The sequence below is a fragment of the Dasypus novemcinctus genome, chromosome 19 (assembly GCF_030445035.2).
Source record: "Dasypus novemcinctus isolate mDasNov1 chromosome 19, mDasNov1.1.hap2, whole genome shotgun sequence".
Taxonomy (NCBI): Eukaryota; Metazoa; Chordata; class Mammalia; order Cingulata; family Dasypodidae; genus Dasypus; species Dasypus novemcinctus.
Window position 1 is genome coordinate 70,849,019 of NC_080691.1, and position 72,089 is coordinate 70,921,107.

Below are 72,089 nucleotides of genomic sequence, written 5' to 3' on the forward strand. Positions count from 1 at the left end.
CAGTCTGCCTGCTGTGCAGACCTGGAGCTGCTGCCAATGTATTCCTGAGATTGCTCATGTACCTGAGAACACAGTGCAGGAATGAAGGCTTTAGAGTAACATATACAAAAATACAAATCCTGAATATTTATATTAAGGAAAAAAAGTGAAAAAAATGCACAAGATACGTCATTCGCACACAGCTAGGGCAGTTGGCATCCTGGAGAAAGTGGGACACAAGGTACAGTTATCCAAGGGAGCAAATATATACAATTGTATTGGCCTAGAATGGGGCAGGAGTGAGCTTAGGAGCAGTAGGTCTGCAGTTTTCCCATCTACCCCTTTTGGCTGTCATCACAACCCCCTGCTTGGGAGAGTCCCCAGCCCTTGTTCCCAGAGTGGGTTGTGAGAAGACAAAACACGATAAAACCCTGAAGCACCTGAAACTCCCTCCCACAGAATTTACTGGCTTCTGGGTTGGGCCCATCAATCTGCTCTCATAATTAATGTTTTCACTCTGGCATGAGATATATTTCTATAAATCTTCCTTTCAAAGGAAAACAACTTCCCTCTCCAGGCCACTGTCAAAAAGCTGGAGATTCTAGGGGTATTTTGAGCAGGCTTTTGAGGCATTTCTCTTGAAAGCCCTCACTGGCATTTGGATAGAGCACAGTTGGAGATCCTTTGCCTCACCCTTTCCCCTCACCAAGGCGGAAGAGGGGGTGATGCTGTGGACCCTGGCCTGAGAGCCACAGCCGTGCCAGCTGCCCCCTACCCACCCTTTCCCACTTTCTCCACTCTACAGATTGATACCTGTTTCTTGGAACTTCCTGGTGGCATAAGGATTGCCCCCACCCACCGTGGCTGAATTCTAGGCCTCTGGGAGCAGGGCAGGGCTATGGGTCTCTTCTTCCTCCTGAAAGTAGGTGGACTTTCCCTGGGAGCCTGGGCCCGGCTGAGCTTGCAGTGGACACGAGGCCACCTTGTGGTTGATGCTCTGGCTGAAGTGGTGCCTCTCGGGCTGGGTGGTAGCTGGCATTCCTTCATGGTTTAGACCTCCACAGTAGTAGCTCCTGTGTTCTGGTCTGCACCTATGTGTGTTCTTCGCCTTTGGTCACCTCTCACTCCTGATACAGAACACCCCACCAGGTCCAATGACAGGGATAGATCACACACCCTTGGCAGACTTTAAAAAAAAGATTTATTTTCATTTTATTTATTTCTCCCCAGCCTGTTTGTGCTCTCTGTGTCTGTTTGTTGTGCACTTGCCTTCCTTTTAGGAGGCACCGGAACAGTGCCTGGACCTCCCATGTGGGAAGGAGGCACCCAATGGCTTGAGCCACCTCCGTTCCCATTGGCAGACTAAGGTGAACTCCACTGCCTCACCCTCCTTCAGCCTCTGGAAGCCCTCCATGCGCAGCTTACTTTACTGCACAAAGACGCCCACTGCTGGGGGTGGGGTGTCCAGTGTGACTGTGTGACTCCTGCATGGTTGGTCCTAGACAGGAAGCAGAAACCCATGCCCATGTTGAAGTACTTGCAGATGCACTGTGCTGCAGCTGCAGCTTCTCTGCCTCCCAGTCTGTGTTCTCTGGTGCCTCCTCTGCCTTGGTGCGGCCAGCTGGAGATTGGGAAGAAGGCCCGACATGCAGCTGTGTGGGGCAATGGAATCTGACGGCCCTTGCAGAGACTGGGCAGGGGGCTCAAGTACCCGAACCACAGGTGGTCACCAGGATCCTGGATTTTGAAAAAAGATTTATTTTATTTATTTATTTCTCCCCACCCCCTTGTTGTTTGCACTTGCTGTGTCTGTTCATCTTCCTTGTTTCTTTAGTAGGCACCTGCCTGGGACCTCCGATATGGGAAGGAGGCATCTAATTGCTTGAGCCACCTCTGTTCCCTGCTTTGTTGTGTCTCTTATTATGTTTTTCTTCTTTTGCCTCTTGTGCCTCTTGTTGCATCAGCTTCCTGTGCCTGCCCGTCGCCCCAGGGTGCTGCCTTTAAGAGGCACCAGGAATGGAACCAGGGACCTTCCATGTGGTAGGCTAGAGCCCAATCACTTGAGTCACATCCACTTCCCTCTGTTGTTTTAATAGTGGAGCTTCTAATAGGGTGGAATCATATCTTATTGTAGCTTTGGTTTGTATTTCCCTAACTGCTAGTGATTTTGAACATTCATGTGTTTCTTTGTTTGTTTTTCCATTTGTATTTCTTTTTTGGAGGAATGTCTATTCAATCAAATCTTTTGCCCACTTTTAAATTTGTTTGTCTTTTTGTTGTTGAGTTGTAGTATCTCTTTATATACCATGGATATTAAACCCTTATCAGATACACGATCTCCAAATATTTTCTCACATTGAGGCAGTGGAATTTTCACCCTTTTGACAGTTCTTTGAGGTGTGAAAGTGTTTAATTCTGAGGAGGTCCCATTTATCTATTTTTTTTCTTGTATTGCTCGTACTTTGGGTGTAAGGTCCAAGAAACCACCACCTACTACAAGGTCTTTAAGATGCTTCTCTATATTTTCTTCTAGCAGTTTTATGGTTCTTCCAGCACCATTTGCTGAAGAGACTGTTTTGTCCTGTTAACGTGGCTTTGGTAGGTTTATCGAAAACCAGCTGGCCATAGAGGTGAGGGTTTATTTCTGGACACTCAATTTATTCCACTGATCAATGTGCCTATCTTTATGCCAATACCATGCTGTTTTGACCAATGTAGATTTATAATACATTTCAAGGTCAGACAGTGAAATTCCTCCCAAATCACTCTTCTTTTTTAGAATGCTTTTGGCTATTTGGGTGCACTTTCCCTTCCAAATGAATTTGGCATTTGCCTTTTCTATTTCTGTAAAGTAGACTGTTAGAACTTTGATTGGTATTACATAGAATCTATAAATCAGTGTGGACAAGATTGATACCTTCATGATATTTAGTCTTCCAATCCATGAACACAGAATGTCTTTCCATTTGTTTAGGTCTTCATTGATTTCTTTTAGCACTGTTTTATTGTTTTCTCAATATAGGTCCTGTATTTTCTGGGTTATATTGATTCCTAGTTATTTGAGTCTTTTTGTTGCTATTGTAAATGGAATTTTCCCCCTAATTTCCTCCTCAGATTGCTAAATACTAGTATAGTATTTTTTTGTTGATCTTGCCACTTTGATGAACTCATTTATTTGTTCAAGTAGCTTCGTTAGACATTTCAGAATTTTCTAAATATAAGATTATGTATTTGCAAATAGTAAGAGTTTCCCTTCCTCTTTTCCTATTTGGATGCCATTTTTTTTTCTTGTCTAATTACTCTAGCTAGAACTTTGAGCACAATGTTAAATAACCATGGTGACAGTGGGCGTATTTGTCTTGTTCCTTATCTTGGAGGGAAAGCTTTCAATCTCTCCCCATTGAGTATGATGTTGATGATGGGTTTTTCATATATATATTTTACCATATTGAGGGATTTTTCTATTCCTATCTTTCAAAATGTTCTTATCAAGAAATGTAGCTGGATTTTGTTGAATGCCTTGTCTGCACTGATTGAGATGATCATGTGGTTTCTTTCTATCAATTTGTTAAAGTGGTGTATTACATTGATTGATTTTCTTATGTTGAACCAGCCTTGCATGCCAGGAATAAATCCCACTTGGTCATTATGTATAAGCCTTTTTTTAAAAATTGGTTTACTTTTTTTTTGTCTTTATTTTTTTAATGTTACATTTAAAAAAAAAAAAAGAGGTCCCCATATACTCCCCACCCCCATCACTCCGCTCCTCCCCCATAACAACAACCTTCTCCATCATCATGAGACATTCATTGCATTTGGTGAATACATCTCTGAGCACCACTGCACCTCATGGTCAATGGTCCACACCATAGCCCACATTCTCCCACACTCCACCCAGTGGGCCATGGGAGGACATACAATGTCCGGTAACTGTCCCTGCAGCACCACCCAGGACAACTCCAAGTGCTGAAAATAACCCCACATCATATCTCTTCCTCCCACTCCCTACCCCCAGCAACCACCATGACCACTTTCTCCACACCAATGCCACATTTTCTTCAATTACTAATCACAATAGTTCATGAATAGAATATCAGTAAGTCCACTCTAACTCATACTCTATTCCTCCATCCTGTGGACCTTAGAATGGTTGTGTCCACTCTACATCTATATCAAGAGGGGGCTTAGATTCCACATGGATGCTGGATGCAATTCTCCTGCTTTCAGTTATGGGCACTCTTGGCTCCCTGGTGTGGTGGTTGACCTTCTTCACTTCCATGTTAGCTGAGTGGGGTAAGTCCAATAAACCAGAGTGTAGGAGTTGCAAGTCTGTTGAGGCTCAGGGCCTGGCTATCACATGGTCAGTCCAGAGATTCAGGTCCCCTGGGTATTATGTATAAGTCTTTTGATATGCTGTTGGATTCTATTTGCAAGTATTTTGTTGAGAATTTTGGCATCTATGTTCATTGGAGAGATTGGTCTGCAATTTTCTTTTCCTGTAGTGTCTTTATCTGGCTTTGGTATTAGGGTGATGCTGGCTTCACAAAACATGTTGGGTGATTTTCCCTCCTCTTTAATTTTCTGGAAGAGTTTAAACAGGGTTGGTGTAAATTCTTCTCTAAATGCTTTGTAGAATTCACCTGTGAAACCATCTGGCCCTATACTTTTCTTTGTTGGAAGATATTTGATAACTGATTCAATCTGTTTAAATGTGATTGGTTTGTTAAGTTATTATGTTTCTTGTAGCAATAGTGTAGGTTGTTTGCGCATTTCTAGGAATTTGTCCATTTCTTCTAGGTTGTCTAGTTTGTTGGTATACAGTTTCTCATAATACTCTCTTGTGATCCTTTTTATTTCTATGGGGTCAGTTGTAACTTTATTTCTGATTGTATTTATTTGCATCTTCTCTCTTTTCTTTGTTAATCTAGCTAAGGGTTTGCCAATTTTATTGATCTTTTCAAAGAACCAGCTTTTGGTTTGTTGATCTTATCTACTTTTTTTTTTGTTCTTAATTTCCTCAATTTTCACTCTAATTATTGTTTCTTTCATTCTGCTTGCATTGGGAATGGTTTGCTGTTCTTCTAGTTTCTCCAGATGTTCAGTTAGATTTTTGATTTAGCTCTTTCTTCTTTTTTTAATATAGGCATTTAAGGCTATAAATTTACCTCCAGTTTTTAAAGATTTATTTTATTTACTTTATTTTTCTTTATTTATTCACCCTTCTCCTAGATAGTTCATTCATCTTTCTGCTCAATGTTTTGCTCACTTTCTGCAGGAGGCACCAGGAACTGAACCTGGGACCTCCCATGTGAGAGGCAAGTGCCCAATGGGCTGAGCTACATCTGCTCCCTACGAGTTGTAGTTTCTGCTGACTTGCGGCCTCTGCTCTTTGGGGTGGGCGTAGAGTCTCACTCATTGCAGCGGGAGGTGGCATCTGCTTGTCTTCTTTTAGGAGGCACTGGGACCTGAACCCAGGACCTCCCAGTCTATAGGCAGGCACTCAAGTGGATGAACCACAGCCGCTTCCCTATCCCATAGGTTTTGATATGTTGTGTTCTCATTTTCATTCATCTCCACGTATTTGCTAATTTCACTTACAATTTCTTCTTTGACCCACTTATTATTTAGGAGTGTGTTGTTCAGCCTCCCACATATTTGCAAACTTTCCTCTTTCCCTTTTTTTTTTTAGGTATGGTCCCAGGACCTTGTATGTGGGAAGGCAGTACTCAACCACTTGCGCTACATCCGCTCCCTCCTGTCAATTATTGATTTCCAGTTTCATTCCATTATGATCTGAGAAGGTGCTTTGTATACTTTTATTTATTTATTTTTTAAAAAGATTTATTTATTTATTTAATTCCTCCCTCCTCCCCTGGTTGTCTGTTCTTTGTGTCTATTTGCTGCGTCTTGTTTCTTTGTCCACTTCTGTAGTCGTCAGCGGCACGGGAAGTGTGGGCAGCGCCATTCCTGGGTACGCTGCACTTTCTTTCGCGCTGGGCGGCTCTCCTTACGGGTGCACTCCTTGCACGTGGGGCTCCCCTACGCGGGGGACACCCCTGAGTGGCGTGGCACTCCTTGCGCGCATCAGCACTGCACATGGGCCGGCTCCACACGGGTCAAGGAGGCCAGGGTTTGAACCGTGGACCTCCCATGTGGTAGACAGATGCCCTAACCACTGGCCCAAGTCCGTTTCCCTACTTTCAATCTTTTTATATCTACTGAGACCTGCCTTGTGACCTAATGCGTGATCTATACTGGAGAAAGGTCCATGGGCACTTGAGAAGAATATATAACCCACTGACTTGGGATGCAAGGCTCTGTATATGTCTGTTAAGTCTAGCTTGTTTATCATACTGTTAAGTTTTCTGTTTCCTTGTTGATCTTCTGTCTAATTGTTCTATCTAATGATGTGAGTGGTGTGTTTAAGTCTCCAGCTATTATTGTAGAAGTGTCTATTTCTCCCTTCAGTTTTGCCAGAGTTTGCCTCATGTATTTTGGAGCATCCTGTTTAGGTACGTAGATATTTTTTATGACTGTTATTTCTTCCTGGTGGATTGTCCCTTTTATTTAATATATAATGGTCTTCTGTATCTCTTATAACTTTTTGCATTTAAAGTCTATTTTGTCCAATATTAGTATAGCTACCCCTGCTCTTTTTTGGTTACAGTTTGCATGGAGTATCTTTTTCCAGCCTTTAACTTTCAGCCTGTTTGTATCCATGAGTCTATGGTGAGCCTCGTGTAGGCAGCATATGGATGGCTCATGTTGTTTTATTTTTTCAAGATTTCTTTTTATTTATTTCTCTCCCTTTCCTCTGCCCCAGTTGTCTGTTCTCTGTGTCCATTCACTGTATGTTCTTCTGTGTCTGCTTGTATTCTTGTCAGTGGCACCCAGAATCTGTGTCTCGTTTTGTTGCATCATCTTGCTGCATCAGTTCTCTGTGTGTGGCACCATTCCTGGGCAGGCTGCACTTTTTTTTGCACTGGGTGGCTCTCCTTGTGAGAGGCCGTCCTTGTGCATGGGTCTCCCCTATGCGGGGGACACCCCCGCATGGCATGGCACTCCTTGCACTCATCAGCACTGCGCTTGGGCCAGCTCATCACACGGATCAGGAGGCCCTGGGTTTGAGCCTTGGACCTCCCATGTGGTAGGTGAATGCCCTATCTGTTGGGCCAAATCCACTTCCTGCTCATGTTTTTAAAATCCACTTAACAGCCTACCTGAACACACATAAACAATAAGTGTATAATAAAAGTTGTGAACCTACAGAACAAACATGCATAACATCATATAGGAGTCCCATACATCAATCCACCACCAACACCTTGCATTGTTGTGAGACATTTGTTACAAATTATGAAAGAATATCATCAAAAATCTTACTACTAATTATAGTCTATATCTTACATTAGTGTATTCTCTCCCCAACACGCCCTATTGTTATTTTTTAAAATATATTTTTATTACAGAAGTTGTAAACTTACAAAACAACTGAGCACATGTGTAGAATTCCCATACAAACCCTTCACCAACATACCACACCATAGTGGAACAGTTGTTACAGATTATGAGATAAAATCGTCAGACTGTTTCCACCAACTCTGGTCCAAAGCATACACTTGACACACTTTTTCCATACTAATCCATTATCAACACAGTACGTCTTCTGCATATATGCATAATTATTACAGTATTGCTGTTAACCACGTCCTTAGGTCACACCAGTTGTATTTTCTCCATGCTTATCCACATTCCCACCACCCTGCAATAGTGACGCACATCTCCTCTAGCTCACAGGACACACTTGCATCTGTACCATCAACCACAATTCTCATCCACCTCTGGGTTCACTGTGTTATTCAGTCCCAAGATTATTCTCTAGCTTTCTTTCAACTGACATTTACATCCCTATACTACCATTTTGAGCCGCGTTCCCATTTATAAACCAGCTGCAACGCACTATATTGATTTACCATCAACTCTATCCATTTCTATACTTTTACAGTAAAGTTAATTAAAACTTCTATGTACATTAAGCATCAGTAGTCCTCCTCAGCCCTCCTCTTATCTCCTAATAACCTATACTCTAGGTTTTAACTCCATGCATTTATTCTCTGTATTTAGTTCATATTAATGGTATCATGCAATATTTGTCCTTTCATATCTGTCTTACCTCACTCAGCATAATGTCTTCAAGATTCATCCATGTTATTATATGTGTCTCAATTTCATTTCTTCTTACTGCAACATGGTATTCCATCATATGTATATACCACATTTTGTTTATCCATTCATTGATGGATGGACACTTGGGTTGTTTCCATCTTTTGGCAATTGTGAATAATGCCACTGTGAACATCGGTGTGCAAATGTCTGTTCATGTCACAGTTTTCAGTTCTTCTGGATATATCCCTAGTAGAGGAATTGCTGGATCATATGGCAGCTCTACATTTAGCTTCAATTGATAAGATCATGTGATTTTTCTTCTTTGATTTATTAATGTAGTATATTATGCTGATTAATTTTTTTAGTGTTGAACTACCCTTGCATGCCTGGTATAAAACCCAGTTGATCATGATGAATAAATCTTTTAATGTGTTGTTGGATTCTATTAGCAAATATTGTGTTGATGATTTTTGTGTCCATATTAACTAGGAAAGTGGGTTTTTAATGTTCTTTTTTCGTAATATCTAACAGGCTTTGGTATTAGGGTAATACTGGCTTCATAGAATGAGTTGGATAGTGTCCCTTCTTGGTCAATTTTTTGGAAGAGCTTAAGTAAGATTGGTAGTAAATTTTTTTTAATGTTCTAACTCACCCATGAAACCATCTGGTCTTGGACTTTTTTCATTTTGGGGAGTTGTTTGATGACTGTTTCAATCTCTTTACTTGTGATTGGTTTGTTGAAGTCTTCTATTTATTTAGGGTCAGTGTAGGTTGTTCATACACTCCTAGGAATTTTTTCATTTCATCTACATTGTCTAGTTTTTTGGTGTACAGTTGTTCATAGTATCTATCCTCTTATGATCCCTTATGTATGTGGGGTCAGTAGTCATGCCCACTTTCATTTTTTATTTCATTTATTTTCATTTTCTCTCTTTTTTTCTTTGTCAGTCTTGCTAAAGGTTTGTCAATTTTGTTAATCTCCTCAGAGAACCGTTTGTTTTGTTAATTCTCTCTATTGTTTTCTTGTTGTTGTGGGTGTTTTCAGTTTTATTTATTTCTGCTCTGAACTTTGTTATTTCATTCCTGCTACTTGCTTTGCGATTAGTTTGTTGTTCTTTTTCTAATTGTTCCAGCTCTTTTTAGCTTTTTAGCTCTTTCTTCTTTTTTAATGTAAGCATTGAAGGTTAAAAATTTTCCTCTCAACACTGCTTTCACTGCATCCCATAGGTTCTGATATGTTGTGCTCTCATTGTCATCTCAAGATATTTATTGATTTCTTTCAAAATGTCTTTGACCCACAGATTATTTAAGAGGATGTTGTTTAATCCCAATATATATGAGAATTTCCCCTTTTCTGCCTCTTGTTGATTTCCCACTTTATTCCATTATGATCAGAGAAAGTGCTGTATATAAAATATTTGCTTTTCTTGTTTAATTTATTGAGATCTTCTTTGTGACACAACATATGGCCTATCCTGGAGAAAGATCCATGAGCACTTGAAAAGAATGTATATCCTGCTGTTTTGGGGTGCAATATTCTGTGTATGTCTATTAGGTTTAGTCCATTTATCATATGATTCAAGCTCTCTGTTTATTGATCCTCCACCCAGATGTTCTATCCATTCCTAAGAGTAGTGTATTGAAGTCTCCAACTATTATTGTAGAGATGTCTGTTTCTCTCTTCGACTTTGCCAGTATTTGCCTCATGTATCTTGGGGCATCCAGGTTAGGTTGATATACATTTATGATTGTTATTTCTTCTTGGGTGAATTACCCATTTCATTAATATATAGTGTCCTCCCTTGTCTCTAATAACAGTTTTGCTATTAAAGCCTTTTTCACCACATATAAGTATAGCTACGCCACCTTTTTTGTTGTTGTTACTGAATGAGTGGAATATGTTTTTCTAGCCTTTTGCTTTCAATCTATTAGTATCTTTGGGTCTAAAATAAGTCTCTTACAGGCAGCATATAGATTGCTCATATTTTCTTATCCATTTCACCAGTCTGTGTCTTGTGATTGGGGAGTTTAATCCTTTAAGGATAAAAACAAACAAATAGAACACAATAATATAAGTACTGAACAACTTACAGAGAATGGTGAAAAGAATGAGCAAGGCAGTTCTTATTTCACCCATTTTGACCTTCGGGTTTTATCTGTCATATTTTATTTTCACCATTCTTTTGACTATTTTACTTTTACTGATATAATCTTCATTTCTAGACTCTCAAGCTCTTTCTCCTATCTTTTCTTTTCAGGCTGTAGCACTCCCTTTAGTATTTCCTTTTGTGTGTGTGTGTGTGTGTTTTTTTAGGAGGGACTGCGGATTGAACCTAGGACCTTGTACATGGGAAGCAGGCACTCAACCACTTGAGCTACATCCTCCCCCTTTTAGTATTTCCTGAAAAGCCAGTCTCTTTGTTTTAAACTCTCTCAGTTTCTTATTATCTGTGAATATTCTAAACTTGCCCTCATTTTATTTTTGGTATTTATTTATTTACTGTTACATTAAATAAATATGAGGTCCCCATATACGCCCCCACCCCCCTCACCCCACTCCTCCCATAACAACAACCTCCTCCATCATCATGGGACATTCATTGCACTTGCCCTCATTTTTTTTTTAAAGATTTATTTATTTGTTTATTTCTCTCCCCTCCCGCCCCCAGTTGTCTGTTTTCTGTGTCTATTTGCTGCGTCTTGTTTCTTATGTCCGCTTCTGTTGTTGTCAGTGGCATGGGAATCTGTGTCTCTTTTTGTTGCGTCATTGTTAGCTCTTTGTGTGGGTAGTGCCATTCTTAGGCAGGCTGCATTTTCTTTTGCGCTGGGCGGCTCTCCTTACAGGGTGCACTCCTTGCACGTGGGGCTCCCCTACACGGGGGACACCCTGTGTGGCATGGCACTCCTTGAGTGCATCAGCACTGCACATAGGCCAGCTCCACACAGGTCAAGGAGGCCCGGGGTTTGAACTGTGGACCTCCCATGTGGTAGACGGATGCCCTAACCACTGGGCCAAGTCCGTCTCCCTTGCCCTCATTTTTAAAAGACATTCTTGCTGGATAAAAGATTCTTGGCTGGCAGTTTTTCTCTTGCAGTATCTTTATATCATACCACTGCCTTCTTGCTTCCATAGTTTCTGATGAGAAATTGTACTTAATCTTATTGGGTATTCCTTATATGTTATGCATTGCTTTTCTCTTACTGCTCAGAATTCTCTTTGTCTTCGGCATTTGACGTTCTGGTTAGGTGTGTTTCAGAGTCAGTCTATTTGAATTTATTCAGATGGGAGTATGTTGTGTTTCTTGGATGTGAATATCTAAGTCCATCAATAGGGTTGGGAAATTTTCTACCATTATTCCTTCAAATATTCCTTCTGCCCTTTTCCCCTTCTCTTCTCCTTCTGGGACACCCATGACATATATGTTTGCATGTCTCTAGCTCTTATTTAGCTTCCTGAGATCCTGGTTAATTTTTTCCCATTCTTTTCTTCATTCATCTGTTCTTTTGTATTTTCCCTTTTGGAGGCCATGCCTTCGAGCTTACTGATCCTTTCTTCTGCCTCCTCAAATCTGCTGTTATATGGCTCCAGTGTATTTTTAATTTCACTTATTCTGCCTTTCATTCCTATAAGATATGCTATTTTTCTATGTATGCTTTCAAATTCTTCTTTGGGCTCATCCACTGTCTTTTATTTTTAAATATTTTTTATTATTTTTAAAAAGATACTTAGGGAAGCAGATGTGGCTCAAGTGATAGAGCTTCCACCTACCATATGGGAGGGCCTGAGTTTGATCCCTGGGGCCTCCTGGCGAAAAAGAAGAGGAGAAAGCATGCCTGCATGGTGAATCAGTGCCCCACACAAATGAGTCAAGCATCAAGATGATGACACACCATAAGAAAGACAAGGGGAGAGTCAAGGTGAAGCACAGCAGAAACCAAGAACTGAAGTGGCATAATAGATAGGGAAACTCTCTCCCCATATGAAGTCTCCAGGATTGAATCCCAGTGAATCCTAGAGAAGTGAAAACGAGAAAAGAAGACAACAAAGACAACAAAAACAGCAAGGGGGGAGAAGGGGAAGGCAGGGAATGAATAATATAATAAATAAATCTTTTAAAAATATTTAGATTACATAAATGTTACATAAAAAATATAGGGGATTCCCATATGCCCTGCTCCCTATCCCTCCTATATTTTCCCACATTAACAACATATTTCATTAGTGTGGTACATTTGTTACAATTGATGAACACATTTTGGAGCATTGCCATTAGATGTGGATTATAGTTTACATTGTAGTTTACACTCTCTCCTGCACAATTTTATGTTATGGCAAGATATTTAATGGCCTGTATCTGTCATTGCAATGTCATTCAGGACAATTCCCAAGTCCTGAAAATGTCCTCATATTACACCTGTTTTCCGTCTCCCTCCCCTCAGAACCTCCAGTGGTCACTGCTTCCACATCAATGATAAAAGTTCTTCCATTGCTAGAATTACAATAAGTCTATAGTAGAGTACCTGTAAGTCTACTCTAGTCCATCATTCATTCCCTGATCCTGAGAATTCTGGCATGGTGATGCCCACTCCACCTCTAACTGAAAGGGGGCTTAGATCCCATGGGGAAGATGGATGGAACTATCTTGCTTGCAGTTGCAGACTCTCTTTTCCTTGTGATGGTCATTGTCCATCATTATCTTCATTTTAGGTGTCCTAGGTGAGTCTAATGAACTGGAGAGTTGATGTTGCAACTCTGTTGAGATTCAGGGCCCAGCTGGCCTATAGACAGCCCAAATATTTAAGTCTCTTGGACATACATCTATCAACTCTAGTACTAAGTTTAGGTTCAAATAGAAGGGGCAGAAGAGCTGTGTGTCAGGAAACCACAATTGTATCCAACTCTGTCACATTGGGGAGCATAAATTCCAAAGTAGGGCCCACTGGTAGGGTACCAAATTCCTGAGCTGTCTGCCCTGCTTATAGTGTCAGGATGTCTCCAGAGCCCTCAGGAGCCCTGGTATTTGAGGTAGTGTTTACTTTGGCAGTCATTGAGATCCTGCTGAGATGTTCATAAACATAATCTCTGGAATGACTTCCTGACTCACTTTTAAGTCTCTTTGCCATAAAACTCATTTGTCTGTACCTTTCCACCCTTTGGCCAAGGTCTTTTTCCAGTTGCCTTGCTAGTTGGTTCTTGGTAGCATTCCCTCAGTGCCAGGGAAGCTCATCCCTGGGAGTCATGTCCCATGTTGGGGGGTGGGTGGGGAGGTAATGTATTCATATGCTAAGTTTGGCTTAGAAGAGGCCACATTTGGGAAGCAGACTTGGCCCAGTGGTTAGGGCGTCCATATACCACATGGGAGGTCTGCAGTTCAAACCCCGGGCCTCCTTGACCCATGTGGAGCTGGCCCTTGTGCAGTGCTGAGGCAGGCAAGGAATGCTGTGCCATGCAGGGGTGTCCCCGCATAGGGGAGCCCCACACGCAAGGAGTGCGCCCTGTAGGGAGAGCCACCCAGGGTGAAAGAAAGTCCAGCCCGCCCAGGAATTGTGCCACACACACAGAGAGCTGACACAACAAGATGACGCAACAAATAAGAAACACAGATTCCCATACCACTGACAACAACAGAAGCGGACAAAGAAGAACATGCGCAAAATAGGCACAGAGAACAGACAACTGGGGTCGGGGGGGGGGGGACAGGGAGAGAAATAAAATAAATAAATCTAAAAAAAAAAAAAAAAGAAGAGGCCACATTTGAGCAGTAAGGGAGCTCTCAAGAGGTAACTCTTGGAAAAACTAAGTGAAAGAATAGATACATCTACAATTATAGTGGGGGATTTTAATACACCACTATCAACTCTGGACAGAACATCTCAAAAGAGAATCACCAAAGAAACAAAACATCTGAATAGTATATTAGAGGAGCTCGATCTAATAGACATATATAGATCGCTACACCCAAACACAGCAGGATATACATTTTTCTCAAGCGCACATGGATCATTCTCCAAGATAGATCATATGCTAGGCCACAAAGAAAGGCTGAACGAATTCAGAAAGATTGAAATCATACAAAACATTATCTCTGACCACAGTGGAGTCAAGCTGGAGATTTGCAAGGGAAAGAAGCCCAGATTTCACACCACAATTTGGAAATTAAACAACACACTCTTAGAAAAACAGTGGGTCAAAGAGGAAATCTCAAAAGAAATCAATGACTACCTTGAAACAAATGATAATGATAACACAACATACCAAAATTTATGGGATGCAGCAAAAGCAGTACTGAGAGGGAAGTTTATAGCCATAAATTCATATATCAAAAAAGAAGAAAGAGCAAAAATTGAAGAACTAACTGCACATTTGAAGGAATTAGAAAAACAACAACAAAGTAACCCAACAGGAAGAAGAAGGAAGGAAATAACAAAGATAAGAGCAGAACTAAATGAAATAGAAAATAAGAAAGCACTTGAACAGATAAACAAGACCAAGAGCTGGTTTTTTGAGAAGATTAACAAAATTGACAAACCTTTAGCAACACTAACAAAGAAAAAAAGAGAGAAGATGCAAATACACAAAATAAGAAATGAGAAAGGCGATATCACCACTGACCCCACAGAAATAAAGACTATCATAAGAGGATATTTTGAAAAACTATATTCCAACAAAAATGACAATCTAGAGGAAATGGACAAATTCCTAGAAACACATAAACAGCCCATATTGACAAAAGAAGAAATTGATGATCTTAACAAACCAATCACAAGCAGAGAGATAGAATCAGTTATTAAAAATCTCCCAACTAAGAAGAGCCCAGGGCCAGATGGCTTCACAGGTGAATTCTATAAAACATTCCGGAAAGAACTGACACCAATCCTGCTGAAACTATTCCAAACCATCGAAACAGAAAGAACATTACCCAACTCCTTCTATGATGCCAACATTACCCTAGTACCAAAGCCAAACAAAGACATCACAAGAAAGGAAAATTACAGACCAATTTCTCTAATGAACCTAGACGCAAAAATACTTAACAAAATACTTGCTAATCGTATTCAACAACACATTAAACGAATTATACACCACGACCAAGTGGGATTCATCCCAGGTATGCAAGGATGGTTCAACATAAGAAAATCAATCAACGTAATACACCATATAAACAGATTGAAGGAAAAAAATCACATGATTATATCTATTGATGCAGAAAAAGCATTTGACAAAATACAGCACCCTTTCTTGATAAAAACACTCCAAATGATTGGAATACAAGGAAATTTTTTGAACATGATAAAGAGTATATATGAAAAACCTAAAGCCAATATTATTTACAATGGAGAAATCCTAGACTCCTTCCCTCTAAACTCAGGAACAAGACAAGGATGCCCACTGTCGCCGCTCCTATTTAACATTGTCTTAGAAGTACTTGCTCGAGCACTGAGGCAAGAACCAGAAATAAAAGGCATTCAAATTGGAAAGGAAGAAGTCAAAATTTCATTATTTGCAGATGACATGATCCTATACATAGAAAACCCTGAGAGATCTACAACGAAGATTCTAGAACTCATAAATGAGTTTAGTAAAGTCGCAGGTTATAAGATCAATGCGCAAAAATCAGTAGCATTTCTGTACACCAATAATGAGCAAGATCAGGAGGAAATCAAGAAACAAATACCATTCACAATAGTAAATAAAAAAATCAAATACTTAGGAATAAATTTAACTAAAGAGGTAAAGAACTTATACACTGAGAACTATACAAGATTGTTCAAGGAAATCAAAGAAGACCTAAATAAATGGAAGACTATTCCTTGTTCATGGATAGGAAGACTGAACATTATTAAGATGTCTATCCTACCAAAACTGATCTACACATTCAATGCAATCCCAATAAAAATCAATGCAGCCTTCTTTAAGGAACTAGAAAAACTAACTATGAAATTTATTTGGAAAGGAAAGAGACCCCGAATAGCCAAAGACATACTGAAAAAGAAAAACGAAATTGGAGGAATCACACTACCTGACTTCAAAACATACTATAAAGCTACGGTGGTGAAAACAGCATGGTATTGGCATAAGGAGAGACATATAGACCAATGGAATCGAATTGAAAGCTCTGATATAGAACCTCACATATACAACCACATAATATTCGATAAAGCCACCAAACCCTCTCAACTGGGAGAGAGTGGCCTATTCAACAAATGGTGTCTGGAGAACTGGATAGCCATATGTAGAAGAATGAAAGAGGATTACCATCTCACACCTTATACAAAGATCAACTCAAGATGGATCAAAGACCTAAATATAAGAGCCAAGACCATAAAAACCTTAGAAAGCAGTGTAGGGAAACATCTACAGGACCTTGTAATAGGTAATGGATTTATGAATATCTCACCAAAAGCACGAGCAGCAAAAGAACTAATAGATAAATGGGACTTCCTCAAAATTAAAGCCTTCTGCACCTCAAAGGAGTTTGTCAAGAAAGTAAAAAGGGAGCCCACACAGTGGGAGAAAATATTTGGCAATCATATATCTGATAAGAAACTTATAACTTGCATATATAAAGAACTCCTACATCTTGAAAATAAAAAGACAAACAATCCATTTAAAAAATGGGAAAAAGACTTAAACAGACACTTCTCCGAAGAAGAAATACAAATGGCAAGAAAGCACATGAAAAAATGTTCCAAATCTCTAGCTATCAGGGAAATGCAAATCAAAACCACAATGAGATACCATCTTACACCCATAAGATTGGCAGCTATGAAAAAAACAGAAGAATACAAGTGCTGGAGAGGATGTGAAGGAAGGGGAACACTCATCCACTGCTGGTGGGAATGCAGAAGGATCCAACCATTCTGGAGAACAGTATGGCGGTTTCTCAAAAAACTAGCCATAGATTTGCCATATGACCCAGCAATACCACTGCTGGGAATATACCTAGCAGAACTGAAAACAAGAACACAAACCAATATATGTACACCAATGTTCATAGCAGCATTGTTCACTATTGCCAAAAGTTGGAATCAACCCAAATGCCCATCAACAGACGAGTGGATCAATAAAATGTGGTATATACACACAATGGAATACTACTCGGCTGTAAGAACAAACACACTACAAATACATGTGATAACATGGATGAATCTTGAGAACCTTATGTTGAGTGAAGCAACCCAGACATTGAAGGACAAATACTACATGACCTCAATGATATGAAATAAACAAGCTGCCCTAGATAGCAAGAGACTGAACGATAGGCTTGCAGGAAATCGGAGGGTGGAGGAAGGATATGAGCCGATGTCTGCAGGGGTGGAATTTAAGACGAGATGGTGGTAAGTATGAACACAAAGAAGAGATAAAAGGGGGGCAAGGGGTTGCCTTTGCTTGGGGCTTTGCGGGTTTGAGGGTGGCTGGGGAGGGACGGGTGGGTAACGTTGCCCAAAAGTGGGGGGAGGGAGGGGTAGCATACGAACCAGGAGAGGGTCAGGTGTTGGTGGAGAGTAAAATGCCGAGAAAATCATATCAAAATATAATAAAGAGGGTTACCTGTTTAGAATGCTCGGAGGGGAGGGTCTGATGCAGGACGGGCTCCTGGGGAATGTCTAAATGCTCATTCTGCCAGAGTGGGTGACACCATGGGGTAGAAACCCAAGTAGTGAGAGTGGGGGTGGACCCACATCCTGGGGAGGACTAATGCCATCCAATAGAGGGAACTGTATCCCTCGAGAGAAAGGGTGGCTCCCAGGGCATTGGGGCAGTTGAGCAAGTTAGGCCCTGAACACTATTCCATCTATCTCTGGAAGTGGCTCCTTAGGAAACGGAGGTTGGCTATCACTGAGGGCACCAAGGTGGAAGGGAAAATGGACGTTAAATGTGTGGAACCAAAGTAAATGGGGGGTAAGAGAGGAGCTTCTTGAGAGTACACAAGGATGGATATAAAACATGTAATATTACACCATAACATATAGGAGATGACAGACTGATAATGTAAACCATAATGTAAAACATAGGATAACTAAAAATGTAAAGAACTGTGTATCCTAAAGTATGCACCATAATGTAAGCACAGATGTCACCTTGTTAGAAAGCTAATGTCTCAGACTCTGTACATCACTTTAAGTAAATATGATATGAATAGGGCGTAAGAGTATCACTGTGGAAGGGAAAAGGTTTTCTGGTGGATGTGTGGGAGTGCTGTATATTATATATATACATTGCTGTGGTCTAGGACTCCTGTGAAGAAAAGCTGAATAATTAGGGGGGGGGGGGAAAGAAAAAGATAGGATGTGGAATTTTTTCAAGTCAACATTCTTTATCTAAGTTCTTTATCTAACTTTATCCAAGTTCTTTATCTATCCTTTAAACCCATCGCTATATGCCATTCCCTAGTAAGGGACCATGACATTATATTGGGCTTCAAATTTCGGGGAGTTCTGGATCACAGAGTGTTTCAACAATGGCAATGGAGGGATACTGGTATGGGATACCAATGACAGGTGATATATGACTGACAGGGAGCTGTACAGATCATATGTCCAGGGTGCATGGTAATGTTTGGATATACTCATAGTGGCAACAATTAAAAACCACAGTAGGGGGGGTACTGGGTTCCTGGCCAGTGGTGCTCTGTCGTGGTCCCTAGGGGAGCAGCGACAGTCTCCCAGGTACAGTGGTGGGGACCGGGAGGGAGTGAGGGTTCAACAGTGAGCCCCTGATACTAATGACTATGCTTGTGAGCTGATAAACCCAAAATAAGAACAAGGCCTAGAGCAACTTTGTGCCTGGGAATTTCCTTCTGTCAGCCTTCATGTTACTCAAATGTGGCCAGTCTCGAAGCCAAACTCAGCATGTAAATGCAATGCCTTCCCCCCAGCGTGGGACATGACACCCGGGGATGAGCCTCCCTGGCAACGAGGGACCACTATCAACTACCAACTGATGATGCAACTGGAAAAGGACCTTATACGGAAGGTTCAATGCGGATCAGCAGAATATCCATGTCTACATAAAATACCATGACTTTAAAATGCTGTTTGACCTAAAGTAAGGGGGAAATGGAAAGGAGAAATGAGTTTATATGGCTACGAGTTTCTAAAAAAGAGTCTGGAGGCTGGCAGAAGGTTTGCCCTCATGCACAACTGAGCAGAGTCAGAGAGACAGATAAAGCAGATACAACCCCCAGATATTGGTTCCTTTGAGGGCTAAAGAGACCCATGGGAGTTATGGCCATGGCCGATGGGGTTAACTACCAGGGCAGATGGCCCCTCTTTGGAAATGGTGTTTATGTGTGATGAATCTGGACTCAGATGGGATCTCCCTTCATAAGACTTCCATGCTAATGTGCTGGAGGTGCAGTTAATGTTGGGGTTTAAGATATATTTAGGGGATTTGAATCTCTGGACTGACAATGTGATAGCCAGATCCTGAGCCTCAACAGACTCCAGCACCTACAATCTGATTTATTGGACTTACCACACTCAGCTAAGATGGAGGTGAAGAAGGACAACCACCACACCATGGAGCCTAGAGTGATTACAACTGAAAATGGGAGGATTGCATCCAGCATCCAGGTGGAATCTGAGCCTCCTCTTGACATAAAGGTGCAATGGACACAACCAATCCAGTGTCCACATAGAAGAGGTGGCATTGGATTGGGAAAAGGGGACATAATGGACAAAGGGTATGGGGAAAGGCAGGAAGAGATGAGAGGTGGAGGCGTCTTCGGGACATGGAGCTGCCCTGGATGGTGCTTCAGAGGTAATCACCGGATATTGTAAATCCTCACAGGGCCTACTTGATGGAATAGAGGAGAGTATGGGCCATGATGTGAACCAATGTATATGAGGTGCAGAGGTGCCCAAAGATGTACTTACCAAATCCAATGGATATGTCATGATGATGGGAACGAGTGTTGTTGGGGGGGGGGAGAGGGGGGGTGGGGGGGTGGGGTTGAATGGGACCTCACATATATATTTTTAATGTAATATTATTACAAAGTCAATAAAAAATAAAAAAATTAAAAAAAAAAAAAAAGAGGTAACTCTTAGGCACTGTACAATACTAGGCTAAGTTTTAATTTCAAAAGTAAAGGTTCATTAGTACAGTCATCTATATCAAAGGCCTGTCAATGACCATCCTCCTTATTTGGTAACTGCCCCTGTACTCAGGAATTCTTGCTGTTTCATTAGAGAATGTGGCAGAGCTCCCCAGGATGGGAAGTCAGTATTCTTTCAGTTACTGTGTGAATCTCCATGCACTGTGACAATGCCCCATGAACATTTAAACACATTTATATGCCTTACAGCTATGCCCCAGGGAACCTCCTCCATTTATCCCCCATTACTGACACCCCCACCAATGACCCACCCCTGTCATAGGTGTAAACCTTCTGTGATCCAAAACTTCTTCAAATATGAAGCCAACAAAATAACCAAATACAATTAATAAGAAAATGAAATAATAATGATAATTTTAAAAATAAGAAATAAAATACTATTTTTTTAAAAAAATTGGAATAATAAAAATAATGAAAAAATATTACAATTTTTTACGTTGTCTTTCATCACTGTAAGATCTGTTGTCTTGTATGTACAGTGACATTTTCTTCTGTTTATTCCCTCAGTGTCTTATTTTTTCATTTTGTCTTCAAAGAAGCTTAAGGTTACAGAAAAATCATGTACAGAATATAGGGGATTCCCAAATACCCAACATACTCCCCCTTTTCCCCTTTCCCCGATTAATAACATTTTACATGTGGATGGTACGTTTGTCATAATTGATGTACAAATATTGAAACATTGTTACTAATCATGGTCAATGATTTACATTATGGTTTATATTTTGGACCATACACTTCTATAAATTTTGATGAAATTTAACATGTCCTGTATCCATAATTGCAAGATCACATAGTACAATTCCATCACCCACCAAATGCCCTATGTCGCATCAGTTCTATTCCTCCCTCCCCCTCCTCTCAGGGCCCATGGCAACCATCAAGGTTCACTCCTTGAAGAACAAAATTCATAGTTACTTGCAACAACATTGATGGCTTGACATACTGGCCTGTCCTCCCCTATTAGGCACTGCCTATGCTCTCAAGGGACTCTACCCTCTATTCGAGAATACAGCAGGACTCTGCAGGATGGGAGTCCAACACCTTCCTGCTCATTATGTGGGTATCCACCCACTGATACCACCCCTTATGACAAGATGAACACTCAAACACTCCCTAGAAGTCTTCCCCAGGTGTGCCCTGTCTTGCATGACCATCACATCCAACACCCTAAACCAGTAACTCTCCCCCTGTCATATTTGCCAAAAGAACATTCCCAACATTGAAGTTCCAACCACATACCCCAAAATATCCAGAGTTCAACTGCTCCCTCCTCTGACCATCCCCCCAGTTCCACAGACAGCCTAACCCATGCTGCCTACCCTGCACCCCTCACTGACCAGCACCACCCAACCCAATATCATCATTGCGCCATTGTCATGCCCATCCACTGCACAACTACACCCTTCCACTTGATGATAGATTTTGCCCATTTGGGCATTGGCTCACAACCTTCTCCCTTTCTGTCTCCTGTAAACCTATCTTCCTCACACTAGCTCTGTGGGTCTGCTTAATTTTTTTTAACTCATATCAGTGAGGTCATGTAATATTTGTCCTTCAGTGCCTGGCTTGCTACACTCAATGTAAGGTCTTCAAGTTTCATCCATATTATCCTATGTTTTAATACTGTATTCCTTCTTACAGCTGAGTAATATTCCATTGTATGTATATACCACAATGTGTTTATCCATTCCTCTGTTGATGGACATTTGGGTTGTTTCCAACTTTTGGCAAGAGTGAATAATGCCACTATGATCATTAGTGTGCATATATCTGTCCGTGTCCCTGCTTTCAATTTTTCTGGGTATATACCCAGCAGTGGGATTGCTGGATCATATGGCAGCTCTATAGTTAACTTTCTGAGGAACAGCCAAACTGTCCTCCACAATGACTGGATCCTTCTACATTCCCATCAGCTGTAGATAAGGATTCCCATTCCTCCACATCCTCTCCAACACTTGCAGTCTTCTATATTTTTAATAGCCACTAGTCTAATGGGTGTAAGATGATATCTCATTGCAGTTTTGATTTGCATTTCCCTAATAGTGAGTGATGTTGAGCATATTTCATGTTCTTTTTTAGACAATTGCATTTCTTATTTGGAGAAGTGTCTATTCAAATCACTTGCCCATTTTTTAAATGGGTTTTTGTCTTTTTATTTTTGAGGTGTAGGATAAAGGATATTAGGCTCCTATCACATACATGGTTGCCAAATATTTTTTCCCATTGAGTCAGCTGCCTTTTTACTTTCTCGACAAACTCCTTTGAGGTGCAAAAGTTTTGTTTTTTTTTAATTTTGAGGAGGTCCCATTTATCTATTTTATCTTTTGCTCCTCGTGCTTTGGGTGTGAAGCTCATGAAACCACTTCCTAATACAAGATCCTGTAGATGGTTCCCTACATTATCTTCCAAGGTCTTTATGGTCTTGGCTCTTATATTTAGATCTTTGATCCACCTTCAGTTAATTTTTGTATAAGACATGAGATGGTAATCCTCTCCATTATTTTGGATATGGATATCCAGTTCTCCAATCACCATTTGTTGAAGAAGCCATTCTCTCCCAGTTGAATGGGCTTGGTGGTCTCGTTGAATATCTGTTTACTGTATATGCAAGGATCTATATCAGAACTCTCAATTCTGTTCCATTGGTCTGTGTGTCTCTCCTTGTGCCAATGCCATGCAGTTTTGACCACTAGGCTTTGTAATATGTTATAAAGTCAGGTAATGTGATTCCTATGATTTTCTTTTTATTTTTCAACAAGTCTTTGGCTGTTCAGGACCCCTTTCCCTTCCAAATAAATGTCATAGTTAGCTTTTCCAAATCAGTAAAAAATGTTGTGGCAATTCATTTTTTTTTTAATTTAATTTTATTCATTTAAAAAAATATTACATTAAAAAAATATGAGGTCCCCATTCACCCCCACCGCCCCCGCCCCACCACTCCCCCCACAGTAACACTCTCCCCCATCGTCATGACACATCCATTGCATCTGGTAAGTACATCTCTGGGTATCGCTGCACCCCATGGCCAGTGGTCCACACCATAGCCCACACTCTCCCACGTTCCATCCAGTGGGCCATGGGAGGACATACAATGTCCGGCAATTTTCCCTGCAGCACCATCCAGGACAACTCCAAGTCCCGAAAATGCCTCCACATCTCATCTCTTCCTCCCATTCCCCGCACCCAGCAGCCACCATGGCCACTTTTTCCACACCAATGTCACATTTTCTCGATTATTAACCACAATAGTTCATGAATAGAATATCATTAAGTCCACTCTAGTCCTTACTGTATTCCTCCTTCCTGTGGACCTTGGATTGGTTGTGTCCATTCCACATCTATGTCAAGAGGGGGCTTAGATTCCACATGGATACTGGATGCAATCCTGCTTTCAGTTGTAGGCACTCTAGGCTCCATGGTGTGCTGGTTGACATTCTTCAACTCCATGTTAGCTGAGTGGGGTAAGTCCAATAAATCAGAGTGTAGGAGCTGAAGTCTGTTGAGGCTCAGGGCCTGGCTATCATATTGTCAGTCCAGAGATTCAAATCCCCTAGATATATCTTAAACCCCAGCACCAACTACAATTCCAGTAAAGTAGCATGAAAGGCTTGTGAAAAGAGACCCCATCTGAGTCCAGTTCCATCACGCATAAACACCAGCTCCAAAGAAGGGCCAACTGACATGGCAGTGAACTCCATCTGCCATGACCATAAAACCTGTGGGTCTCTTTAGCCCTCAAAAGAACCAACACCTGGGGTTGTATCTACTTTATCTGTCTCTGAGACTCTGCTCAGGTGTGCATAAGGGCAATCCTTCTGACAACCTCCAGACTCTTTTTTAGAGACTCATAGCCATATAAACTCATTTGTCCTTTCCATTTCCCCCTTAATTTAGGTCAAACAGCATTTTTAACTCCTGTTATTATATGTAGACAGGGATATTCTGCTGGTCCACATTGAACCTTTAATTCAAGGTCATTTTCTAGTTATGTCATCATAAGATCCCTCGATCTTATGGCATAGAGATCCCTCGATGCCAGGGAGGCTCATCCCTGGGTGTCATGTCCCATGCTGGGGGGAAGGCAGTGCACTTACATGCTGAGTTTGGCTTCGAGACTGGCCACATTTGAGTAACACAGAGGCTGTCAGGAGGGAACTCCTAGGCACAGTGCTGCTCTAGGCCTTGTTCTTATTTCAGGTGTATAGGCTCACAAGCATAGTTATTAGTATCAGGGGCTCACTGTTGGACCCTTATTCCTTTCTGGTCCTTGCCGTTGCACCCGGGGGACTGCCACTGCTCCCCTAGGGACCATGACAGAGTCCCCCCCAGCCAGGAACCCAGTACCCCCCCAGCTGTTGTTTTTAATTGTTTCCACAATGAGTATATCCAAACATTTCCATGCCCTGTATAACTCCCTGTCAACCATATGTCCCCTGTCAATAACATCCCATACCAGTATTCCTCCGCTGTCATTGTTGAACCACTCTGTGATCCAAAACTTCCTGAAAAGTGAAGCCCAATATAATGCCAGTTTCCCTTAATAGTAAAATGGAATATAGCGATGAGTTTAAAGGTTAGATATAGAATACACATTGATTTGGAAAAATTCTACATCCTATCTTTTCCTTTTCTTTTTTCCTAATTATTGAGCTTCTCTTCACAAGAGCCATAAAATCACAGTAATTCATATATACAATATACAATACTCCCACATATCCAATATAAAACCTTTTCCCTTCCACAGTGATAATCTGTTAACTTATTCATATCATGTTTACTGAAACTCATGTACAGATATTGAGACAATAGCTTTCAAACAAGGTAACATTTGTGTTTACATTGTGGTTTATACTTTAGGCTATATAGTTTTCTAAATTTTTAGTTATCCTATGTTTTACATTATGGTTTACATTATTAGTCTGTCATCCCCCATATGTTTTTGGTGTAATATTACATGTTTTATATCCATCCTTGTGTACTCTTGTGAAACACTTCTATTGCCCTCACAGTTATGTTGGTTCCATCTATTCAATATCTATTTCCCCCTCCCCTGGGGGCCTGTTTTGGCAATTTAAAAGAATTTCCCCCACCCCCTTGTTGGTTTTACCTTGCTGTGTCCATTCATCTTCCTTGTTTCTTTGGGAGGCACTGGGAGCCGAACCTCGGACCTCTGATATGGAAGGGATGCACCTAATTGCTTGAGCCACCTCTGCTCCCTGCTTTCTTGTGTCTCTCATTATGTTTTTCTTCTTGTGTCTCTTGTTGCATCATCTTGTTGCAGCAACTCGCTGCACCTGGCCATGACATCAGCTCACTGTCTTCTTTAGGAGGCACTGGGAACCTTGCTCCCTGCTTTTATTGTGTGTCTCACTGTTTTTACTTCTTGTGTATCTTGTTGTGTCAGCTTGCTGCACCTGCCCATTGTATCACTTCACTGTCTTCTTTAGGAGGCACTGGGATCCAAACCAGCACACTCCCAGTGGTAGAGTAGGAGCTCAGTCACCTGAGCCACATCCACCTCCCTGTTGTGGTAATTTTTATTGGGATTGCAATAAATCTGCAAATCAATTTGGGTAAAATAGGCATCTTGATGTCTATCCATGAAGAGGGAATATTCTTCCATTTCTTTAGGTCTTCTTTGATTTCCTTAAACAATGTTGTGTGGTTTTCTGTATATAGGTCATTTACATCTTGAGTTAAATTTATTCCTAGGTATTTGGTTCTTTTAGTTGATATTGTAAATGGGATTTTTTCCCATGATTTCCTCCTCAGATTGCTCATTACTGGTGCACAGAAATGCTATTGATTTTTGCACATTGATCTTATAACCTGCCACTTTACTGAACTCATTTATAAGTTCTAAAAGCTTTGTTGTAGATTTCTCAAGGCTTTCTGTATATAGGATCATGTCACCTGCAAATAGTGAAATTTTTACTTCTTCCTTTCCAATTTGGGTGACTTTTATATCTTTTTCTTTCTAAGTGCTCAAGCAAGTTCTTCTAACAAATGTTAAATAAGAGCAGTGAAAGTGGGCATCCTTTTCTTGTTCCAGATCTTAGAGGGAAAGGGTTTAGGATTTTACCTTTGAATATGCTGTTAGCTGAGGGGTTTTCATATATACCCTTTATCATGTTTTGGAGGTTTCCTTCTATTCCTATCTTTTGAACTGTTTTTTATTAGGAAAGGGTGCTATACTTTGTCAGATGCTTTTTCTGCATCTATAGAGATGATCATGTGATTTTTTCTCTCAATCTGTTTATGTGGTGTGTTACATTAACTAATTTTCTTATGTTGAACCATCCTTGCATATCACGGATGAAACCCACTTTGTCATGGTGTACAATTCATTTCATGTGTTGTTGAATATGATTAGCAAGTATTTTGTTGAGGATTTTAGCCTTGAGCTTCATTAGAGAGATTGGTGTATAGTTTTCCTTTCTTGAGGCATCTTTGTTTGGCTTTGGTATTAGAGTAATGTTGGCATCATAGAATGAGTTAGGCATTGTTCCATCCACTTCTATTTTTTGGAAGAGTTTAAGCAAGATTGATGTTAGTTCTTTCCAGAATGTTAAGGTAGAATTCAACTGTGAAGCTATTTGGTCCTGGACTCTTAGTTGGGAGGTTTTTGATGACTAATTCTATCTCTTTACTTGTGATTGGTCTATTGGGTTCATCAATTTCTTCTTTTGTCAATGTAGGCTGCTTGTGTGTTCTAGAATTTGTCCATTTCCTCTAAATTATCCATCTTATTGGCACAAAATTTTTCAAAGTATTTTCTTAAGATATTCTTTATTTCTGTGGCATCAGTGGTGATATCCCCTTCATTGTTTCTTATTTTATTTATTTGCAATTTCTTTCTTTTATTCTTTGTTAGTCTAGCTAAAGGTTTGTCAATTTTATTAATCTTCTCAAAGAACCAACTTTTGGTTTTCTTTATTTTTTTCTAGTGCTTTCTTATTTCAATTTCATTTACCTCTGCTCTAATCTTTGTTATTTCCTTCTTTCTACTTGCTTCGGGGTTAGTTTGTTGTTCTTTTTCTAATTTCTCCAGGTATGTAGTTAAGTATTTGATTTTAACTGTTTCTTCTTCTTTTTTTTTTTAAGATTTATTTTTTATTTATTTCTCTTCCCTTCCGTACCCCCCTCCAGTTATCTGCTCTCTGTGCCTATGCGCTGTGTGTTCTTTTGTGTCTGCTTACATTCTTGTCAGCAGCACTGGGAATCTGTGTCTCTTTTTGTTGCATCATCTTGCTGCATCAGCTCTCTGTGTGTGCAGCGCCACTCCTGGGCAGGCTGCACTTTTTTCACGAAGGACGGGCTTCCTTATGGAGTGTACTCCTTGCACATGGGGCTCCCCTGTGTGGGGGACACCCCCGCGTGGCATGGCACTCCTTGCGCACATCAGCACTGCATATGGGCCAGCTCACCACATGGGTCAGGAAGCCGTGGGTTTGAACCCTTGATCTGCCATGTAGTAGGCGGAGGCTCTATCCATTGAGCCAAATCTGCTTCCCCCAAGTGTCTTCTTTTTTTTGTATTGTATTTTATTTTTTCTTCTTTATTTTCTTTTAAATGTTACATTTAAAAAATATGTGGTCCTCCCCACCCCCCCACATCAACAACCTCTTCCATCATTGTGGCACATCTACTGCACCTGGTGAATACATTCTGGACCACCGCTGCACCACATGGACAGTGGTCCACATTGTAGTCCACACTCTCCCCCAGTCCACCCAGTGGGCCATGACAGGACACACAACATCCAGCATCTGTTCCTGCAGCACCACCCAGGACAACTCCGAATCCTGAAAATGCCCCCACATAATATCTCTTCTTCCGTTTCCCTACCATTAGCAGGCACCATGGCCACCCTCTCCACATCACTACTACAATTTCTTCCCTTACTAATCACAATAGTTCCCCAGCAGAACACCAGTAAGTCCACTCTAATCCATACTCTATTCCTCCATCCTGTGGACCCTGGGATGATTACGTCCAGTTCCCCTCTACATCAAGAGGGGGCTTAGATTCCACATAAATGATGGTTGCAATTCTCCTGCTTGCCACTGTAGGCACTCTTGGCTCCCTGGTGTGGTGGGTGACCCTCTTTACCTACCTGTCAGCTGGCCATGGTAAATCCAAGAACCCAGTGTCTTCTTAATATCCTTTATCTCTTCCTTCACTTAATTAAGTTGATTTGTGATATTTGTTTGGGCATCCTTGATTCATTGTTTCATGTTCTGCATCTCCTCCTGTTTTTTAGTTTGTTCATTAGACTAAGCCATGTCTTCCTGTTTCTTAGTATATCTTGTAATTTTTTGTTGGTGTCTGGGCATCTGTTTATCTTAATGGGCTTATTTGATTGGTTAGCTTCTCTTTCTACTCTTCTTTTTGTGTGTTAAGGTTACTTTTTGCTACTTGGTTTCTCTTATTCTATATCCATGCAGTTGTCTGTGTTACCTTGGAAAAAAATATCAGGACCAGAGCAAAGGAAAGAGAAGAAGAGAAAAAGAATAATAGTGATAAAAACATGAAAAAGGTAGAAAAGGAACTGCACAAGAGCTAGGAAACTAAGTAATATGAATTTAAAAATCATAAAAAATACAAAGGAATAAGAATAAAAAGAGGTGGAATAGAAAAAATAAAACAAGAGACAAAATAGAGAGAAAAAAATAGAATGAGTTAAAAGTCCAGACAGGTGAATAGAAAAAATAAAACAAGAAAAATGGTAGAGAGAAAAAAAAGTAGAACGAATTAAAAGACTGAACAGATGAGAATAGAAGGGGGGAAAAAAGGAGAGAGAGAAAAAGAAGTAATGAAGACCAAACAAGAAGTGGTGGAATGGAAGAAAAGCAAAAGAAATCAGAAGATAGAAAAAGGAAGCAAAGAAGAGAAATATAGTAGGTTGAAAAAATAACTAAAAGATGAAAAAGGAAACAAAGAAAAGGAAAACAACAAACAAGAAACAAAACAGCAACAAAGAAGGAACCCAGGAAAAACAGTCTTCCCTCTTAGGCCCCTAGAGACCTTCTCAGGCTGCTGGTACTTAACAATTAATCACCCTGCAGCCTTCCCTCCACAGGTGATGAGTCCAGTTCTGGAGAACATAATAAAGGAAAAAGAAAGGAAAAAAATCTAAAAAAACCCACAAAACAAAACAGTAGAAACTCAGTCTGTAAGTTCCCTATCAGGGCTAGCTACATGCCTTAACTCTCCCTGGATCCCTTCTCTTAGGAGGTATCAGGACTCGAACCAGTGAATTTCTACATGCAAGGCAGGAATTCCTCCACAGCACTACATCAGCTCTGTAGACTAAGTAGGCTTTTGAAAGATTATTGGGTTCTTCCTGCCCTCATTTCCCTTAGGCGAACTGGACTTTTAAAAGTTTTCAGCTTCCAGACTAGTTAGTTGCCTGTCTCTAATCCCTCTCTGACCAAGTTCCCCTTCCCCAGGGTGGCTGGGGGTGGCAGCCTGCCTGAGCAGATTCTCCCCTCTGCTCTCCCCAGGGCCAGTGCTGGCCGGTGTCCTTCCCAACATTCAAAGGAGGCTCAGCGGTCCAAACCCACAGGAAGGAAACCATTCTCCACCCTTTGCCAGACCCCTCTTCCTCCCAGGGAATGCTCCCTCCAACTCACCTGGCTAGTGAGGGCCAGAGGGTCCACAGAAGCTATCTGCCTTGATGGTAGGGCTTAGCCACCCACTGTTTCCAGCCACAGGAGTGAGCAACTCAGTTTTTCCTTGGACTGTTTATCTCTTTGTCTAGCTCCCACCAAATCGATGCCCTGAAACCGCCTGCTCTGTGGATTCCCAAAACAGCTAACTTTGGTAGGATTTTACCCCTTTTCAGCCATTTTTTGAGAAAGAACTGGGGAGTGCCCACCTACAATGATGCCATTTTCCTGGAACCTCCTAAATCTATCCCAATGTCTTTTTTTTTTTTTTAAGATTTATTTATCACCCCTCCCTCATTGTCTGCTCTCTATGTCCATTCACTGTACATTCTTCTGTGTCTGCTTATCTTCTCTTTAGGTGGCACCAGGAACTGATCCTGGGACCTTCCAGAGTGGGAGAGAGGTGCTCGATTGCATCACCTCAACTCCCTGGTCTGCTGTGTCTCTTGTCTTTCCCCTGTGTCTCTTTTTGTTGTGTCATCTTGCTGTGTGCCAGTTCTCTGCTCAGGTTAGCTTGCTGTGTGGGCTAGCACTCCTGCATGGGTCAGCACTCCTCTTGGGCTAGCTCACTGCACGGGCCAGCTTGCTGTGTGAGCCAGCTCTCTGTTTGGGCCAGCTCACTGCATGGGCCAGTACTCCACATGGGCCAGCTTGCTGTGTGGGCCAGTTTACCTTCACCAGGAGGCCCAGGGAATAGAACCCTGGCCCTCCCATATAGTAGACAGGAGCCCAATAACTGCTTCCCCCAATGACTCCTTGTTATCCTTAATCTCTGTAGCTGTCTCATTGCATTTATTAAGAAGATTTGTTTAAATATCTATGATTAGTTTTCTCAATTCCTTTATGTCATCTGGAGGCTTATCTTATTTCTTTAACTGGGTCTTCCTGTTTCTTGGTATAGATTGTGATTTTTCGTTGGTGTCTTGTCATCTGGTTGACTATATGTATTTATCCTGGGTGCAGTTTCTCTCTTTAGTTTAGGGCTTTCTTGCCCTTTCTCCCTTACTGGTTGTGTAGAAGGAGCTGAGGATGTAGTTGGTGGTCCAAGCTGTGCAGGCTGAAGCTGCCCGCATTGCTCCAGGGACTGATGAAGCTTCTCCCACCTTTCTCCAGACAGAGAAAGACAGAGCCACAACCATGTGTAATAATCCAAGTTGTGCAGGCCACGACCATCGGTGGTTGCCCAGAGAGACTGATATGCTACCTGCACCTTCTTCCCTTGTCTAGGGTGGTGATGAAGTTGCAGTTGTAGGCAGCAGTCTATGTCATCAGGTCCAAAATGACTACAGTTGCCCAGGTAGACTGATGTAGCACTCCTGTCCTTCCCTGCCAGGAGTGGGTGTGGCAGTTTGATACTATTTATGAATTCCAAAAAGAGATACTTATTATGTTTGTAAAGTGATCTGTTCCTCTGGGCATGATACCCTTTGATTGTATTAAATTAAAAGGTTTTACATTTACTAAATTACGTTAAGTAGGGCTTTGTTTTGACCATGTCAGTAGAGTGTAACTCAGTTTGTATCCCTGAACCCTCCATGGGCTACATAAATGGACACTCAATCAAGGCGACACACAGAAGTAGATACACAGAGGAAGACAGACAGCTCCATAGACACGGCAGAGGCCCCGGGAAGAGAGATGAGCCATTTGCCTGATAGTTTACAGCTGACCTGGTGAAGAGACCAGAGCAGCTGAGCCTGGAAAGAAATGAGCCCCAGGAAGAGAGACAAGCCCTGTGTCAGCCTACAGCTGAGATGAGAGGAAGCTGGACTCACAGAGCCTTAAGAGGGAAGAGGAAGGCTGAACCCTCACAGACGTCTCCTGCCGTCTTGCTTCAACACGTGGTAACAGAGTTTGGTAAGGAAGTAATCTTGAGTTGGACTCTTTAGGGCCTTGTAATTGTAAGTTTTTACCCCAAATAAATAACCTTTATAAAAGCCAACAGGTTTCAGATACTTTGCATTATCATACCTTTGGCAGACTAACACAGTGGGGATGGACCCTCTGGATTGCCCAACAATCTAATTCATATGGGCCAAATATGCCTGAAGTTGCCCTGAAAGGCTGAGGGAATACTGTCTCTTCTGCCCTTTAGGGGGTGGGAATGGAACCACCACGGCCCACCAGTTCAGTTTTTGTAGGCTGCAAGTGCCTGCCATTGCCCAGAAAGGCTGAGGAAACACAGCTCCTCTTCTGCCTTACTTGGGGACAGGGGTGGCGCTATAGGCGTCCAACTATTCAGTCAGTGTGGGCTGAAAGCACCTGCAGTTACCCAGAGAGGCTGAGGAAACACAGCTCCTCTCCTATCCTATTGGCACATAGGGATGGAATCCCAGGTGTCCAGCTATTCAGTCTGTGCCAGACAAATGCACCTGCAATTACCCAGAGAGGCTGGTCCAGGTCCTGCCAGCTTCCTCCCTGCCAGAGTTGGCACTGGAGCCTAGGCTAGGACTAGGGCTGTAGTCCAATCTGGGTGGGAAGAAGCTTGTCCTTACTGTCACAGTGATTTTCAGTCAGCCCCATGCCCCCCTCATGCTGGGGGCAGAGTAAAAATGGTGGCTACCAGAGTCTTTCTGACTTGGACAGGTTCAAACTTTGGCTGTTATTAGGATTTTATTTTAGTCAGCCTAAGTTACTAATCAGTAGCTGAAATTGGTGCTCAATCACCTCTTCCTACCCTGTTTTTGGGAAATGGAGCTTCCAATTCCAGCTACGGAATATCTCCCGAGGTGGCTTGCACTGCCAGTGGGGTATGGGCACCAGCATCCAGAGTGTGGAGTGCTCTACTCAGGAATCTTCTCTGAAGATGGGCAGTGTCCTCCTTCCATTCCTTCAGGGAAGTTACAAGATGCTCTTCTAATCTCCTGGAGCCCCCAACCAGGTGCTTTAGATAACTCTGGGTGATTACTAACTGCCCTGTAGGATGAGAAGACTCTTGGAGCGCCTTACTCTGCTGCCATCTTGCCCCTCCTTCCTGGAATGTTTCAGCCTGTATTTTTGATTGGGGGGTTCACATTCAATGATATTATCATAAATGCATTATTTACTTCCACCATTTTATTCTTTGGTTTTCATATATCATATCTTATTTTCATCTGCCTTTTTACTCTTTGGGTTATCTCTCCTGCTATTCTTGCCACCTCTCTCTCCTCCAAGCCTCTCTCTCCTGTCTGTTTTTTTTTTTTTGGGGAGGGGGACGGGGGGGAATGTAGGGCTCCCTTTAATACATCCTGCAAAGGCAGAATCTTTTATATGAACTCTCTTAGTTTCTGTTTATTTATGAATATTTTAATCTTACCTTCATATTTAAAGGGCAATTTTGCTGGATAAAGAATTCTCAGCTGGCACTTTTTCTTTCAGTATCCTAATTGTATCATACCACTGTCTTCTCACCTCCATGGTTTCTGATGAGAAATCCACACTAAATCTTACTGGGTGTCCTTTGTAAGTGATGGTTTGCTCTCCCTTGTTGCTCTCAGGATTTTCTCATTATCTTTGACATTTGACATTCTGAGTAGTATGTGTCTTGGAGTGGGTCTATTCACATTAATTCTGATTGGGGTATGCTGCACATCTTGGACATGTATGTTCATTTCTTTCATGAGAGTTGGGAAACTTTCAGCCATTATATCCTCAAATACTCTTTCTGCCCCTTTTTCCTTCTCTTTTCCTTCTGGAACTCCCATGACATGTATGTTGCTGCATTTCATGTTTTCATTCAATTCCCTGAGCCCATGCCCAATTATTTATTTATTTTTAAAAAGATACTTAAATTACATAAATGTTACACAAAAAACATAGGGATTCCCATATGCCCTACTCCCCACACCTCCCACACTCTCCCACATAAATAACATCCTTCATTAGTGTGGCACATTCATTGCAATTAATAAATGCATCCTGGGACATTGCCACTGGGCATGGATCATAGTTTATATTGTAGTTTACGCTCTCTCCCACACAATTCTGCATGTTATGGGAAGATATGAATGGCCTATATCTGTTGCTGCAATATCATTCAGGATGATTCCCAAGTCCTGAAAGAACCCCCATATTATACCTGTTTTTCCCTTTCTCTGCCTCCAGATCCTCCAGTGGTCACTGCCTCCACATCAATGTTGTCATTTCTTCCATTGATAGAATCTCAATAAGTCTGTAATAGAATACCAATAAGTCCACTCTAGTCCATTGTTCATTTCCAAATCCTGAGAATTCTGGAATGGTGATGTCCACTCCACCTCTCATTGAGAGGGCCTTTGATCCCATTCATCTGATGAACAGCTGATGGATGGGACTCTCTTGCTTGCAGTTGTAGGCCCTCTTGCTTCCTTGATGTGGTGGATGTCAACCCTCAGCTCCTTGTTAGTTGCCCTGGGTTAGTCCAATGAACTGGAGAGTAGGTGTTGCAACTCCACTGAGGTGCAGGGCCCAGCTTGCACATGGGCAGCCCAAAGATTTCAGTTTCTTGGACATACATCTACAAAGTCCAGTACCAAGTATATGTCTAAATAGAAGGTACAGATGAGTCATACGTATGGAAGCCATAACTGAGTCCAATTCTGTCACCGTCAGGAGCACAAACTCCAAAGTAAGGCCCACTGGCAAGGCACCAAATTCTGGAGCTATCTGCCTTGATCATAGTACTTGGGTGTCTACAGCGCCCTCAGTAGCCCCACTATTGGGGGTAGTATCCATTTTGGCAGTCTATGAGATCCTGCTGAGATGTGCATAAGCATTACCTTGGGATGACCTCCTGACTCACTTTGAAGTCTCTTAGCCATATAAATTCATTTGTCTTTACCTTTTCCCCCATGTTCAATTTTTTTCATTTTCTCCCTCTGTTCTTCTGCCTTCAATTTCAGCTGTTCTGTCTTCTGTATCACTTCTGTATTTGTATTGCTGGTTTTTTATTCTTGGTTCAACCTGTTCTGGGTCTTTAGGAATGTCCCTGTTAGTTGTTCAAATCTGGGCCCCTGACCCAGTAATGGGTTGCAGACCTTATTTACTTTTAATTTTCTCACATGTACATCCTCGGTTGGCCATCAGATGGCATTCTTTGACAACCTTCTCAGATCAAAGCCTGGTTGGAGTATGTTCTCTACAACACGATGGACCAGATCAATGTGACAGAAGATCCTGCCTGGAGGCTAAGAGCCTCAAAATTCAAACTTCCTTCAAAGTAGTTCTCCAACCATTGCTGACAGAGCCTCTCTTTTCCCAGGTAAGAAATAATTCCACTCCCCTCTGTGTCCTCCACAATCATTTACAGTTAGTAAGGAGGGCAATTGTGGAGGTCAGATCTCTTTCGTCCTGTGCCAGCTCCCAGGGATAAACAACGGCACAGCTATTCCCAGCCTGGAATGTCTCGTGGGACACAGCAGACCAAATTTGTGAGTAAAAAGCTGAGCCAGCCTTTAGCTGTGTCTCTCTTTCTCCTGTTTCCTGGGGAGGAGGACCCCTGTGGATCCCCCTTTGTCTGCAGCCACCTGCCAGAGGCCTGAGAACTCAAAATTGTCTACAGGCTGAGGGAGGGTGCCAGCAGCTGCAGCTGCTTTAACTCACAGTTTTGCAGTCAAGATTCTTTTCCTTTGTCCTTCTCTCTTTTGGGCAGTGTCCAGCCTTCCCCTGATGTCCTAAACCCTAGAACATTTTTTCCAGGCCCTTTCTGCCTGTCTTTTAGCTATTTTTCTGGGAGAGAAGAGAGTGCCATGTCTTTCTATTCTGTAATCTTCTTGGAATCTATCACAAGACCTTGAAGATGTTTCCCTACATTTTCTTCTAGGTATTTTATGGTCTAGCTTTTATGTTCAGGTCCTTGATCCATTTTGAGTTAAATTTTGTAGAAGGAGTGAGATAGGGTCCTCTTTCTTTCTTTTGGCTATGGATATCCAGTTTTCCCAGCACTAGTTGTTGAGTAGTCTGTTCTAACCAGGTGGATGGGTTTGACAACTTTGTTGCTTTTTTTCCTACCACTTTACTTTTTTTTAGTTTATTTTTAAAAAATATTACATTAAAAAAATATGAGGTCCCATTCAACCCCACCACCCCCACCCCACCACACCCACTCCCCCCACAGCAACACTCTCTCCCATCATCATGACATATCCATTGCATTTGGTAAGTATATCTCTGGGCATCGCTGCACCTCATGGTCAATGGTCCACATCATAGCCCATACTCTCCCACGTTCCATCCAGTGGGCCCTGGGAGGATCTACAATGGGTTTGACAGCTTTGTAAAAAATCACTCGACCAGCTCTTTTGCAAGGCTGGGCTGGCTGCCATGTTTGTGGGATACCTGTGACCTATGGAGGGGTGCCACAACCATGACTGCAGAGCTGCAGCAGGGTAATGCAGCTGGTGCACCTGACTGCGATGGCTCAAAGTATTAGACCTTACTCATGATAACAAAGATGATCTTCAGACTGCCATTACTCTGAGTCTACTGGAGTCTCCCAAAACACAAGCTGATGGAAGGGATCTTAACCGGATGCATGAAGCAACCTCTGCTGAAACTAAATGCTCAAAGAGAAAACACTGTGAAGTCAGGGAGAAAATCCCAATCCCAGTGACTGGACAAGAACTGATGGTTGGCCAGTTAAGCTGAAAAATGTTGGCAATACATATTGATTTAGTGTTGTTATCCAATCTCTCTCTCAATTGCCTGAAATTAAAAAAAAAATTTTATTTAATTACCTTTTTAAAAGTGATACATAGATCATAAAAAATATTACATTAAAAAAAATGAGGTTCCCATATACCTCACACCCCAACCCACTCCCCCCACATCAACAACCTCTTCCATCATTGTGGCATATTCATGGCATTTGGTGAATACATTTTGGAGCACTCCTGCACCACATGGATAATAGTTTACACTGTAGGTTACACCCTCCCCCAGCACATTCAGTGGGTTATGGCAGGATATATAATGTCCAGTATCTGTCCCTACAATGTCATTTAGGACAACTCCAAGTCCCAAAAATGCCCCCACATCACATCACTTCTTGCCTCTTCCTGCCCTCAGTAACGTCTGTGGCCACTACCTCCACATCAATGTCATAGTTTCTTCCATTGCTAGAGTCACAATAGTTCTATAGTAGAATACCAGTAAGTCCACTCTAGTCCATATATTATTCCTCCATCCTGTGGACGCTGGAATGGTGATGTCCACTCCACCTCTAAATTGAAAGGGGGCTTAGATCCCACATGCAGTTCTCCTGCTTGCAGTTGTAGGCATTCTCAGCTCCCTCGTGTGCTGGTTGACCATCTTCACCTCCCTGTTAGCTGACCTGAGTAAGTCCAATGAACTGGAGAATAGGAGTTGCAACTCTACTGAGGCTCAGGGCCTAGCTGGCATATGGACATTCCAGAGATTCATGTCTCCTAAGTATACACCAACCCCAGTGTCAACCAAGGGTTCAATAAAAGTGACAAAAGAGGCATGTGTAGAAAGGTCACATCTGAGTCCAACTCCATCATACTCAGGAACACAAATTACAAAGTAAGGCCCACTGAAAAGGCACTGAACTCCAGATCCATTTGCCATGACCATAGAACCTGTGTGTCTCCATAGCCCTCAGGAGCACCAGTACCTGGGGTTGTATCTACTTTGGCTATCTCTTGGATCTCTCTGAGACATGTGTAAGCATGACCCCTCTGATGACCCCTTGACACTTTTTTGAAGACTCTCAGCCATATAAACTCATTTGTCTTTACCATTATCCTCCTTTTATTCAAGGTCTTTTTCTAGTTGCATCACCAGCTAGTGGTTGGTAGTAATTCCTCAGCCCAAGGAAGGGTCATCCCCAGGAGTCATGCCCAATGCTGAAGGGTAGGTAATGCCTTTACATGCTGTGTTTGGCTTAGAGAGTGGCCATATTTGAGCAACATGAAGGATATCAGGTGGTAACTCTTAGGCACCCTGCAGCTCTACGTCTAGTTGAAATTTCAGGCACACAAGCTCATAACCATAGTCATCACTATCAAGGGCTCATCATTGGACCATCCTTCTTCACTGGTCTTTGCCTTTGCAATTGGGGGATTGTTGCTGTTCCATTGGGGAATGTAACAGAGCTCCCCTGGCTTGGAACTCAGCACTCCCTCATTTGTCATTTGTAAGTGTAACTACTATGAAAATCCTCAAAAAAATATCCCTACATTTTTATATACCCTATATACATGCCCTGGAGAACTCCCTTCCAACCATGTGTCCCCCATCAATAACACCCCATAACAGTGTTCCTCCCCTGCCATAGTTGAACCCCTCTGTGGTCCAAAACTTCTTCAAAAATGAAGCCTAATATTTTGTCAAATTTAATTAGTAGGAAAATGAAATGGTAATGATAGGTTTAAAGATAAGAAGTAGAATACATACTAATTTAGAAAAACTAAAATAAAGTAAAAAATAAATTGGGGTATTGAAAAATGAAAAATATAATAAAATTTTGTTTTTGAAGTTTTGCCTTTCATTACTGTAACAGGTGTTGCCCTGTATGTGCAATGGCAAGGCAATTTCTTTCATCACTTCCTCAGTGTCTACATTCTTTTTTAAAAATTTTAAATTTTGTCTTCAAAAAAGTTTTAGATCACAGTAAAGTCGCCTATACAATATAGGGGACTCCCATATATCCGACATCAAACCCTTTTCCCCCTTCCCCAGCAAAGATCTTTTTACATGTTCATATTATATTTAATGTACAGATATTGAAACATAGCTACCAAACATGGTTCCATTTTGGTTTCCATTATGGTTTATATTTTAGATGACAATTCTCTAAATTTTTAGTTATATTGTGGTTTACATTTTGGTTTACATTTTAGCCTACAGACTTTTATACATTTTTGGTGAAATTTAACATGTCCTATATCCATCACTGCATGATCTTCTGGAACACTTTCATTGCCCCCCAGTTACCCTGCTTCCATCTATTCTATTCCTCCCTCCCCCGCCCCTCATGGCCCTCAGTGACAACCAAGCTTCACTGCTTGAAGGACAAGATTCACAGATACTTGCAACGATGCTGAGGGCTTGACACACTAGACTGTCCCCCCATTGGGAGCCACCAGTTCTCTCAAGAGATACAATTCCCTATGTTTGAGAACATCAGGCCTCCCCAGGATGGGGGTACACCTTCCCACTCATTGTATGGGTCTCCACCCAAGGATATAACACACTATGACAAGATGAGAACTCACACACTCCCTAGAAGCCTGCCCCTGTGCCAGATGTCCCCCCTTAAGCACCTTAAACAGGTAACCCTTCCTTATTATATTTTCTAAAGAATTTTCTCATCATTATATTTCAACCCCATACTCAGCAATCTCCTATGTTCATTTGTTCCCCCCAACTCTCCCTCCAATTCCTTGGGCCATCTGACCCATCCTCCCAACCCTAGTCACCCTCAAGTCTGCTAAGCCCCACCTAATAGTATCCCTATTCAATTACCTGAATTTTATTTTATTTTTTTAAATTATTTATTTATTTTTAAAACTTACATTCAGAAAATATGAGGTCCCATTCAACCCCACCCCCCCCACCCCCCACTCCCCCCACAGCAACACTCTCTCCCATCATCGTGACACATCCATTGCACCTGGTAAGTACATCTCTGAGCATCACTGCACCCCATAGTCAATGGTCCACATCATAGCCCACACTCTCCCACGTTCCATCCAGTGGGCCCTGGGGGGATCTACAATGTCCCGTAATTGTCCGTGAAGCACCACCCAGGACATCTCTTCGTCCCGAAAACGCCTCCACATCTCATCTCTTCCTCCCATTCCCCAAACCCAGCAGCCACCATGGCTACCCTTCCCACACCCATTCCACATTTTCTCTGTGGACATTGGATTTGTGGTGTCCATTGCACATCTATGTCAAGTGGGGGCTTAGATTCCACATGGATACTGGATGCACTCCTCCTGCTTTCAGTTGTAGACACTCTAGGCTCCATGGTGTGGTGGTTGACCTTCTTCAACTCCATGTTAGCTGAGTAGAGTAAGTCCAATAAATCAAAGTGTAGGAGCTGAAGTCTGTTGAGGCTCTGGGCCTGGGTGTCTTATTATCAGTCCAGAGATTCAAATCCCCTAAATATATCTAAAACCCCAGCACCAACTACAATTCCAATAAAGTAGCATGCAAGTCTTGTGAAAAGAGATCCCCTCTGAGTCCAATTCCATCACGCAGAAACACCAGCTCCAAAGAAGGGCCATCTGCCATGGCAGTGAACCCCATCTGCCATGACCATAGAACCCGTGGGTCTCTTTATTCCTCAAAAGAACCAATACCTGGGGTTGTATCTACTTTATCTGTCTCTTAGACTCTGCTCAGTTGTGCATAAGGGAATTCCTTTTGACAACCTCCAGACTCTTCTTTAGAGACTCATAGCCTTATATTCTCATTTCTCCTTTCCATTTCCCCCTTACATTAGGTTAAACAGCATTTTGAAGTCATGTTATTATATGTAGACAGGGATATTCTGCTGATCCATATTGAACCTTTAATTCAAGGTCATTTTCTAGTTGCATCTTCAGCTGGTATGTGGTAGTGATCCCTCGGTGCCAGGGAGGCTTATTCCCGGGTGTCATGTCCCACGCTGGGGGGAATGCACTGCATCTACATGCTGAGTTTGGCTGTGAGAGTGGCCACATTTGAGTAACATGAAGGCTGTCAGGAGGAAACTCCCAGGCACAGTGCTACTCTAGGCCTTATTCTTATTGCAGGTGTATAGTCTCAAAAGCATAGCCATTAGTATCAGGAGCCCACTGTTGGGTCCTCCTTCCTTCCTGGTTCTTGCCGTGGCACCTGGGGGACTGCCGATGCTCCCCCAGGGTCCACAACAGTGACCCCCCCGGCCAGGGGCCCAGTACCCCCCCAGCTGTTGTTTTTAATTGTTTCCACTATGAGTATATCTAGACATTACTATATACCCTGGGCATATGCCCGGTATAACTCCCTGTCAACCATATATATCCTGTCAATAACATCCTATATCAGTATTGCTCCGCTGCCATTGTTGAACCACTCTGTGATCCAAAACTTCCTGTAAAGTGAATCGCAGCATAATGTCAGCTTCACAAGAGTCTTAGATCACTGAAATTCATATATACAATATACCGTACTTCCCCAGATTCACCATAAAACCTTTTCCCTTCCACAGCGATAATCTTTTAACTTATTCATATCATATTTCCTGAAACTGATGTACAGATTCCGAGACAATAGCTTTCAAACAAGATGACATCTGTGCTTACTATGTGGTCCATACTTTAGGTTGTACAGTTTTCTAAATTTTTTAGTTATCCTATGTTTTGCCTTATGGTTTACATTATTAGTCTGTCGTCCCCTATATGTTTTTGGTGTAATATTACATGTTTTATATTCATCTTCGTGTATTCTCACAAAACTCCTCTCTTGCCCCCATATTTACCTTGGTTCCATCCATTCCACATCCATTTTCCCCTCCCCTTGAGGCCCACAACACCAGCCAATCTCCATTTCCCGAGAAGCCATGTCCAGAGATACTTGCAGCAGTATTCAGGGCCTGACTTTCTCAACTGCCCTAATGCCCTGGGAGCCATCCTTTCTCACGAGAGATACAGTTCTCTCCATTTGACGGCATTAGTCCTCCCCAGGATGTGGGTCCACCCCAACTCTCACTTCTTGGGTCTCTTCCCAATGGTACAACCCACCTTGGCAAAATGAGCCTTCAGCTATTCGCCCAGAGTCCGTCCCGCATCAGACCATACCCCCTGAGCATCCTAAACAGGTAAACCCTCCTACTTATACTTTGATACGATTTTCTCAACATTTTGTTCTCAACGAACACCTGACACTCTCCCATGTTCATATGTTGCCCCTCCCTCCCCCCAGTTTTTGGACAATATTACCCCTCTTCCCATCCCCAGCCCCCCTCAAACCCACAAATCCCCACCCGAAGGCAACCCCTTGCCCCCATTTTGTCCCTTCTTTGTGCTCATACTTACCGCCAGCTCATCACAGATTCCACCCCTGCAGACGTTAACTCACATCCTTCCTCCACCCCCCGATTTCCTGTAAGCCTCTTTTTCGGACTCTAGCTCTCTGAGGCAGTTTGCTTATTTCATATCATTGAGGTCATGTAGTATTTGTCCTTCAATGCCTGGGTTGCTTCACTCAACATAAGATTCTCAAGGTTCATCCATGTTATCACGTGTGATTGTAGTTTATTTGTTCTAACAGCCGAGTAGTATTCCATTGTGTGTATATACCACATTTTATTGATCCACTCGTCTGTTGATGGACATTTGGATTGATTCCAACTTTTGGCGATAGTGAACAATGCTGCTATGAACATTGGTGTACATATATCGGTTTGTGTCCTTGTTTTCAGTTCTGATGGGTATATACCCAGCAGTGGTATTGCTGGGTCATATGGCAAATCTATGGTTAGTTTTTTGAGAAACTGCCAAACTGTCCTCCAGAATGGTTGGATCCTTCTGCATTCCCACCAGCAGTAGATGAGTGTTCCCCTTTCTTCACATCCTCTCCAGCATTTGTATTCTTCTGTTTTTTTCATAGCTACCAATCTTATGGGAGTAAGATGGTATCTCATTGTAGTTTTGATTTGCATTTCCCTGATAGCTAGAGATTTGGAGCATTTTTTCATGTGCTTTTTAGCCATTTGTATTTCTTCTTTGGAGAAGTGTCTGTTTAAATCTTTATCCCATTTTTTAAATGGGTTGTTTATCTTTTTGTTTTCAAGATTTATGAGTTCTTTATATATGCAAGTTATAAGTCTCTTATCAGATATATGGTTGCCAAATATTTTCTCCCATTGTGTGGGTTCCCTTTTTACTTTCTTGACCAACTCCTTGGAGGTGCAGAAGGCTTTAATTTTGAGGAAGTCCCATTTATCTATTTGTTCTTTTGCTGCTCGTGCTTTTGGTGTGATATTCATGAAGCCATTTCCTATTACAAGGTCCTGTAGATGTTTCCCTACACTGCTTTCCAAGATCTTTATGGTCTTGGCTCTTATATTTAGGTCTTTGATCCATCTTGAGTTGATCTTTGTATAAGGTGTGAGATGGTAATCCTCTTTCATTCTTCTACATATGGCTATCCAGTTCTCCAGGCACCATTTGTTGAATAGGCCATTCTCTCCCAGTTGAGAGGGTTTGGTGACTTTATCGAATATTATATGGCTATATACAAGAGGTTCTATATCTGAACTTTCAATTCGATTCCATTGGTCTGTGTGTCTCTCCTTATGCCAATACCATGCTGTTTTCACTACTGTAGCTTTGTAGTATGTTTTGAAGTCAGGAAGTGTGATTCCTCCTATTTCGTTTTTCTTTTTCAATATGTCTTTGGCTATTCGGGGCCTCTTTCCTTTCCAAATAAATTTCATAGTTAGTTTTTCTAGTTCCTTAAAGAAGGCTGTGTTGATTTTTATTGGGATTGCATTGAATGTGTAGATCAGTTTTGGTAGGATAGACATCTTGATAATATTCAGTCTTCCTATCCATGAACAAGGAATATTCTTCCATTTATTTAGGTCTTCTTTGATTTCCTTGAACAGTCTTGTATAGTTCTCGGTGTATAGGTTTTTTACCTCTTTAGTTAAATTTATTCCTAAGTATTTGATTTTTTTATTTACTATTGTGAATGGTATTTGTTTCTTGATTTCCTCCTGATCTTGCTCATTATTGGTGTACAGAAATGCTACTGATTTTTGCGCATTGATCTTATAACCTGCGACTTTGCTGAACTCATTTATGAGTTCTAGAAGCTTTGTTGTAGATCTCTCAGGGTTTTCTATGTATAGGATCATGTCATCTGCAAATAATGAAATTTTACCTGAATTTTAAAGACTTGTTCTCAGCTATATACCCTGCCACAATATGTACTTGAAACTTGTCAAAGTCACACGGAAAAGAGAAATATTGTGTTTATGCAAGAGCTTCGGTATCTGTTTGCTCTGATGATGGGATCAAATTGCAAATTTGTAGACCCTTTAGCAACCCTGGATCTCTTAAAGGGAGCATTCTTATCATCTGAAGAATGGCAGCAAAATGTGAGTAAATTCACACACAACCTCCTGGATTGGCTAGAGGATGGATTCCAGCTATTAATATTAACAAGCCCAGGAACAAATCTGAAAATCCAATGGTGCAGTTATTTTATGGTACTTTCCTGACTGAAGGAGTTTGGGAAGGGAAGCCCTTTTGTAACAACGAGACCTTTGGCCAGTATCCCCTTTTGGTGAAGTTATCACAACTTAGGCCATTTGGAAAGGGCCATGGTAGAGGGTGACATTTAACATCTTCCTTCCAACCAGAGAGTAAAGTACAGACAAAAATGTTGGTTTACAAAGCTACCTCCAGTGTTGATCTTTGAACTCTCAAGATTTGAGTTCAATCAGTCCCTTGGTCAGCCAAGAAAATTCACAAAAAGCTGGAATTTCCTCAGATTATTTCTATAGACAAGGGCATGTACAGGAGCAAAAAGCTTATTCAAAGTTAGGGAATGTTTTCAAAAGTTGAAGGAGGATATAAAATATGTATGTCATTGAATTTTCTAGTACAAAACCAGTCTCAGAAAACTCTTCATCTCAAAGTGACACGTGGGTGATGTTACCACTTTCTTCAGTGCATCATCTGGTTGCTGAGCTGACATCCAAGGAAAATGAAAGTACAGAAATCTCTTCTCAGGATGTTGGAAGTATCTTTTCTTCTCCTGAAGATTCTCCACAGAAGTCTAAAGTCAAGTATAAGCCTCTTAAACTCTTATACTCTTCTCTGGCTTGCATGGAAATGCCTACACACCCAGTAACTGAGTCACAGATAAGGAGATAATTTTGTTAAGACCTGTCTTCAGAATAGGAGGAGTGATTTTGAACAGGAGATACAGGATTTAAAAAATTGTATTGCAAGCACTATCAAGACTATTTAGCAGATGCCCTGTGATCCTCTCCTTCTTCAGGTGTCTTATCATTTGCATACAATTTTGATCATGAAGGATAAGCAAATGCTGGACATTCCTTGATCTATAGCTATAATTTAACTATGGTAAATCTGGCTCAAGTACAATAACAACTCTCTTACTGAATCTTCCTGGGAGATTCCTATGGGGGCCTAGAAGTGTTAGTGCTTATTGTCTGATTGTACATTAATGACAAGCTGCCTCACTTCGATGCAGAGGCAGCCCAGATGAATCAGATCATAAAGTAGGAGAAGTGGATCTGTTGAATTTAAGCGTTGCATTCAGGATGGTAACTGGAGGTTTGAGCAGGAAATACAGGAGTGGAAAGAAGAGCAGTTTTGCAAAATCCCTCAAATGGAATCCTCCACCAATTCATCATCACAGGATTTCTCTACGTCACGAGAGCTTTCGGTTTCTTTTCTCATGGGGTTCAATGTCTGCCCTCTGAGCAGGCTGAGGTTGTCAAGGAACAGATTGCCCAGGCTATTGCAAACATGGCAGGTGCTTATGAGAAGAGTTGGGTAGAAGCAGCATTGAGTGAGGGATTCCATGAAGAATACTCCAAACTCTATCAGTTTGCCAAAGAGACCCCCACTTCTCACAGTGATCCTCAACTTCAGCATGTCCTTGTCTATTTTTTTTCCAAAATGAAAGCACCCAAAAGGGTAGTGTAATGTCTACTCATATTTATTCTGATTGGGGTATGCTGTACATCTTGGACATTTATGTTCATTTCTTTCATGAGAGTTGGGAAATTTTCAGTCATTATTTCCTCAAATACTCTTTCTGCCCCATTTCCCTTCTCTTCTCTTTCTTGAACTCCCATGACATGTATGTTGTATTTCATGCTGTTATGCAACTCCCTGAGCCCCTGCTCAATTTTTTCCTTTCTTTTCTCTCTTCAATTTCAGTTGTTCTGTCTTCTGTATCACTTATTCTTTCTTCTATCATTTAGAGTCTGCTTTTGTATGCCTTCAATGTCTACTTTGTGTTTTTTTAATATCTTTTTTTTTAATGTACTGGGGATTGAACCCAAGACCTCATACATGGGAAGCATCTGTTCAAGCACTGAGCTACATCCATTCACCTCTAACATGTTTTGTTTTTTTTTTGGAAGTGCTGGGTGTGGGGGAGGGATTCAACTTGGGGATGTGTGGGAAGCTGGCACTCAATCACTGAGTCACACTGGCTTCCCTGAGTTAGTTTTTTCATTTGTTTTGCTTGTTGTTTGCTTTTGCTTTTTTCTGGAAGCACCAAGAACCAGTCCTGGGACCTCCCATGTGGAAGGTAGACACTCAAACACTTGAGCCACATCCACTTCCTCTAAAGTGTTTTGCATCTCACCTATTGTGTCTTTTATTCCAATGAGCTCTGTTACTTTTCTATTCAGGTTTTCAAATTCTTCTTTGTGCTGCTCAGTGTCTTCTTGATGTCCTTTATCTCTTTAGCCCTGTTGTCTTTCAACTCATTAATTTAATTTTGGGAATTTGTGTGCATCTCATTGATTAGTTGTCTCAAATATTGTGTCTCATCTGGAGCTTTGATATATTCCTTTGCTTGGGTCATTTCTCCCATTTTCTTAGTATGACATAATTTTTTGCTGATATCTAGGTACTTGATTAGGATGGTGAGTTTACTTTGATGCTCAAGATCTCTCTCTTTCCTGGGAATTTGGTGGCAGGAGTCTGTATGTTACTGCCATTCTTTGAATCTTGGGTCAACCTGTTTTAGGTCTTTAGGATTGTCCTTGTTTAGCTGCTAAAATCTAGGCCCTGGACCCAGTAATGGTTTGCAGACATGATTCCAAGGGCCTTGGGGAGGGAGGCCATAAAGACTGGAAAAACCTCTCTTAGTTACTTTTAACTCCCTCATGTGCACTTCCTTGGTAGGCCAGCTGATGGTGCTCTTTAGCCACCCTCTCATTTCAAAGGCTGGTTGGAGTATATTCACTGCAACCTGGAGTGGATCAATGTGGTAGAGGTTCCTTCCTGGAGGCTAAAAGCCTTGTAATTCAAACTTTTCCAGAGGCAGTTTTCCAACTGTTTGCCTGCAGCCCCCTCCCTTTTCCTGGATAGGAAATAATTCCACTACCGTCTGCATCCTCCACAATGAGTCCCTGTCAGTAGGGAGGGAGATTGAGAGGATTGGATCACTTTAGTCCCTTGCCAGCTCCTAAGGCAAATAATGACGCACAATGGAGTTGCCCCATCTGGCCTGCAAGGACTCATGGGACAGAGCAGACCAAACTTGTGGTCAAAAACTGAGTTAGCCTTAGGCTGTGTTCCTCTTTCTCCCCTTGACTGGGGATTTGGATCCCTGGGGCAATCTTTGTTTATAGCCACTGGCCCCAAGGACTGAGAATTCAAAACTGTGTCTAGGATGGGAAAGGATGCTGGCTGTTGCAGCTGCAGATTTTAAGTCACAGTTTTGCCATCACAATTCTTTCCTTTGCCCTTCTTTCTTCTGTGCAGTGTCCAGTCTTCCCCTGGTGTTCTAAACCCTAGAACATTTTTTTCCCCAGGTCATTTCTGCCTGTCCTCTAGCTATTTTTCTGGGAGAGAAGAGAGTCCCATGTCTTTCTAGTCTTCCATCTTCTCTCTAATGTGTTTTATGTTTTGTTTTGTTTTGTTTTTTAGAAGGAGGAGGGATTGAACCCAGGGAGGCAGGAGTTCAACCATTCAACTACATCCAATCCCCCCTTTAATGTGTTTTTTAAAAAGATTTATTTATTTCTCCCCTGCCTCATCGTCTGCTTTCTGTGTCCATTCACTATGTGTTCTTCTGTGTCTGCTTGTCTTCTCTTTAGGCAGCACTGGGAACTGATCCTGGGACCTTTCAGAGTGGAGAGAGGTGCTCAATCTCTTGTGCCACCTTAGCCCCCTGATCTGCTGCATCTCTTATTGTCTCTCCTCTGTGTCTTTTTTCATTGCATCATCTTGCTGTGCCAGCTCTCCACTCAGGCCAGCTAGTCACATGAGCCAGCATTCCTCTTGGGCCAGCTAATCACATGGGTCAGCATTCCACATGGACCCACTCTCTCCTCAGGCCAGTTCACAGCATGGGCCTGCTTGCCTTTACCAGGGGGCCCCAGGAATTGAACCCTGGATCTCCTATATGGCAGATGGGGGCCCAATCACTTGAGCCACATCCAATTCCCTCAGTGTCTTCTTGATGTCCTTTATCTCTTCAACCATATTGTCTTTCAACTCATTAATTTGATTTTGGAAATTTGTGTGAACCTTATTGATTAGCTGTCTCACCTGGGGCTTTAATATAGTCCTTTTGGGCCATTTCTTCCATGTTCTTAGTGTGGCTTGTAATGTTTTGCTGATGTCTAGGCATCTGATTATGATGATGAGTGTATGCAGATGCTCAATTTCTCTCTTTTGTTGGGACTTAGTGGTGAGTGTCTGTGTTATTGCCATTCTTTGTTTCTTGGTTCAACCTGTTCTGGGTCTTCAGGATTCTCCCTGTTAGTTGTTCAAATCTGGGTCCTGAACCCAGTAATGGGTTGCGGACAAGCTTCCAAAGGCCTTGGGATGGGAGGCTGGAAAGGCTAGAAAAAGTCTTTTCCTTACAATTTCCTCAGGTGCACTTCCTTTGTTCGCCAGCAGATGGCGCTCTTTGGGAGCCCTTTTAGTTCAAAGCCCGGTCGGAGTGTGTTGTTGTAACAAGGACAGGATCACTGTGATCCTGTCTGGAGGCTAAGAGTCTGGTAATTCATACTTTCTCAGAGTTAGTTGTCCAACCTTTGCTGGCAGCCTCCTCCTTTTTCCCAGGTAGCATATAATTCCACTCCCAACTATGTGCTCAACAACTAGTCCTGGTCAGTAGAGAGGCAGATTGAGAGGAACATTTAGTTCCAAGCAGCCTCCCAAAGGCAAATAATGACACAACCCCACTTGGCTTGGAAGGATTTCTGGGACACAGCAGAACAAATTTGTCGGTCAAAAGCTAAGTCAGCCTTAGGCTTTGTCCCTCTCTCCCCCCTTTCCTGTGGAGGTGGGTCCATGGGTTCCCCTTTTGTCTGTAGCTGCTGGCTCAAGGTTGGAGAATTCAAGATTGTCTGCTGGTAGGGTGCAGGAAGGTGCTGGTGGCTGCAGCTGCAGGTGAAGCTTTGAAGTCACAGTTCTGCCATTCCAATTCTTTTCCTTTGCCCCTCTCTCTTCTGGGCAGTGTGCAGCCTTCCTCTCATGTCCTAAACCCTAGAACATTTTCCCATTTCTGCCTGTATTCTAGCTATTTTTCTGGAAGAGAAGAGAGTCCTGTGTCTTTCTAGTCCACCATCTTCCTGGAAGTTCTCCAATTCCAATATCTTCTTCCTTTTTTTTTTTTTTCAAATCAATTTTATTGATACATATTAAATCCAGGATCTTCTTATGACCTTTTTTATTTCTGTTAGGTCAGTGGTAAAATCCCCCTTCTCATTTCTGATTGTATTTATTTATATCTTCTCTCTTTTTTCTTTGTTGGTCTTGCTAAGGGTTTGTCAATTTTAGTGATCTTATCAAAGAACCAGCATTTGATTTTGTTGATTCTCTCTATTGCTTTCTTTTTCCCCATTTCATTTATTTCTGCTCTAATCTTTGTTATTTCTTTCCTTCTGCTTGCTTTGGGATTAGGTTTGGTGTTCTTTTTCTCATTCCTCCAGGTGTACAGTTAGGTTTTTTATTTTAGCTTTTTTTCTCTTTTTTAAATATAAGTACTGAAGGCTATAAATTTGTCTCTCAGCACAATCTTCACTGTATTCTGAGTTTCGATATGCTGTTCTCATTTTTATTCATCTCAAGATATTACTGATTTTTCTTGCAATTTCTTCTTTGACCTGTTAAGAGTGTGTTGTTAATTTTTATATATTTGTGAATTTTCCCTTTTTTCACCTGTTATTGATTTCCAGCTTCATTCTATTATGATCAGAGAAAGTGCTTTGTATAATTTCAAACTTTAAAAAAAAATTTTAAGATTATTTATTTCTCCCCACCCTCCTTGTTGTTTCTCACTCACTGTCTGCTTTCTGTGTCCAATTGGTATGTGTTCTTCTGTGTTTTCTTCTCTTTAGGCAGCACTGGGTACTGACCCTGGGACCTTCCGGAGTGGGAGAGAGGTACTCGATCTCTTGCGCCACCCCAGCTCCCTGGTCTGCTGTGTCTCTTACTGTCTCTCCACTGTGTGTCTTTTTGCTACGTCATCTTTCTGCACCAGCTCTCCGCTTAGCCCAGCTTGCCATATGGGCCAGCATTCCTGCATGGACCAGCACATTTGTGCGGGTCAGCACTCCAAATGGGCCAGCACTCTACTCAGGCCAGTTTGCCACTTGGGCCAGCCTGCCTTCACCAGGAAGCCCCAGGAACTGAGCCCTGGACCTCCTATATGGTAGGTGGGAGTCCAGTCGCTTAAGCCACATCTGCTTCCCCCTTTTTAAATTTATTGAGATCTGACTTACTCAACAAATGGTCTACTCTGGAGAAAGATCCATGAGCTCTTGAGAAGAATGCGTATCCTGCTGTTTTGGTGTATAATGCTTTGTAAATGCCTGTTAGAGGTCTAGTTCATTTACCATATTATTCAAGCTCTTTGTTTCCTTTTTTATCCTCTGTCCAGATGTTTTAGCCAATGCTTGAGAGTGGTGCATTGAAGTCTCCAACTGTTATTGTAGAAACATCTATTTCTCCCTTAAGTTTTGACAGTGTGTGCATCAAATATTTTGGGGCACTTAGATTAGGTGCATAAATATTTATTATTATAATTTCTTCTTGGCGAATTGCCCCTTTTACTAATATATAGTGCATTTCTTCATTTCTTATAACAGTTTTGCATTTAAAATCTATTTTATCCAATATTAATATCCCTACTTCAGATCTTTTTTGATTACTATTTTCATGGAATATCTTTTTCCTACTTATCACGTTCAGACTGATCATGTCCTAGCATCTAAGGTGAGTTTCATGTAGACAGCATATAGATGGCTCATATTTTTTATCCATCATGCAGTTTATGTCTTTTGATTGGGGAGTTTAATCCATTAATGTTCAAGGATATTGCCGTAAAGGCATTACTTACTTCATCCATTTTATCCCTTGGCTTTCCATTACCATATCTTACTATAGTCTGGTCTGTCTTTTAACCTTTTTAGTTACCCTGACTTATAATCTTCATTTTCACATTCTTCTCCAAGCCTCTCACCCTTGTCTTTTCCTTTCAGGCTGCAGCATGTCCTTTAGTATCTCTTGTAAATCCAGTCTCTTGGAAACAAACTTTCTCTGTTTAGTATTCTGTGCAGATTTTAAACTCACCCTCATTTTTATTTATTTTCTTATTTTTTTGAGGTACCAGGGCTGGGGCTTGACTCCTGGACCTCATATGTGGGAAGCTGGCACTCAGTCATTGAGCCACATCGGCTCCCCAAGTAGTTATTTTTTCCTTTCAGTTTTTGCTTGTTGTTTGTTTTTATTTTTTTTAAGAGACAGCAAGGACTTATGGGGGCAAGATGGCATCACTTAAGTGCTCCCACATGATCTCTCTTACAAAAACTGGCTGAGTGGGGGCAAAATCCTGCCTGAGTGAACTCTTTTGGGAGCCCACAAAGTAGGAGGCTCCAGGGCATCCACCTGGAGAAAGCATGACAAAAAGAGTGATTGCTCAAGTTAAAACCGTGAGTTCCTGGCACTTAAGCTGGAGCTCTGGGACAGCTAAGCCCCACTCTCAAGGCAAGAAGCCATGATGATCCCTGACCCTTGCCAGCCACCCAGCTGGAAGAGACCAACTCTGAGAGTGAGGGTGTTCTGGTGAAGGGTGGAGAGGCGTCTACCCTGTAGGGGTTCAATTGTCTGGACCCCCTTTTTTGAGCTTTGGGAGCATTCCAGCTGGCTCAAAGAGAAACCAGGAAAAGGGGAGAGGTAAATCTGCTGAGGCAGCGGGATAGGGAAAATTGGCCTGGGAGATGGTGGAGTCAGGCAATTTACTAGTCCTTTGCAACTCACCTAAGGGAGGGGGACAGTAGAAAGTGCTTAATAAACTTCCAAGAGCATATCTAGGGTTCCCTGCAAAGTATGGGTGCTCTCAAAGAGGCTGAGAGTCATTTTTTTCTATGGTGAGTTAAGTCACCACGGTCCCATTTGAATTTCAAAAGGGAACTCTCACACCAGCTATTGCGTCCCACTGCCCTGGGAGAGAAAGCAGGTAGAATATAAAGAGGGAAGGACAGATTCCTAATCAGCAGTTGATCCAATTGCAAAGAGTCAATCCTGCACAAGGGAAAAAGAGGATAGCTTTATGAAGAGGTAATCAACCCAACAAGAAAGTTTAGCTCAGTGGAGGAGTTTCCACCTTGAATACAAAAGGCCTCTGGTTCAATTTCTGGCTCCTTTTAGGGTAGTGGCCCACCAGGATATTAAACATCTACCCAATACTTTAGGACAGGGAAAACAGACATAATTCTTGTATTAGCTTTCCTTGGATCTCTTATTTTTCTTAAAAAAAAATTTTACTTTTGTTTTTTCATTTAACTTAGTTTATTCACTAAAACCCACTTCAAAATCTGCAGCGAGGGAAGTGGACTTGGCTCAACGGATATGGGAGGTCCACAGTTCAAACCAAGGGCCTCCTTGACCTGTGTGGAGCTGGTCCACGCGCAGTGTTGATGCACGCAAGGAGTGCTGTGCCTCGCAGGGGTGTCCCCCATGTAGGGGAGCCCCACACTCAAGGAGTGCACCCTATAAGGAGAGCCGCCCAGCACAAAAGGAAGTCCAGCCTGCCCAGGAGCGGTGCCACACACACGGAGAGCTGATGCAGCAAGATGATGCAAAAACAACAAAAAAAGAGACACAGATTCCCCATGCCGCTGACAAGGATACAAACAGACACAGAAGAATACACAGTGAATGGACACAGAGAACAGACAACTGGGGTGGGGGAGGGGGGAAGGAGAAAGGAATACATAAAAAAATAAATCTTTTTAAAAAAAATCTGCAGCAAAAAAGCTGCAGGTTAATTGATTAATAAACACTGGCAGCCTGAGAAGCCCCACAGAGGCTTAAGAGGGAAGGCTGTTTTTCCTTAGTGTTGGTTGACTCCTTGCTTGTGGGTTTGTCTGTTTTTCTTGCTTTGTTTTCTTGTTTTTCTTTCATCTTTATTCCCCACTTTATTTTCTTTTTCTTATTTTTAATTAGGTTCTGCTGGCTTGTTTCTTGTTTTCTGTGTGTATTGATTTTCACTACCAACACTATTTCTTTTCCTTCCTATATCTATCTTTTGCTTTCTGTTGTTGCTCTTAAATTCTACCTCTTTGATTAGCCCCCAATTTTTCTGGCTTTTTATTTCTAACTGTTCTATTCTGTTTTCTATCTTTTATTTATTCTTTCTCTTTTTGTCCTTTCTTTTCTCTTTTCCTCTCTCCTCATCTCTCTGACATATTAATTCATACTATATACTTCTCCATATTCAGTTTCCCATTTCATTCTAGGTACTCCACTTTTTTATTCCTATAACTCTACACAGCTCACATGAATTAAATATTCATTTTCTTTATATGGGTATATCGTTCTTCTGCTAACTTTTACTATCAATATTACTATTGTCCTTTTTCTTTTCTTACATCTTTTGCTTACCCTGGCCCTAATCTTTTTCCTTCAAGAGAGCATAGACAACAATAAAGGAAATAGAATAAAAACAAAGTGTCAAAGAGAAAACTTAGCACACACACACAAAACAGTAACTAAATAAAACCCTAGACTAGAGAGAGAAGCTAATCAACTGAACAAACCCATCAAGAAAAAAAGATAACCAGACAGCAACAAAAAATTACAAAACATACCAAGAAACAGGAAAACATGGCCCACTCCAATGAACAAATTAAAAACAAGGAAGAAAAGCAGAACATCAAACAACTAATCAAATCTGTCCAAAAAAATATCATGGACCAACTTAATGAAGTGAAGGAAGATATTAAGGATATTAAGAAGACACTGGGGGGAGAGCCACCTCTCTGGTCTCAGAGAGTAGGGCTGGTATGGAGTTTCTTCATCTTTGGGTTTGAGAGGAAAAGAATGTCATTGAGGAGGAATTAGATGAGGAATATGTAATAATCACATTAGTTCCAGTAAAAGAAGAACCTCAAGAGGACCATCAAATGGAACCAAGTACTTCAACTGAAAAAGTTAAACGAAAGAAGTCTAGGAAAAAGGATAAAGTTCACCTTCCTGAAATGAATGAGCAATTCAAAGCTTGCTCAAAACCTGGTTATAAAGAACCAGTGTTTCCTTTGCCGACCATTTTGCCTCCAGGTAATAAGATACATCGGAACACTCTGAGGAAGTGGTGCCAACAATTTAATTTGAGTACCGGTGGCCAGAAAATAGAGGTTTATCTGAGGCTCCAGCAACATGCTTATCCTGAGCAAAAACAGGATATTCCTGACACACCACAGGAGGCCGAGTTGCAGTCATGCACAAAGAAATGCAAGGCAGCAAAGGATCAGAAAAGTTGTAAGAAAAAGGAGAGAGAGGAAGTGACTAATACAGTTGAAGTGATAAGTTCAGCTCAGGAGGCAATATTGGCATCATGGACAAGAATTGCTGCAAGAGCAGCTCAGCCGAAGACTGTGAATTCATGTCCCATTCCTACTTCTGTTCAGACTTTCTTGCTGCAGGCCTCTGGTGTCAGATGGTGTGTGGTCCATGGCAGAGTTCTCCCTGCAGACACAAAGGGTTGGGTTCGCCTGCAGTTCCACGCAGGGCAGGTCTGGGTGCTTGACACTCCCAAAAGGATGATCTCTCTCTTCCTGTTACCAGCCTGCACTTTCCCACCTGCAGACGTAGAAGATAATATGCTGTGCCCTGACTGTGTGAAGAGGAATAAGAAATTAATGAAAAGATTAATTATAATAGGGAAGGAAAAGCGACCGCTTTGAACACACCATCACCACCCTTTTTGGATGGGCAATGTTGTAACAAACAACATACGACTGAAAACCCGTAGCCACATTGACTTGTACTCAATGATTGTTGTGCTGTGTCCTAACTGTCCACAGGGTTGCCTACTTTCCAGAGGATAAAAGGGAATTTCTGGATTCTGGACTTGGGGTTTGCTAAAAAGTGACTGGTACTACTGCTTTTCATGAGTTGCAAACAAATAAACCAATTCAGGGGAGCCAACGGGTATCAGTGGTTGAGCATCAACTTCCCACATACAAGGTCCTGTACCAAAAAAAATAAAAATGAAATCTAAAAAAAAAAAGTTCCTCTGTATTGGTTCCATATAAATTACTCTCAGAGGAGAGTTACATTACAGAAGTCTCAGTAGCTACATAGAATGTTTTTGCTCATTTAAAAAATTGTATGCTTGTATAATATATTCACAATATTCAAATGGTACTTGAGGGTATGGTGAAATATTTCTCATTGTAATACTGACACAATTAGCCTTGCTCAATCATATTGTGTGTGTTATTTTCTACAATGAAATTTCTACAAGTAGATTTGTTGTAGAATAAAATTCCTTCAAGTGGTGGGGGGAAAAAAAAAAGAAGACACTGGGAGAACATACTGAAGAAACTGTGATCATACTGAAGAAATTGTAAACATACATAGAAAGATAATGGATATGATGGTAATGAATGGCACAATCCAAGAAATGAAAAATACATTCTCGGCAAATAACAGCAGATTTGAACAGGTAGAAAAGAATTAGTAATGTGAAAGAGAGTACATCTGAAATCAAACAGATAGTATAACTGATAGATAAAAAGATAGAAAAAATCCAGCAGGGACTTAAGGATTCGAATGATAACATAAAATATACAAACATATGCATTATAGGTATTCCAGAAGGAGAAGAGAAGGGAAATGGGATAGAAGGGGTGTTGGAGGAAATAACAGCTGAAAACTTACCAACCCTATTGAGGGAGATGGATATACATGTCCAGAAAGAGCAGTGCACCCCAAATAGAATAAATCCCAAAGGCCTACTCCAAGACATGTACTTGTCAAATTATCCAATGCTCAAGACAAAAAGAAAATATGGAAGGCAGCAAGAGAAAAGAGAAAAGAAAAAAGCTCTTATTGAGCTTCCCTTCACGTACAAGGGAAGTGCAATAAGATTAAGTGCAGATTTCTCATCTGAAACCATGGAGACAAGAAGGCAGTGGTAGGACATGGTCAAGGTGCTAAAAGAAAAAAACTTTCCAGCTAAGAATTCTCTATCGAGCTAAGCTGGCATTCAAAAATGATGGAGAGTTCAAAATATTCACAGTTAAACAGAAACTAAGAGAGTATGCCAATAGGAAACCTGCTCTTAAAGAAATGCTAAAGGGAGTTCTGCAGGTTGAAAGGGAAAAACAGGAGAGAGAGAGTTGGAGGAGAGTGTAAGAACAACTAAAAAGACAAAAATAGAAATAAAAACAACATATGGCATACATAGACCCAAAGAAAATATGGCTAAAGTAAGTAATTCTTTGAGAGTAATAACACTGAATGTTAATGGATTAAACTCACCAGTCAAAAGACACACATTGGCAGAGTGGATAAGGAAATTTGACCCCTCTATATGCTGTCTACAAGAATTCCACCTTAGACCCAGGGATTGAAGGAGGTTGAAAGTGGATGGTTGTAAAACAATCTTACACGCAAACAATAACCAAAAAAGGACAGGAGTAGCTATACTAATATTGGACTAAATAGACTTTAAATGTAAAACTACTGTGAGAGACAAAGACAGACTATATATTTATATATATATATATACACACACACACACACATTTACTATATATTAGTAAATGGGGTAATCTTTCAAGAAGAAAGTACAATCATAAACATCTATGCACCTAACCAGGGTGCTTCAAAATACATGAGGCATACACTAGAAAAACTAAATGGAGAAATAGATGCCACTACAATTATAGTGGGGGACTTTAATACACCATTATCAACATTAGACAGAACATCTTGACACAGAATCAATAAAGAAACACAGACTTTGAATAATGTAGAAGAGAATCTGGACCTAATAGACATATACAGACATATACACCCGAGTACAGTAGGATATACATTCTTCTTGGGTGCACATGGATCATTCTCCTATATAGACCACATGCTAGGCCATAGAGAAAGCATCAGTGAGCTCAGAAAGATTGAAATCACACAAAGTAATTTCTTTGACCACAATGGAATGAAGTTGGAAATCTGCAAGAGCCAGAGAACCAGATTAGGCACAAAGATATGGATGTTCAGCAACACACTCTTAGACAAACAGTGGGTCAAGAAGGAAATCTCAAAAGAAATCAGTAACTACCTTGAAACTAATGAAAATGATAACACAACATATCCAACCAATGATGGTGCAATGATGGATACAGGCCATGTTAAATTTCACCAAAAATTTATAAAAGTGTATGGTCTAAAATGTAAACCATAGTGTAAACTACTGACTGTGGTTAGTAGCTTTGTTTCAATATATGTACATCAGTCATAGCAAATATAACATCCACATGTAAAAAGATCATTGTCGGGGAAGGGGGGAAAGGGGTGAATGTTGGATATATAGGAATCCCCTATATTCTGTATATGACTTTACTGTGACCTAAAACTTCTTTGAAGACATAATGAAAAAAAAAAGAGGTAAGACACTGAGGAAGAATGGAAGAGATTGCCTTGCCACTTTACATACAGAACAACACCTATTACAGTAATGAAAGGCAAAACGTCAAAAATTTTTCAATAATATTTTTCATTTTTTTACTGCCTTATTTTTTTACTTTATTTTAGTTTTTCCAAATTATTATGTATTTTATCTCTAATCTTTTTTTTTTTAAAGATTTATTTATTTATTTAATTTCCCCCCCTCCCCTGGTTGTCTGTTCTTGGTGTCTATTTGTTGCGTATTGTTTCTTTGTCGCTTTTTTGTTTCTTTGTTCGCTTCTGTTGTCGTCAGCGGCACAGGAAGTGTGGGCGGTGCCATTCCTGGGCAGGCTGCACTTTCTTTTCACGCTGGGCGGCTCTCCTCACGGGCGCACTCCTTGCGCGTGGGGGCTCCCCCACACGGGGGACACCCTTGCGTGGCACGGCACTCCTTGCGCGTATCAGCACTACGCATGGCCAGCTCCACATGGGTCGAGGAGGCCCGGGGTTTGAACCGCGGACCTCCCATATGGTAGACGGACGCCCTAACCACTGGGCCAAAGTCCGTTTCCCTTATCTCTAATCTTTAAAACTATCATTACTATTTCATTTACCTACTAATTGAATTTGGTAGTATATTAGGCTTTGTTTTTGAAGACATTTTGGACCACAGAGGGGTTCAACTACAGCAGGGGAGGAGCATTGGAGTGGGGTGTCATTGACAGGAGATGCACAGGAGGGAGTTTGCCTGGGCATGCATATAAGGTATATAGATACATTCGGATGGGCAATGAACAGTGAAGAAGGATGGTCCAATGATGGGCCCTTGATACCGATGACTATGTTTATGAGCCTCTTGCACCTAAAGTTTCAACTTGGCATAGTGTTGCAGGGTGCCTAAAAGTTACTCCTGAGAGCCTCCATGTTTCTCATATGTGGCCACTCTCTAAGCCAAACTCAGCATATAAATGCATTACCTTCCCCCCAGTGTGGGACATGACTCCCGTGGATGACCCTCCCGGGCACTGAGGGATTACTATCAAGCACCAGCTGGTCATGAAACTAGAAAAAGACTTTGAATAAAAGGGGGAAATGATAAAGACAAATGAATTTTTATGGCTAAGAGACTTCAAAACGGGTAAAGAGGTCATCAGAGGGGTCACCCTTATGCACATCTCAGCAGGATCTCAGAGATAGCCAAAGTAGACACAACCCCAGGTAATGGTGCTCCTGAGGGCTACAGAGACACCTAGGCCATACAGTCATGGCAGATGGCTCCAGAGTTTGGTGCCTTGTCAGTGGACCCTACTTTGGAATTTGTGCTCCTGAGTATGATGGAGCTGGACTCAGATGTGTCTTCTCCACACATGCCTCTTCTGTCCCTTTTATTGAACCTGCAGTTGGTGCTGGGATTGGTGTATGCCCAAGAGACTTGAATCTCTGGGCTGTCCATGTGCCAGCTGGGCCCTGAGCCTCAGGAGAGTTGCAACATGTACTCTCCATTTCTTTGGACTTACCCAGGTCTGTTGACAGGGAGGTGAGGATGGACAACCTCCACACCAAGGAACCAAGAGAGTCTACAGCTGCAGATGCAAGAGTCCCATCCACCACCTGTGTGGGATTGAAGCCCCTCTCAATTAAGAGGTGGAGTGGGCATCATCACCCCAGGGTCCTTAGGATAGAGGAATAAAATATGGATTAGAATGGACTTACTGGTATTCTACTATAGCATTATTGTGATCTAGCAAGGGAAGAAATTATATCTTTGATGTGGAGCCAGTGGCCATGGGAGTTGCTGAAGGCAGGGAGAGGGAAAAGGAGGTGTGATATGGGGGCACTTTTGGGACTTGGAGTTGTCCTGAGTGATTTTGCAGGGACAGATGCAGGACATTATATATCCTGCCACAACCCACTGAATGGACTGGGAAAGAGTGTAATCTACAATGTAAACTACAATCCATGCTGTGCAGCAGTGCTCCAAGATGTATTCATCGATTACAATGAATGTACCGCACTAATGAAAGAAGTTGTTGATGTGGGAAAAGTAAGGGGGTGTGGGAAGTGGATCATATGGAAACCTCCTATAATTTTTAATGTAACATTTTGTGTGGTCTATGTATCTGTTAGAAATAAATAAAATATATATTTTAAAAAAAAAGAGGCACCAGGGACCGAACCAAGAACCTCCCATGTGGGAAGCAGGTGATCATCTGCTTGAGCCACATCTACTCCCTTCATTTTCTAATGACAGTTTTGCTGGATAAAGAATTTTTAGATGGCAATTTTTTTCTTTCAGAACATTAAATGTATCACACCACTGCCTTCTTGCCTTCATGGTGTCTGATGATGGATTGGCACTTATTAAGGTTCCCTTGTAAGTGACATATTGCTTTTCTCTTGCTGCTTTCAAAATCCTCTATTTCTGGCATTTGACATTCTGAATAGTAGGTGTCTCAGACTAGGTCTACTCAGATTTACTGTTTGTGGTGCATTGTCCTTCTTGAAAACTGATATTCATACCTTTTGTAAGTGTTGGGAAATTTTCAGCCATTATATCCTCAAATATTTTTTCTGCCCCCTTTCAAACTCTTTTCCTTTTGGGACACCTATAACATGTATGTTTTTGTTTTTTTCATGCTGTCATTCAATTCTCTGAGACCCTGTTCAATTTTTTCCATTCTTCTCTCTTTTCAAGTTCAGATGCTCTGTCCTCCAATTCACTTATTCCGTCCTCACCAATTCAAATCCACTATTATATGCCTCTAATATATATATATATCTATATATAATATTTATTTTTTAAATTTATTTCTCCCCACCCCCTTGTGTTTTTTCACTTGCTGTGTCTGTTCATCATCCTTGTTTCTTTAGGAGGCATCAGGAGCCAAATCCAGGACCTCTGATGTGGAAGGTAGCTGCCTAATAGCTTGAGCCACTGCTGCGCCCTGCTTTGTTGTGTCTCTCATATTTTTCCTCCCTATGTCTCTTGCTGCATCATCTTCTCACATCGGCTTGCCATGCCTGACTGTTGCATCAGTTTGCTATCTTCTTTAGGAGGCACCAGGAACACAACCAGCAACCTCCCATGTGGTAGGTAGGAGCCCAGTTGCCTGAGCCACATCAGCTTCCCCCACCTCTAATATATTTTTAATCTCATCCATTGTGTCTTTCATTCCCATAAGCTTTGTTATTTTTCTTTGCAAGCTTTCAAATTGTTATTTATGTTCACCCAATGTCTTTTAATATCCTTTATCTCTTTAGTTTTATTTTTCCTTCAGCTCCTTGAATTGTTTTGGGAAATTTGTATGAACATCATTAATGAATTGTATTAAATCCTATGTCTCACCAGGATTCTTGGTTTGTTCTTTTGGCTGGACCATTATCTTCCTTTTTTTAGTATGCATGCAATTTTTTGCTGATATCTAGGCATCTAGTTATGCTGGTGATTTTACTCTGTTGGTCAACTTCTCTCTCTGGCCTTGTGATTTTATTTCACAACTCTTCTTTGATTTTTGGTTCAATTTTTCCTAAAAATTCTAAGATTTCCCCATTTAATTTATCAAAACAAGGTCAGGTACCCACTAATGTGTTGCAGACCAGATCAACAGGGCCTGGGAAAGCAATATGAGAAAATCCTTGTCTTCCTTCACTTTCTTGGCTGCCCCACACATGGCACTCTTTGGAAAACCTTTCCATGGAGGTGGATTTTTCAGTTTTCACTGGCTGGGTTTTCTGAGCCCGTGAGTCAAAGCCATGCTATGCTATTTAAATTTGCTGAGGAGAAACCACACTCAGTGGTCCACTGCACCACCCATCTTCCCAGGGAGAAATATGTCCTTTCCCTCTCCACTGGCCCCTCAGCAGCAGGTTTTACGAGGCTGTTCATCTCAAGGCTGGGGATGGGCTCTGTTCCCAGTAGCTCATGGTTTTTCTTTTGGCCTTTTTGTCCCTCTGTCCCCAATTCTTCCTGGACGATGCATGTGGCAATCTCCTGGTCTGCAGATTTCCAAAGCAGGTCCCTTCGACAACTTGTACTCTTTCTGCCCTGTTTTGTGAGAGAACCATACCCTGCTTGACCTACTGTAATGCCATCTTCCTGGAACTTCTAAAAATGAACTTTTCCTTCAGAGTTGATAATGTTTCTTAATGAATTCAACAGAAAAATTTGCTTAATGGGAAATTTGCTTAACACTTCACATTTACTTCCCATTTTTGTTGTTCTCTTCTTGTGTTTCTTCTACTTCCATATCATCTATTTCATTACTGATTCCAGATGGAGGTGTCCTCTCACCAGCCATGAGCCCCTCAAATGCAGGGTGGCTGCTGGAGGCACAGGGCTTCAGGCTGCCCCAGGACCCAGGCTGTCCTGATTACTGTAGTTTTACATTCTTGAAATAGATGAGTGTCAGCCTTTCAACTTTGCTCCTCAGTGGTGTGTTGGTTATTCTAGGTCTTCTGTCTTTCCTATAAACTTTAGAATCAGTTTGTCTATATCTGCAACCTGGCAGCAGCAATTAAAATAAAAAAATTCATAAGAAGTGTGGCAGTTTGGGAAGCAGATGTGGCTCAAGTGATAGAGCTTCCACCTACCATATGGGAGGACCAGGGTTCAATCCCTGGGACTTCCTGGTGAAAAAGAAGAAGAGAAGCGTGACTGTACAGCAAGCCAGTGCCTGCATGAATTCCCACACGGTGAGCCAATGCCCACGCAAGTGAGTCACACAGCAAGATGATGAGGCGACAAAGGGGAGAGTCAAGGTGAAGCGCAGCAGAAACCAAGAACTGAGGTGGCACAATTCTCTCTCCCCATCAGAGGTTCCCAGGGTCAAATCCTGGTGAATCCTAAAAGAGAAAAAACGAGAAGAAAAGACAAAGAGAGAAATTGATACAGAAGATCACACAGTGAATGAACACAGCAAAGACAGCAGGGTGAGGGAGGGGAGGGGAGGGGAAGTAAATAAGTAACTAAATCTTTTTTAAAAAGGTGTGGCAGTTTGAAGCTTTGGGGGGAGTGCTGCAGTGCTTCACGTCTTTGATTGCGTGGGTCCAAGTGAGGGGCAGGCATCCAGACTTGCAGGTCTGAGTTGCAGATCTCCTTCCATCTTTTCTGGTGTTTTTTCCTCCTTTGATTCAGCATTTGTAGAGTCTTTCTCCAGTTTTTATTATCCTGCAGATTTGCCCTATAATTAGTTGTTTCAGAAAGGAAACTTTTCCAGGGATGTATTATGTTGGCATCTTGATGTTGTCAAATTCAACATTAAATTTCTTGAACCTGATAACTGTATTTATGGTAAACATAAGTGAATATCCTTGTTCGTAGGAAATGTACACAGAAGTATTGTGTTCAAAGAGTATGATATCTGCAACTTCCTCTCAAATGTTAAGAAAAGAGAGAGATAGAGAGATAGATATGTAGACAGAGAGATAGATAGATAGGTAGATAGATAGATAGATAGATAGATAGATAGATAGATAGATAGATAGATAGATAGATAGATAGACAGATAGATAGATGCATAGAAATTATATAGCAAAGGTGGCAAATATTAAATCTGGAGGACTGGTGGACCTGGGTATCTGGGAAGGTTATGTTGCAGTTTTCCATATGGGTATTGTATTAATTTTGCAACTGTCCTGTAAGTTTGAAATCATTTCAAAATAAAAAGTTTTTAAAAATGTAAAATACATAAACCCTTCACTCAAAAAAATTTCTCTCCTTGGAAGTCTATCCCTTAGAAATTAAATAATCAGTTCATATGGGCATAGGTATAAACATACTCATTGCAGATTTTGTTGTAGTTGGTGTTTGTAGCAGAGAAGTAAAATGTGTAAACCGAGTGAAAACCCATAAGTAGGAATGCAGTTGAATAAAGTATGGTTTCTCCACAGCAAGGAAGATTATCTGGCCATTAAAAGGAGTGAATTTGTAAAGTATACTGAGTAAAGAAAAGCAACAAAGCAAAGTATATCCTAAATTATTCCATATTTATAAAACAATTGACCTAAACCTCTACTTTTGGTATATATGTTTATGTACATCTACCTTTATTCAATAAACAAGGAAAATAACCTTGTAGGAAACACTGTAGATGGTTAATAGGAAGGGTGAGCAATATAAGAAATAAAAAAGAGGGTTGTGTGTCCCCTTATGACTGATGGAAATAGCAATTCCTCTCTCGAAACCAGCTCTGCCTCATTGAAACGTCAGGTGAGCCATATGTGCAATCTTACCTTTTCAGAAGCGACATTTAAAAAGGAAAAAGAAACAGAGGAAATTTTAATGATTATTTGTTTGGTCCCAATTATCTAAAATAGTATAATTTCAATGTGTAATCAATATATTTTTTTTAATTTTTTAATTTTTAAAATTAAATTGTCTTTTTTAAGGTACATAGATTACAAAAAATGTTAACATTAAAAAAATAAGAGGTTCCCACATACCCCACCCCCCACACCCCCACTCCTCCAACATCAACAACCTCTTTCATCATTGTGGCACATTCATTGCATTTGGTGATTACATAACAACTTTATTTCAAATTCACAAAAACAAAAGAACAGAAAAAGGCAGCTCAACAAGTTATGGAAATAGTACTCCTAAAAAGTTTTTTTTCAGGTGCTTTTATCTTATCTAATTCCAACTGCTAACTCAGTTGTTCCTCTAGTGTTCAGAAAGATACACAGATGAACACAGATTAGTTAAATGACATAGTCAAGTTCTTATTAATGGAAAAAGAAGAAGAGAAAAAAAAAAGCTTGATAGTATTCATAGCTTAAAAAACCAAACCCCATAATTCTCTTTTTTCCTTTTAGAATTACTATAGGAATTGGATGTGGTTCAAGTGGTTGGGTGCCTGCTTCCCACATGGGAAGACCTGGGTTCAGTTCCCAATGCCTCCTAAAAACAACAAAAAAGAATACAGTATCAACTTTGCTTTTGCTACAAAATCATTACTATGTTGTTAACTGTAGTCCATAAATTACATTAGTTATATTTTTCTATGTTATATATTCTTAACACCTTGTAGTAGAACATTCCTGTATTTATATTATTTATCTTTTTTTGAAAATTTCCTTCTTTCTTCCCTGCCACCGACCTTGTTGTCTGCTTTCTGTGTCCATTTGCTGTGCATTCTTCTGTGTCTGCTTGTCTTCTCTTCAGGCGGTACCAGGAACCGATCTTGGGTCCTTCCAGAGTGGGAGAGGGGGGCAATCATTCTCTTGTGCCACCTCAGCTCCCTGGTCTGCTGCATCTCTTATTGTCTTTCCTCTGTACCTCTTTTTGTTGTGTCATCTGGCTGAGCCTGCTCTCCACTTGGGCTGGCACTCTGCATGGGCCAGCACACCTGCACTGGCCAGCGCTCCACTCGGGCCAGCTTGCCCTGTGAGCCAGCACTCCGTATGGGCCAGCTCGCCACGTGGGCCAGGTTTCCTTCACCAGGAGGCCCCCGGAATCGAACCCTGGACCTTCCATATGGTAGATGGGAGCCCAATTGCTTGAGCCACATCTGTTTTCCTGTATTTATATTATGAATCACAATTCTCAACTGCTTCCAAAATCATTGTTATACATTCCCAATATTATCATCTGGCTGTTCTCCAAAGCAATCAGTATTTTAAAAGGCATTAATAAGATATGTTACATTCTTTTCTCGTACTAAGTCTTCAGAATCAGGTGTACATTTTACAGTCACTTGAGACAGGCCATGTGTCAAGTGCTCAGCAGCCACAGGTGCCTAGTGGCGGCCCATTTGGACAGTGCAGCACTGAAGACAATCTATGGGAAGACTTGAGTGCCCCCTAGCGACCAACTCAATCAACTCCACCCCACTTGGTAACTGGGTGTTCAAACCATGGATTCCACTGCACGTCCAGCCTCCCCAAGTTGACTTTCAAGGCCCCTCCCAATCTGACTCCTACTCTGTGTTTGCTGAAATATTTTAAGTGTTTAGTCAGGGCTGGCTTCATGGGTATGTGACGTGTGCTCAGAAGGGCGCCTGCTAGGTTTAATGCTGTGTGCTGCCATCTTGAAATTCATAATACATTCTGGACAAGGGGCCCTACATTATCATTTTGCCCTGGGCCCTGCAAATTCTGTAGCCAGTTGTGGGTTTGGTTCCCTTCAATAGCACTCTTTAATTTCAAGAGCCCTCCCTTATCACAGGCCACTCCATCACTAGCCACTTGGTTTTACTTTTTTCAAAACAGCTTTATTGATATAACTTACCTATCATAGTGTTCACACATTGGAAGTGCACAATTTAATGATTTGTAGTATATTTAGAGAATTGTACAACCACCACTACAATCAATTTTAGAACATTTCCATCTTCCAGAAAACAATTCTATACCCACCAGCACTCACTTCCCATTTCCTCCTGCGGTGGTTTGGAGCTATATCACCTGGGGGGGAGGGATAGGCTCTTAAACATAATCCATTCCTGTGGGTTTGAACCCTTGTAAATAGGAACTTCCAATGAGGTGGCTTTAGTTAAGATGTGGCCAAGGATGGGTCTTAATCCTATCAGTGAAGGTCTTTTAGGGAAGGTCACACAGAGACAAAAAGGCCACAGAAGAAGCAGCCAGAAGCTGAAGGGCAATGGAACCTGAAAGAGAAGGAGAGGTCAGGAGAGGCTGACACGTGGTGCCATGTGACACAGGAGTCCAGGACCACATGAAGGGTTCAACCCCAGAGGGCCAGTCTTGGAGAAGAAAACATTGACTTGCTGACACCGTGATCTGGACTCCTTCTGTCCTCAAAACCGTGAGCCAATAAACTCCCATTGTCTAGGCCAACCCACTGCGTGGCATTTGCTTGAGCAACGAGGACACCAAAACATCCCCCAACACTTACCCACCGCCAGCCCTGGACAACCACTAATCCACTTCCTGTCTCTGTAAGTTTGCCTATGTTTGTAATTTTCATCACAAAAGATTTCTAAAATCCTTATATGATATCTAGTGTAAAACTGTAACTGGATTTTGTCTAGGTTCTTGACTAGGCTGCAGAAATGAATTTCAAGAGTATGTCGGGTTAGTCAGGACAGTAATTTATTAAGGTAGGGAGGGAAGAAGAATGGGAGAGAATAACAGATCATGGGTCCCAGGAAGAGAGAAAGGGTCTGAAAAGTGATAAAACGGGCTGACTTACAGACTACAATTCCCCATTATACATTAGAAATGCCAGGTTTTACTTGCCTGTTGATCCATGTGGGGGGACACGGTGAGAGCAGGGTGCAGAAGGCAGGAACAGGGATCCAAAGGCAAGAGAGATAGAGTTCAGTCTTTGTGCTTGCTTTTTTAAAAAATAAATATTTTATTTATATTTAAAAGATACATAGGAGGGGGCAAGATGGCGGCTGAGTGAACATCCCTGTTAGGGTCTTCTGCAGGGAATCGGCTGGGTGGCGTTGGAGACTCTTTGGGACCGGATTGTTTCGGAATTTTTGCTGGTCCGGAGGTGTCTGGACATCGATTTGGAGGGAAGGTAACAGAGAGGATCCGTCTGTGAAATATACACGGAGATCCCAGCTGCCTGTAGAGGATTCCCTCCTTGGGTAGGCGGAGCCAAGGCATCTAGCGCCGCGCGGTGGGGCTGAGCCAGGCCGGACCGCAGCAGCGGACGCCGGAGCCGGGCCGGGCCGCTGCAGCGAGCTGAGCCGGGCGGGGCCTGCGGAGGGGTTTCTGTTCTTTGGGTTTTTTTGTTTTTGTTTTTTAATTTATTTTATTATTTTTTTTTGGAGTCTCTGCAGTACTGGGGAGTTTGTGGGCCCTGGGCAGCCTATTGGGGGTTTGTGGGAAGGGAGGTGCTTGCAGACCCATTTGGGCAGACAGACGGGGGTTTTAGGGTAAAGCGGGGGGGAAGTTGTGATTGAGGACACAAACAATAGCGTTTCCGCCTAGAGCCACGCCCCCACCCCCCCACCCCTGCTGCGGAACTACAGCAGTCTCAAAGTGATAGCAACAAAGAGACGCTACCAGGGTCTCACGGGGTGCCAGACGTTTGGAACCTGATTAGGGGAATATTTTGCGAAGCATGGGAATTTCGGGTTTGGACTCTGCTATTAGCGTTTCTGGCTGGAGCCCCTCCCCCGGACCTGGATATTTGATCTGAGTCATTAAATTGGCTGCAGCCTAGAGGAGCCCCCAGGTGGACGTTCCTGGGGACCACAGGGTGGGAGGGTTCCTGAACTCAATTGGTGATATATCCACACAATAGACCCTAGTGAGTGAATTGTAGGACACAGAACACAGGATAGAGCTTGTGGATGAGACCTCACCCATAGGGCTGGCACCCAGCTGCGGGGATCCCTGAAGGCTGTGATGCACTGTGGTGCTCCCAGGATTCCCGTTAACTGGACTTGAGGTTGCCAGGTCTGAGTTCCCTGGACTCTGGCGGCCCACACGCCAGAGACTCACACCTCTTGAGGCCTTAATACCTCAGACTGTCCATCCCTGAATCCACCATGCCCTGAGGTTCATCTGAGGGCCTTGAATATCCTAGCCCTCAAAGTTTGCATTTTTTCTTCTTTATTTTATTTCGTTTTGCTTTTATTTTTATTCTATTTCTATTTTTTTTAATTCAAGTTTTTTAATGTTCTGATTCCTGGCATTGCATTATCCCCTAGTATTTTCTCCCAGCGTATCCCCCAAAGTCTCTTTTTCCTTTTTTTTTTTTTTTAATCCTCTCTTTCTTGTCCCCGATCTTCTTCTTATTCTATTTTATCTTAACAATACAATAGGTCCTGCAGGAAACACCTCACATTTACTGGGTTTCCTCATCTTCCACTGCCTCATTTCTCTGTGAATAGATTTAGGCTATCTACACTAACCCCTTTCCCCTACAACTTGATATCCTCCACCATCTGCTATCTCTCCTACATTCCAACTCCCTTTCTTTGATCCACTAAGCGTCTAACTCTTAATTTCTAATACCTTTGTTTAGTTTTCCATCTGGTATCTGCCCTTGAAACGATTACCTTTCTTTTGTCTTTCCCTCTCTCACGAACACAATAGCTTCTTAGTACGTACCATATTCCTCCCATATTCAGTCATCTACCTTATTATAGGTACTTTCCTACTACTATAACTCTACACAATTTACATGATCTAACCTCCATCCTCCCAGAACTCATACTGATGCTTTGTTAATATATATCACAAATACTACTTTACACTTTTTCCTTCCTTACACAATTGCCTTTCCCCAGCATTAATACTTCCTTTAAAGTGAACTTAACCAGCAATAAGAAATTTGAATAGGAAGAACAAAGTGACAAAGAGAAGATATAATGCTTATGCAAAAAAAAAAAAAAAAAACAGTTAATTAATCACCAAGACTAGACAAAGAAGCTACGGATCTGATTAAACCCGTCAAGGAAAAATGATGACAAGACAGCAACAAAAATCTACAAACCAAACCAGTAATCAGGAAAACATGACTGAATCCAATCAACAAACTAAAAATCAGGAAGGGGAGCAGAACTTCGCACAAGCAATAAAAGATCTCAAAACATTTATCACCGACAAATTTGATGAAGTAATGAAAGAGGTTAACAACATGAAGACAACACTTGGAGGGGAAATTGCAGACATGCACAAAAAAATAACAGATATGATGGAAATGAACACTACAATTCAAGAAATCAAAAATACACTTGCAGCAAATATCAGCAGACTAGAAGAGGCAGAGCAGAGAATTAGTGATGTGGAAGACAGTACATTGGAAATCAAACAGATAGTAGAAGTGGTCAATAAAAAGGTAGAAAAAATCCAGATAGGACTTAGGGACCTGAATGATAATGCAAAATGCTCAAACATACGTATTATAGGCATTCCAGAAGGAGAAGAGAAGGGAAAGGGGTCAGAAGGAGTGTTGCAGGAAATAATGACTGAAAACTTCCCAAATCTACTGAAAGAGACAGATGTACATATCCAAGAAGCACAGCACACTCCACTGGTCATAAACCCCAACAGACCACCCCAAGACATATACTTGTCAAATTATCCAATGCTCAAGACAAAGAGAAAATTCTAAAAGTAGCAAGAGAAAAGAAAACCATCACATACAAGGGAAGCTCCATAAGATTAAGTGCTGATTTCTCATCTGAAACCATGGAAGCAAGAAGGCAGTGGTATGATATAGTCAAGGTACTAAAGGAAAAAAAGTTCCAACCAAGAATACTCTATCCAGCTAAACTAGCATTCAAAAATGATGGAGAGTTCAAAATATTCACAGATAAACAGAAACTGAAAGAGTATATCAACAAGAAACCTCCCCTTCAAGAAATTCTTAAGGGAGTTCTGCAGGAAGAAAGGAAAAAACAGGACAGTCAGAGATGGAGGAGAGTGTAAGAGCAACAAAAAAGACAAAAATAGAAGGGGAAAATATAATAATACAAACAAAATATAACAAACACAAATCCAACCAAAATATGGCTACCACAAATAATTCTCTGAACGTAATAACACTGAATGTCAATGGATTAAACTCACCTATCAAAAGATTCAGACTGGGACACTGGATAAGGAAATATAACCCATCTATATGCTGTCTACAAGAGACACATCTTAGACCCAGAGACGCATGGAGATTGAAAGTGAATGGCTGGAAAACAATCATACAAGCAAACAACAACCAAAAAAAGGCAGGAGTAGCTATATTAATATCAGACAAAATAGACTTTAAATGTGAAACAATTGTGAGAGACAAAGAAGGATACTACATTTTAGTGAAAGGGACAATCTGTCAAGAAGATCGAACGATAATAAATATTTATGCTCCTAACAAGGGTGCCTCTAAATATGTGAGACAAACGCTGGAAAAACTAAGTGAAAAAATAGATGCATCTACAATTATAGTGGGGGACTTTAATACACCACTATCAACTCTGGACAGAACATCTCAAAAGAGAATCACTAAGGAAACAAAACATTTGAACAGTATATTAGAAGAGCTGGATCTAATAGACATATATAGATCATTACACCCAAACACAGCAGGATATACATTTTTCTCAAGCGCACATGGAACATTCTCCAAGATAGACCATATGCTAGGCCACAAAGAAAGGCTTAATGAATTCAGAAAGATCAAAATCATACAAAACAATATCTCTGACCACAGTGGAGTGAAGATGGAAATTCGCAAGGGACGGAGGCCCAGACTTCACACCACAATTTGGAAATTAAACAGCACACTCTTAGAAAAACAGTGGGTCAAAGAGGAAATCTCAAAAGAAATCAATGACTACCTTGAAACAAACGATAATGATAACACAACATACCAAAATTTATGGGACGCAGCAAAAGCAGTACTGAGAGGGAAATTTATAGCCATAAATTCACATATCAAAAAAGAAGAAAGAGCAAAAATTGAAGAACTAACTGCTCTTTTGACAGAATTAGAAAAACAACAACAAAGTAACCCAACAGGAAAAAGAAGGAAGGAAATAACAAAGATAAGAGCAGAACTAAATGAAATAGAAAATAAGAAAGCACTAGAAAAATTAAACAAGACCAAGAGCTGGTTTTTTGAGAAGATCAACAAAATTGACAAACCTTTAGCGAGACTAACAAAGAAAAAAAGAGAAAAGATGCAAATACACAAAATAAGAAATGAGAAAGGCGATATCACCACTGACCCCACAGAAATAAAGACTATCATAAGAGGATACTTTGAAAAACTATATTCCAACAAAAATGACAATTTAGAGGAAATGGACAAATTCCTAGAAACACATAAGCAGCCCATATTGACGAAAGAAGAAATTGATGATCTTAACAAACCAATCACAAGCAAAGAGATAGAATCAGTCATTAAAAATCTCCCAACTAAGAAGAGCCCAGGGCCAGACGGCTTCACAGGAGAATTCTACAAAACATTCCGGAAAGAACTAACACCAATCCTGTTGAAACTATTCCAAAAAATCAAAACAGAAGGAACATTGCCGAACTCCTTCTATGAGGCCAACATTATCCTAGTACCAAAGCCAAACAAAGACACCACAAGAAAGGAAAATTACAGACCAATTTCTCTAATGAACCTAGACGCAAAAATACTTAACAAAATACTTGCTAATCGTATTCAACAACACATTAAACGAATTATACACCACGACCAAATGGGATTTATTCCAGGTATGCAAGGATGGTTCAACATAAGAAAATCAATCAATGTGATACACCATATAAACAGATTGAAGGAAAAAAATCACATGATTATATCTATAGATGCAGAAAAGGCATTTGACAAAATACAGCACCCCTTCTTGATAAAAACACTCCAAAAGATCAGAATACAAGGAAACTTTTTGAACATGATAAAGAGTATATATGAAAAACCTACAGCCAACATTGTTTACAATGGAGAAATCTTGAAATCCTTCCCTCTAAACTCAGGAACAAGACAAGGATGCCCATTGTCTCCGCTCCTATTTAACATTGTCTTGGAAGTACTTGCTCGAGCACTGAGGCAAGAACCAGATATAAAACGCATTCAAATTGGAAGGGAAGAAGTCAAAATTTCATTATTTGCAGATGACATGATCCTATACATAGAAAATCCTG

The 72,089-nt window shown here is 41.3% G+C and overlaps 1 protein-coding gene and 2 pseudogenes across 1 annotated transcript; 2 read left to right on the forward strand and 1 right to left on the reverse strand.

The window, feature by feature from the left end:
- Positions 1 to 850: 850 nt before the first annotated feature.
- LOC111763239 (protein lin-28 homolog A pseudogene) lies at positions 851 to 31,014 on the reverse strand (annotated as a pseudogene).
- Positions 31,015 to 36,415: 5,401 nt separating this feature from the next.
- LOC101440525 (ubiquitin carboxyl-terminal hydrolase 28-like) lies at positions 36,416 to 45,579 on the forward strand (annotated as a pseudogene).
- A 6,043-nt stretch (positions 45,580 to 51,622) lies between these two features.
- Positions 51,623 to 54,871, forward strand: LOC101440089 (developmental pluripotency-associated protein 2-like). The gene is made up of 2 exons (XM_023587733.3): positions 51,623 to 51,676; positions 53,943 to 54,871. The coding sequence occupies exons 1-2, from the start codon at positions 51,623 to 51,625 to the stop codon at positions 54,810 to 54,812; spliced, it is 924 nt and encodes a 307-aa protein (XP_023443501.2). The 3' UTR covers positions 54,813 to 54,871.
- The last annotated feature ends 17,218 nt before the right edge of the window (positions 54,872 to 72,089 follow it).

Bases quoted from the DNA above. Each gene is read 5' to 3' on its own strand.
- LOC101440089 (XM_023587733.3), top strand. From the start codon at position 51,623: ATGATGATCCCTGACCCTTGCCAGCCACCCAGCTGGAAGAGACCAACT. The intron at 51,677-53,942 runs GTGAGGGTGTTC...TGGGTTTGAGAG, and splicing joins GGAAGAGACCAACTCTGAGA to GAAAAGAATGTCATTGAGGA.